This window comes from Ostrea edulis, chromosome 5, assembly GCF_947568905.1.
Source record: "Ostrea edulis chromosome 5, xbOstEdul1.1, whole genome shotgun sequence".
Taxonomy (NCBI): domain Eukaryota; kingdom Metazoa; phylum Mollusca; class Bivalvia; order Ostreida; family Ostreidae; genus Ostrea; species Ostrea edulis.
In genome coordinates, this window is record NC_079168.1 from 58290532 (window position 1) to 58362620 (window position 72089).

The window sequence follows — 72089 nt, forward strand, 5'->3', positions numbered from 1 at the left end:
GAATAATTATGACAAAAGAAAATGAAACTGAAAACCTAACATGAATAGCTTCCTGCATGGTTTTCTCGTAGACATGCACTTAAATAGTTTCATGAAATTATTATGAATACTATTATATCATTTTCACCAGTTTTTGTGAAATTTTAGTGATGCTGTTGAAGGAAAATTGCAATTTTCTTATATTGATATATGATTTTGTATATGTATGTCATCTTAAAAAGTGTGATAACCTATACATTTTATTTGATAATTTATTAGTTTTGACTCTAATAAATTGAAATAAATAAACTTTTATCAGATGATAATACGAGTATGGAGTTACCTTAAGTACGTATATTGACACTTGGTTCCAAATTCACTAATTATATAATTAATTCGTCATATGATGAAAATTGAGCTATATTTTTTTTAAAATGCACACGTTTATTTATGAATGTTTTAGTAATATCAAGCAGATCAAATATTTATGAATGTTTTAGTAATATCAAGCAGATCAAAGAGAACGATTATAACATAAAGAATTTTTTATTCATAATTCTAAGAAACATAAAGTTCACTATGTTTGATACGCAAACTGTGATCGTAAAGCGAATCATCCTTAATATTTCATCTATAAATCATCATAGTAAGAAACATTTTCAAAACAGTATTCATGTAATATATTAGAATTTGAAATTATTATTTAGTCTTTAGCGTTACAATAGAAAGGAAGAAATTAGTACAAATGACATTAATAGCTCAACCTCTTGCAGAGTAAGTTTATCAATATCGAAACAATGATAAGATAGAAAAACAGACCGGGTACATGTGATGGCTATCTGTAATGTACTATCAACAATTCTCCTAAAGAGTTAGCATTTACACTGTAAGTCTGCAAAGGTAGCCTCACACAACTTCCTTGTTCCAGTGAGATAACGGATAATTAGTCATTCATCGCTACAGCCCTTGCACAACAGTTAAGGACATTAAAGCAGGCAGACAGGTACTGTCTCCTACATGGCTTTGATCGAACTCTATAGTGCTATTCCCAACAGACTTTGAACACTGCGTGATTGATTGGTTGAATATTGTTTTACGTCCCTCTCGAGAATATTTCCCTCATATGGAGACGTCACGTGACCACTGCCCGTGAAGGGCTGCAAAATTTAGACCTATGCTCGGCGCTAATGGCCATTGAGCAGGAAGGGATCTTTATCGTGCCACACCTGTTGTGACACGGGACCTCGGTTTTTGCGGTCTCATCCGAAGGACCGCCCCATTTAGTCGCCTCTTACGACAAGCAAGGGGATACTGAGGACCTATTCTAACCCGGATCCCCACGGGGCTTGAACAAAGATCGGAATTATTGAAATATAAAACAGCTTCTGCTGCCTGGCCATCTCTCCCAGCACGACCCACCTCTTGAATGTCAACTGTACAACAACAAAAAACAAAGGTGATCATTGAAAATGACTGTTATCAGGTTATTTTATGCTTTATAAATAAATGCTCATAATTTAAGTAATGTATATATCCAGGGGTCCGTGTTTCCCCAACTCTTTTTTTCTTTTGTATTGATTATAGGAGTTCTAAGATTGATCACTGTTCGGGCCTCGCGCTCAAAATCACGTCCTCTCACCTCTGTCGGCGTGGGTTCGAATCCCGCTCTCGCCGGTACAGTGAGAAAGTTTCCCATTTTACTTTCGGAAGGTCGGTGGTCTCTTCCCAGGTACATTGTATCTGGGTTCTCTCTTCCACCAATAAAAAAAACTGGGCGCACCAGATAACTGAAAAATTGTTGAGTGTGACGGAAAACATCAATCAATCGTTATCTTCGTCTTTCATATTCAGACCGCTTATGATCATCTCTATTTTGGATCCATTTATACTATCTTTCATCATTGGACGTAACACGCTATTTCACTGATTCTTGGAAGCTAGTAGTTATGTTTAACCAATTGTTGGTAGTTTAACTGAGTGTTAGTCGTAAAAATCCGTCATGGATGCCAAAATTCTACGACCTGGGTTGGATAATAAAAGTGTTCAAGAAGTCGATAAAGGTATCAAAACCCCATGGAGGTGGGAGTGGTTGGAGAAAAGGTGAATGATGATTATCAGTACCTTCTCGCAGGAACCGAAAATCGTCTCCCTAATATTTTTAAAGTCTTATTCACAGTAGGTGTGGCACGTTAAAGTACCCTCACTGCTCAGTGGCCGTTAGCGACGAGCATAGGCCCTTCACCGGTCTTGGTGACGTCTCAATATGAGTGAAAACGTTAAGCAAGAAACAATCAATGATATTGATTATTATTGCTGTAATAATCTAAGGGTAGAGAAAACATGTAAGAACGAAGAAAGTATATGTGAAAGTGAAAAAGAAGTGACAGGAAATGCTGAGAATGCAGGCTTTTTCACCTCAAAGCTTCTGGGTGATCTTTAGATCAGCTTTTTTCATTTGCTTGCAAAATCGGGTCCGAAGTCTAGAGTAGTTTGACCTTGTGGAGAAAATTTAATAAATATTGAGACGCTACCAGCTGTACGTTAAGTACCACACATTTAGACTTACGAAAGGTGATGATAACGAATATTGATCAATCTCACAACTCCTGTAGGATCCAAGTTAGAATGGGTTCTCAGTACCCCTTGCTTGTCTTAAAAGGCGACTAAATGGGGCGGTCCTTCGGATGAGCCCACAAAAAACTGTCACAGCAGGTGTGGCACGATACAGATTCCTCCCTGCTCAAAGGTCGTAAGCGCTGAGCATAGGCCTAAATTTTGCAGCCCTTCACCGGCAGTGATGACGTCTCCATATGAGTGAAATATTCTCGACAGAGACGTTAAACAATATACAATCCATCAATCACAATTCCCACAAGCAATACAAAATGGAGCGCTGGGTAAATACGGACCCCTGAATATACCAGAGGTGAGATCAGGTTCCTAGGAGGAGTAAGCATCCCCTGTCGACCGCTCACACCCGCCGTGAACCTTTTATCTTTATCAGGTAAACGGAGTTATCCATAGTCAAAATCAGTGTGCCAAGAACGGCCTAACAATCGGAATGAAACAAGTCGGACAACATTTAACCCAATGATAGGTTGTATTGGCAAACTAGATCGTTATAACGACCATAGAATTTTGAAATGCCGTCGGATGGGACGTTAAAGGGTGCCCCGTGTCAAGGATCACAACCCCCTTGGCACGCAATATATCGTGTTCCTGATGTTCGAAAAAGAGTAGGCTCACTGGGGGTCGTCAGGGAAACTCAAACATTCACAACCAAACATAATTTAATTAGTTAACCGCCGTAAAACGGCTTAAAACCTCAATCAATAGACCCCCCTCCCCTTCGATCCAGTTCGTCTCCCAATGCCAAATAATTGCCGACGACCCTGTTGGAGACGTCATCATTGCCGGTGAAGGGCTGCAAATTTAGGACACGGGGCCTCGGGTTATTTGGTCTCGTTCGAATGACCATCCCATTTAGTAGCCTCTTATGGCAAGCGAGGGGTACTGAGGACCTATTCTAATCCGGATCTCCACGGGGTTTTTTTGGGGGGGGGATACGGTGACCGCCCAGTATTCCGACGGGTCGGTATAAAGTGAGCATTTAATCTTAACGTTTGATCGTCATAAACAGTATGAAGCACTATCATAAAACATTGCACAAGTCACAGTTTAGTCACTGTTGCTGTCAGTACGTGGTGTTGGAAAGGTCGGTGCATACAGGTTACCGACAGCTTTCAGGAAGTGAGAAGTGGTAATCTCACTGGTTTGGGACCGCTGCCATAGGGTGGTGAGACGACCGCTGGTTCTCTTGTAGGTTGTGCATTGACACTTAGAGAGGGGCCTTCTCCTGTACCAGCTGTACCTGACGTGAAACGGTCTTTTCTTCCTTGAGTATGGCGAGTACCAGCTTATTGAAGTGCAACAAGCCCCGTTGGTTTTGCTGTTAGGAGGCTGTTGGGTCTGGTGTGCCATCCTGTAAACAAAACATACAATGCATAGGTTAACAATTGGGGTTAAACAAAATGATCATATACAAATTATTTTGATACCTTCATATATGCAATTTTTTAAAAATCGTTTATATCAAATTTTACTCAGTGAACAAGTAAACTGAATAAAGATCTCTGAAATTATGTAACATTCTGTTCATGTAAGGTGTTGCTAAAACGCGGAACGGAAAATGAAATGGAAGACGGAACGGAAAATATTGTATGCAATGATATGAGGAGGCCAGCATTTTGCAAAGTAAAAGGTTTATCATGAACAAGGGAAGCAGAAATTACATAGAGAGCGGGTATCCATCCACAGAATCCACCGTTTAATATACTTCATACTAATGTATATGTATTTCAAAATCATTAACTTGCCATGAAAAATATCAATAAAGAAAAAAAATCATACTGAAAAATGAAGAAAAATACAAAGATAGGGGGTACCGTATGTTTAAGTTACAATAAAGAAAACCACTATAATTACATGTAAAACTTATACGGTATCAATAATGTCTCTTCAGTGATGCTCAACCGAAATGTTTGAAATCCGAAATAACTATGAAGTTTTAGAGCTAAATATAGCCAAAAACAGCGTGCCAAAAAAGTGGAGCCAAATTCGTCCAAGGATAAGAGCTATGCATGAGGGAGATAATCCTTAATTTTGAAATGAATTTCTAAATTTTATAACAGCAATTAAATATACATCCGTATTTTCAAGCTAGTAACGAAGTACTTAGCTACTGGGCTGTAGAGACCCTCGGAGACTAACAGTCCACCAGCAGAGGCCTCGACCCAGAGGTCATAATGTGGCCATTTTCATATACAGATATACATACATAATTACAAATTAATGAAAATAACCAATGGTACTTAGATGCCCAAATGTTTGGTGACCTCTAACCTATTTTCAACTGAATCCACAACATAACCATCTTTGCTAGTTTCGCTTTTCCATCGTCCATGCCTTTTCCAGCATCTATCACTAACACGATCTGAAGCATTGGCAACTGTCGTGGCTCCCCCCCAGCACGCATGGAATGCAAGCCTAAATTCAAGTCACCACCAACCAATTTCAACTTAGAAATTATGCTTTCTCTTGCACCAGTAAAGCTTAGCTTTTTGTTTTTGTAAATTAGTTTGCATTTGTTTTTGTCCTAAATACAGATTTGAACAAAAAATGATCGGAATCCAAACAAATGTCTGCTAAATTGATATATCTTTGAAGCATAAGAACAGGACACGCTATTGTAGAGCCTTTAGAGATGAAAATTGTATCACCATCTCTATATTGGTCTGTTTTGCTCTTGCGAATACGCAAAGCAATGTAACCATCGAAAAATATCACATCATTACAAAATAAAGAACTTAATTCATCGTAACGCAAGAAACCGGAAAAACAAATCAAAATCATACACAAATCTCTGATAACAAGTAAATCATTACAGTCTTTGAACCTCTCACACAGTTTAATCAACATTTTCGGGGATACAGGGTCCTTCCTTTTCTTCTGTGGACACGTGATACGTCTTGCGGATTCTTGTAAAAAAAAAAATTTACGAAAGCGTTCTCAGTTGAATCAACCAGCCCGTTGACATTATGTGCCCACTTAATAGAATAAACAGCTAAATTAACAGTAGAGCGAGTAGCACCAGAATCCAATAGATGAGTTAAGTACAATGCCACGTGAACCGGATGCGCTGGAATGGAATCATGACTGTCGGTGAATGAACTGTTCCCACCTTCTGAATCCGTTGAAATAAGATTTGCTGGTGCTGTCACTTTTCGAAGCTAACAAGAAATGTGCCATCCTGTCTGATAAACCATGTAAAAAATCTGTAACCCCGCTATATTTCACCATATCCTGAATATTTCGCTCAATGTTCAATCCTGTAAGAAAAATACAAATTAAAATTCTATTCTGATTGCCAAAAATCTTAGATTTCTATTTGGTCGACCAAAAATGCCATTATTTCCTCTGCCTTTGTGAGTCACATTACCTATGAAATATTTGTGAAACTTTACAAATTTTTAAAAACCAAATCTATCGCAAATAGATGGCCAGAACGGTGCAGATTTCCATTCTGGCAGCACCATTGTACCTAAAGCTTTTTCTTTCTTAGCCTTTTTACTTGTCTGAAACTATTAAAGTCGGAGGTGGTACGAACCATTTGTAGTCAAATGACCATACCTGCTTAAAAGCATCTACACCACTGCTTTCTTTGCACCAGTATTTTGAATTGAATATGTCACATTTCCTATTGTACTTACTTGCAAACCTATCGCAGGTATGCGGTCCCCACAACTTATCTAGTGATTCAAACACCCACCATTGAATCCCCCAATCATCACAATCAGGCTTTCTTCTTATCTATCAGCTACAATATTTTCTTACCTTGGTATCCACCTTGCTTCTAAGGAAATGTTATTACACTGGCATTTGTTAATAATCTCGCTATTAACGTCATTCAAAGCAATTGACACATTACCCTATTCACCGCTTCCAGTTCCCTCCATGTGGAACTACATGACGCTTCTTCTGCGTCTTAACTGTCATACATGACCGATTCAATATGCAAATGCTCATCAGAAACCAAATACCCACCAAAGCCTACATCTGAGGCATCGCAAAACATTTTAATGTCTGCAACTTTTTTCTCAGTCAACTGATTAAATCTATGACCAATCTGATTGAATTTTCCCACATTCTCTGCCCAAAAGCTAATTTCACTCTCAACTTCCTTAGTTACATACACCGGTGCCTTCCATGAGGCCCTTTCATTAATGCATTGATAAACATACCTAGTGCACAATCTAACAACATCCCCCTAAAACACCTTGCGCCAATATCAACTGACCCACTATAGCAGCAGAAAACTTTCTGCTTATAACTCTATTTTCTTCCAGCAAATGCGTCAACAGGTTTTGAAGATAAGTGCATAATTTGTCTAACCTTGCCTGGCTTAATCTCAGAACACCCTCTTTCATATCCCATACTAAACCGAGCCAAGTAATGACAAAACAAGGCTCCCACAGATATTTTTCTTCTGCTATCAAAAAGCCCAGTCTGTCCAAATCGAATCGAATTACTTCACTTAAATATTTAGCTTGTTCTTGACTTGTTGCACCTGCCAACCCATCATCAAGATACATAATAACTTTATGACCCTGTGACCTCCAAAGTTTAACCACTTCTTTGATAATCTTAGAAAAAATGTAACCTGCTGTTGCTAAGCCAAATGGCAAAACACGAAAAACGTAATACTTGCCTTCCCATTGAAAACCCCAAAAAGTAAAGAAATCAAGACAAATCATCACGTGATGATAGGCAGACTTTAAATCAAATGACAATAAATAATCTCCCACTTCGAAAATAGTCTTGGCAACTTCGCTATTTTATATTTAAACTTAAATTGAACCAATTGCTTGTTGATGTGTCTACAATCTAGGACTAGCCTTGGCTTACCTGCTTTGTTAAGAGCCACTGTCAAGGGGTTTACAACCAATGGTTTTCACTAACCATAGATATACAACCTTTGACCAATAAAGTCGAGATATCGGCAGTCACAAAAGAATGATTTTCAATTGTTGACTTATTGTTTTTCAATGAAATAGGCTTAGGATCCGTCTTGAACGGTAATTTATAACCATTTTTATGCCCCCCTTTGAAAAAGAGGGGGCATATTGTTTTGCACCTGTCGGTCGGTCTGTAGACCATGTGTTGTCCGCTCAATATCTTGAGAACCATTCACTTGATGATAATGATATTTCATATGTGGGTTAGTTACGAGTAGAAGAGGATCCTTATTGTTTTTCAGGTCAAAAGGTCAAGGGTCAATCTACTCTGGACATAGGAATATAATGTCCGCTCAATATCTTGAGAACCCTTTGCTTGAAAGACATCAAACTTGGCACACTGGTACATCCTAAGGAGTAGATGACCCCTATTGATTTTGAGGTCATATGGTCAAGGGTCAAACTGGGCATAGGAATATACTGACCATTCAATGTCTAGAGAACCCTTTGCTTGACAGACATCAAACTTGGTACGCCAGTACATCTTCAGAAGAAGATGACCCCCATTGATTTTGAGGTCAAAGGTCAAGGGTCAAACTGGACATAGGAATATACTGTCCGTCAAATATCTCGAGAACCCTTTGCGTGACAGACATCAAACTTGATACACTGGTACATCTTCAAGAGAAGATGACCCCTATTGATTTTGAGGTCACATGGTCAAAGGTCAAGGGTCAAACTTGACATGGGAATATACTGTCTGTTCAGTATCTTGAGAACCCTTTTCTTGACAGACATCAAACTTTGTACACTGATACGACTTCAGGAGAAGACGACCACTATTGATTTTGAGGTCACATGGTCAAAGGTCAAGGGTCAAACTTGACATGGGAATATACTGTCTGCTCAGTATCTTGAGAACCCTTCTTGACAGACATCAGACTTGGTACACTGATACGACTTCAGGAGAAGACGACCACTATTGATTTTGAGGTCACATGGTCAAAGGTCAAGGGTCACACTAGACAGGAATATACTGTCCGTTCAATATCTTGAGAACCCTTTGCTTGACAGACATCAAACTTGGTACACTGGTACATCTTCATGAGTTGATGACCCCTATTGATTTTTAGGTCACATGGTCAACCCACTCTTGACATAGGAAAATATTGTCTGCTCAATATTTTGAATTGATGATACTACTCTTAATTAAATGATGTGTGTGTGTATAACCCTTTTCAATTTTGCACCATGGGGGGGGGGGGGGCATATGTGTTTTACAAACATCTCTTGTTAATTACTTCTTTTATGTAATCAGTGGTACCTATATTCTCCCATGCGATCAAATGACCATTTAACCGCCATACAGGCGATTTAACTTCATTCAAAGTAGAGTGAACAAAATATTTATTATCACTATTCAGTGAATGGCTTTTCTCGCTTGAGTGATTACCACTCGAGAAATTTACCTGAACACCTGTCAATTCTACATTGCTCAAATAAACTGAGTCAGACCTAAATAAAAATTTACTCATCTTATTTTGCTTCTCGTCTGGGCACTCCTTCTTTCAGTGGCCTTTCTGCCCGCATCCGAAGCACTTCCCAGACCTGAAGCCCGACATGGATTAACATCGTCGTTGCGTCCTGATCCATAGGGCTGAAAACGATGGATCTTTTCTTTAGCTGAGTTTCCGCCAACTTTTCGTTAAAGGTGTGTAAACGACCGACTTCGCTGACAATAATGTTTCTCATTTCAGTCATCATGCAGTGTGATTAAAACCAGCCCCCCTTCTCCTATCGTCGACGATAGGAGAAGGGGGGCTGGTTTTAATCAGACTGAGTCATCATGGTACTTTGAGACGTTGTTAAAGCATTTTGAACTTCAATGTGGATGGTTCATTGAAGGTCTCTTCTGTCCACTGAAAAGTTGGAATTATCGTGCTGCAATTCTGCGCGTATTTCATGCTCGGCGTCCATAATTTGAGTTCACAGCTCGAAAGGCGGCTAGATAATGACCTCCTCATACACACAATCGAACACTATGCATCACAAGCATTTTCATTGGCTGAAAATTATAAGCCCACGAATAACATACATCACATGACTAAAAACCCGTTTATACAATATTTTTCCGCTATACTTCGAAACACGGAAAAAAATTTATTTGCATCAGTCTCTCATAAATATGCTTCATGATTAATTTTTCACAAATTTACATTCCAATGTATCTTTGAGTATTATTAATTCTAACACATATACCAGCCCCAAACAATGCTATATCAAATACAGACGAACAGTCGCTTTCATCTAATAACCCTCAGCGGGGCTCTTGCTGACCGTGTCAGTTTTCTAGTTTAGATATAAACCTGGTATAAAACATGTACAGTGTATGTATTATGTATCACATCAACTTTTAAAGCGAACGAATCCGATGTGTATAAAGGATTTGGGATGAGTTTATTTGAAAGTTCGTACATTTACTGACACCCTGCGGATTAGTGTTGAACCCGAAGTGATACAACGGGAAAGAAAGACTGAAACAGAACCAATGAAAACTGAGGTGAAGTTTACGATCCATAGTATGAGAAATTAACAGATCTATATGAAATAGGTGAAAGGCCTGTTTGGGGCTAAGGAGCAAAGACTCTGCCATGACTTTACCATTTTACCGAGTTGGCCCGAATCAACTCTTGCCCTTTGTTCGGGCTTGCTCTTCGGAGGGGGTCATCAAAGGGCCCCCGGGGGTCTGTGTTAAAAAGACGGGTCCCTAAATACTTCCGGTACCAAGATACGAGCCCTAAAAGTGATCCACTTTTGGCCCTTTTCGCCCCTTTTTATGGATGAGTTGACCCAAATTTGAGGAGGGTCTTTCCATGGGATCGCCCTGGACACCTATGGGGCCAACTTGCCCCCTTCGGATCATGGGTAATCAGGGCTGGAGCCAACCTTGAGCGCTACTTGATGGGCCAGACCGGACTCTTCCAGTATGAAAATTTTTTGCTACTCTCTTTTCCCATCGGGCCCTTTTGGGGCTAAGGCCCTACCATGGCTTTTCCATTCTTAGGAGGTGACCTCAATCAACCCTTGTCCCTTGTGGGGGCCTGCCCTTCGAGGGGTTATCGAAGGGTCCTCCGGGGGTTAGGGTTAGCACACATACATGTACCTGTATGTGGATACATGTGGTTACCTATATATAAGGTTACGGTTAGGGTTTTACCCACATACAGGTACCCATACATGTGTGCCCACGTACAGATATTTACTTACAAGTACTAACATTCAGGTGACCACATAGAAGTACCCATCTAGTGTACAGGCACCCACTAAGAGGCACCACTCTGTATATCGTTAACTAGGATAAAAAAAAATCTTAATAATCATTTACCTCTTCTCTTTTTTCTCCTTTTGGGCCTTTATAACCTGTTGGTGGAGGTCAGGCCCCCTTGCTGCCCCATGCGCATATACCATGTGCGAGTCCAACATCTTCACTACGTCTTTACAGTCTGGATGTGAACACCTTTTCAATCTGATGAAATAAATTTTAATATGTTGAAGAAGCAACTGCCTCAATCGGTTCACGCGCTCGTCTTTTTCCGTAACCGGTAAGAAGACTTGGACGTGGATCGGCGCAAGAATTACATCAAATCGATGCATTTCTTCGCCGGAAGCGCGCCTGTGGATGAGGTTAGAAGGCCAGAAGCGAATCCCTGTATAATGTGTTATTTAGATTTTCACCAAAGATTCTGTTTTGGTATCATTAACGTCTTATTCACTCTAATACATAAACATATAAGTGGAGATTGATAGTATTAGAATACCTTAAATATGTATGATATAATTAGATGTATTTGAAAGCTCGTGTTTCATATTGTAACGTACGACTGTGACGTCATAGTTGCAGTTGTGTGCACATGGCAACAGACTGATGGCGTCGAACCACATACGAGGTTCATTTGCGGTTACGGAAATAACCGGGTAGTTACAATTGCAACTGCCTATGATGTCAATATGTTTTCACATTTCGAGCACCGATCTGTGTTCACGTTTCATTTTTGTATTCTGCCTGCTTATTATCTCTGATGACTGATCTAGGCAGGATATGGGTTTGCTTTATAAAGGTTTTTCACTTTTCTATTCTACGCTTGCTAAATGGTCGACCAGCCTTCACTCAACGTTCCTCATAGTATTGTATAAAATGGCCTAGGGGTCAAAGAGATTAGAAAAACTCAAATGTAAATGTATGGGAATTGTTCATGATAATGGTAATGACTGTCACACACATGTACGATCACATTTAAACCGTTTGTTAACCTAGATATGATAGATATTTAACCAAACTTTCGCTGGACAATGCAGTCAAATAAAGTAAATTAGGACATATTTGGGTCCTCATTATGCAACTCGTGCCTTATCATGCTAGTCAATGCCGGAAAGGTGTCACAATGTGGACTGCGGCGGTCGTGTTTCTTCTTTTTGGTGTAGAAGCTGTATCAGGTAGAGTACTCTTACTACCAAATTTTGCAGATTTATTGACCTATGTTTCATTGGAAATATGGCCTGTGTTACAATTTTGGGTTTTTTCGACCACCCCAGACCCCAAATTTCTACATACACACAAATGCTCCGACTCGAACAATTTCATTCCTATTTCTCCCAAGAATTACTTTCAGTGCTCAAAGAAAAATATCAAACTCTAGGAAAAGTAAATAAATTTAATCAATGATTGTAATCATTTAATATTTTTACCCCCAGAAAATAAAAGAAGATGCCTTTCCTATTTAACAGTAGGGATAATGAAGGTTGCAGGGGGGGGGGGGGGGGGCAATCATTTCAATTTGGGCCTTAAATACAGTTATTTTACCATGTAGCAAATTGTATTTATTCCCTACATATATTTCACGTGGGTTTTGGTCTGTTAAAGGTGTTCGCCTGAGTATACAGGGAACCCATTTCACATACAGTGGACACCGGGTATTCTTGGCCGGAATTAACAAGGCGTGGGAACACTATGCCCATGATTTTGGTAACGGGCAGTATAATGGAGTTAAAGCCAGATACGAGCACGTGTTCCAGCAACTACAGAATGCCGGAGCCAATTCCATTCGTAAGATATTTAACACCCATCATATGATTTGTTTCAATGTATCTCCTCAAGTTCTGGAAATTTTTGTTTTTGAAAATGCATGAGGGTATGAACTGCAACGCTTCTCGTGAAGCGCGTTAGTGCGTACCATTTTCAAATATTCAATTATTTTTTTTTATATTTCCATTACATTCCACTTTAACTTCTGTTATAATCATTAGCCGTTAGAATTTATCAAGATTCATACGCGCATTGCTCACGGCTGCAACGCATTCGTGAGGAAGTGGCCACTATCATTGATGTTGTAAATATTTATATGTGTATTTACATGAATATCTTTGCTTTAATATAAAACTTTTAATTCTGATTTGACCTCCGCGGTGGTCTAGAGGTAGAGCGTTCGCCCCGCATGCAAAAGGTCGGGGTTCAAATGCCGGCCGCGACAGACTAAAGTCGTTAAAAGAGGTAGTGACAGTTCCATCGCCAAACGCTTGGCATTAGGTGTGAATGACGCGGGTCCCCGGAGATGACCTTATAAACGGATATCCTGCGTCACAGTAGGTGTGGCACATTAATAAAAAAAAAAAACCTCTCTGCTCAATGTCCGGAAGCGCCGAGCATAAGCCTAAATTTGAAGCCCTTCACCGTTATTGCTGACGTCTCCATGAGTTCCTGAGAGGGATGTTAAACAAGGTACAATCAATCAATGTAATTCTGATTTGGTTAGATTTGGGGTTGCTTGTTTTTTCCCACTTCAAAGAAGAGGTATATTGCTTTGCACCTATCGGTCTATATACCACATGTCCGCTCAATATCTTGAGAACCATTTACTTGATCGTAATGGTATTTCATCTGTGAGTTACATATGAGCAGAAAAGGAACCCTATTGATTTTTAGATCAAAAGGTCAAGGGTCAATTCACTCTGGACATAAGGAGATACTGTCTCCTTAATATCGTGAGAAACCTTTCTTTGACAGACATCAAACTTCGTACTCTGGTTCATCGCATAGTTGCCAACCTCCAACATGTAAAAAGGTCATGACCCTCTTTGGAAAACAAAAAATCTGGTCATAATGCATAACGGCATTTACGACATATTTAATTGTTTATATTTCAAAAATATTTACAACAGAAATGTGTGAATTGTGTATTTATTGAGGAGAAGCATTGTAACTGACAGTGGCACAGGACAGAGATCGATTAAATTTACTCCTCCAAATTAAATTTTTAAAGTATTTTTTTTGTATATGATTGTGCGTTTTGGCATGTTTTGTCAGATCATTTTAGCTCCAAACCCAATAGACTAGTGTGACTTACACAACGGACAATAAGATTCATGCTATCCTCAACAACTGTTTTTACCCATGAAAAGTCGTTGTCCCAAAGGAGAATGAATTTGGCATAGTAAAATCAAGAAAATTAAAGTAGAAGTTGACACACTTTTACCTATCGAAGTCATTTGGGGGCAACACCCTCTCTTCAAATATACAAATGGAATGGCGCCAAATCGTCACATAGTAGAATAACACGCTCCCGAATTTACATGGATCGCTATTTCTTAGCCAAAACTTCAAAATTTTACTTACATTTGTCAATATTATGATATGAGCACATTCAAGGCGATGGATGATATTTGCGTGTTATAAACGCAATACTCCGATTAATAATAAAAAGGGTCTTTCATCAATCGCCTTCCCTGTGCTCATGGTGAAATTATAAAATCTGACATTTCCGGAAAAAAATTACGCATCACACACATTTGATACTAAGATTACATATATGCGCGCGACAAATAAAAAATTAAGGCGAGTGTTACCTTTTTGTGTAGTACAGATATGATGTTATATAAATATTGCATTTAGTTGAGGGTAACATTGAAAATTTTCACCCCGAGAAAACCATTGTCAACCGAGGCGTAGCCGAGGTTGACAATGGTTTCTCGAGAGGTGAAAATTGCTAATGTTACCCTCAACTACATGCAATATTTGTTTTATTATACTGAATGTTATATAAACAACAAAGCAGAAAAACATACGTCTGTTGACATTTGATCAATCACGGTCGTGCGATATTTCGTATATCTATGCGGGTATTCGTGTTTATTACAAACGCTCAAATGACGTCGTCTAACAATCTACGGCGAACCGTACGCGCATGAATTTGACGCATGTGATAATTTTTTATAATATCACCCGTTGTCAAGTACTGTTACCCGTTGCTAGATACTATCACCCTGGAGCGCGTGCTTTCTGTTCTCAGAGGGTAACAATATGTTTTTTCAAATGCTTCTCGACCAATCAGATTCGAGTATTTTACATGAAAGTATAATAAAAAGAAATATAATATTACTATTAATTTATGTGATCATTATACATGTAATTCGGATTTTCAATTTCATTCGGTGTTTTTATCTAAAACGATAGTGATATAGTCGACTGTAATATTATCGCTTGTTACATGAACTACACTCATTTGAAATTGTTTGTAATACAAGGATAATAATTCTCGACCAACAAAATTTATATTTATATCAATAGCACATAAAAGGTCTTCTAGATAAGTAATTAAGTGTTTGAACAGTCTTAATGACATATACAGTGTGTGGAATCGCAGTTCAATCGATTACGGTCCTGGACAGGCTGGGATGAACCGGGTAAAGGTCTAAAAGGGCTGAATTGGAACCAATAGAAATCGATCATATTTCAATAGATAATCTTAAAATTAAGTTTGATAAATTAATATGAACAGCATTATTTTGGTGTATTCCCATATTAATGTTTACATGCTCCACGTGAACGTTTACATATGTGGCCTTTACGTTACGGAAGGGGATATATACTGGGAAAAGGCATACAAATATTGTACTGTAATAAAATCAAGAAAAACAATCCCTATCTTTCATACTTAAGACATCTTAAAATATTCAAAATTGTAATATAGCATACATGTACATGTATACTACTAATATTCTACATAGGCCTAATAAAAATAAGATTTGACAAATACGTATAAAATTAAAGACTGCTTTTCCATATTATTTATATTTACATGTATAAATGCAATCATTATTTTGAATTCAAATCAATTTTATCTCATTAAGTTTTACTACCAAGGGGTGTTATATTGTACCAAAACTAATAGAAACTGTTATCAACAGTCGCAAGATGATAACTAAATCGCTGTAAAATTGTAAAAATGACGTCACAAATCTGGCTCGATTGTGATTTGAATCGCTGCCAAGTTGTATTTACGTCACAATATGCACTGTGCTTTAGGCACTATTTACATTTTCGGCTGAGAGTGCTAAAAAGTCAGCTGAAATGTATTTTCCAAAACAAAAAAAAGTGTACACACTATATTCATTGCACACACTATTCATCCACATAGGTATTAATTCAGCATACATCATTAAAATAGAAACTTTCAAAACACGGACAGAAATCAATTTTGTCTTAGCTCTTGATTAATAGAAAAGTCAATTGGAAAAAAAACCCTAACCCGTAGAAAGAATAAAGGAATAAATCAATTTCAGGAAAAAACAACCATAATGATAACAACTTGGTAAAGTTTAGTCCAATTTCAAACTGATGTTATACAAGAGGATGACAGGTCCGGTTAACCCATCACATAGGAAATTAGAAATAATCATAAATGATTGAGAGAAAAAAGGGTTTTAACCAACCGAAACCTTCATCTTAAAGCTTTTAAGGTAAGGGAGAAATATTTTACATGTCATACCACTAGTGTTCGGATTTACGCGATGCTTGTCCGGAATTCCCCGACTTTAAGCCTACCTTTTATTTCGCTGAGCATGGCGAATTTCAGCGTTATCATCCATAACAAAACTATATTTTAGGCTCGAAAATCTTCTCTTTCAAAATATGTCCGTCAAAATTTTCTTATTACTTACTTTTCATTGTAGGAACAAATTATTAAAACGGAAATGAGTTTGGTCGGATTTACCAGAACGTACTCTATTGTGTTTTAGAGATGAATATCGTTTCCATTCTTTTTAAAATTTCGTATTCAAAAAGATAGATATATATATATATATATATATATATATATATATATATATATATATATATATATATACTGTAGTTAAAAAACCGTTTTAAATGTTCTAATATTTAAAATGATTTACATAAATTTATATTTTTGACTACAGAGATCATAAAAACAAATAAGCACCTTATCTATTTACACTGCATTGATGAAAATTTTAACAATGATAAAATATATTAGTAATAATAATGATAATGCTTTATGAAGAGAAGGCAGCCCTATTAATACAAGGCATTATTCTTCCTCGGGGCCTTCTGAAATACAAACAATATAGGCCTACACATAGCGATACGTACAACCAAAGATAAACATATAAAGATAGATTCCGTGACTATATGTATTACAAAATTGTATTTACGACAAGTATGGATGCCGTATTCATGGTATAGAATAGATACATGTAATACACGAGGGAATAAAAGATGGGGGGGGGGGGTGTAACGAAAATGCATCCATATATTTTCAAATACATACACATGTATACAGAACATGTAATTAAAAATAACGACAGCTAATTATGAATGTTTCCATATTTCTTCTAAAAACAGTAAGAGACAGTCTGATTAAAATCAAACCTCTCACTACGCTCGATATACAGACAGTCGCTGCGTGGGAGCGACTGTCTATATATTGAGCGAAGTGAGAGGTTTGATTTTAATCAGACTGAGTAAGAGACGATGATAATTCTATATCTAACGGTGCCTCATTAGATACATCTACGCCTGAGTATTGAAGAGCGTTTTGAAACAAAATTGTTCGATGTTTTGGTAAACAAAGATTATATTAATTTAATTCGGGACGCATGGAATAGGAATCATGAGTTTGAGGGGGAAAAATACACGTAATTACTTCACATTTAACCATCTTTAGTCTAACTTTTCAAACAAGGATTTCGATGGCTATGGTCATGGTTGATTTAAATACACGTTATTTTTAGATAGTTTTTGATTATGATATTTCTTTAATGTTATTGAAAAGAATTTTTGTATGTGTGCATCAACAAATTCTTTAAAATTATCCAAAGGATTTTAATTAACAAGGTATATTAAACTATTTTTTTTCTGTATAAGAATTGAGAAAACGCCATCAGACACGGATAGAAGACGCAACGTTAAATCTTGCACTCGCAAAACATGCCAACTTTGCTACTTCATATCACAAAAAAATATACGTAATACATGGATATAATTACTATATATAGAAAGTACACACCCTATATAGTATTAGGACATAAAATTACCAACTTCTGAAAATAGGCCACAATTGACCCTTAGTGTACCTTCTCCTTTGTTGGTAGATATATAAGTATCGTTTTCTTTTTGTTGGCGTGTCTGCTGGCCCTGATAAGGATCTCTTCTTTGCGGAAGCCATTTCACATTGTGACTTCAATCCCCGATTTGTCAAAACAACTCGCGGATAATTGTTAACACCTGCTTTGATTACTTAGATCCAAGCTAGTGTTGCAAACTGGAAATTACACGCGCTAACTAATTTACAAAACCAAATCCGGAAATCGGGTGAAAGAGGTCTTAAAAAATAATCGGGTTACAGATATAAAAAAAAAAATCGGGTGTAACCCAACAAAATCGGGTGAGTTGGCAACTATGGTCCATGTAAGGAGTACAATGCAAATGACTATTATTATACTCCCCGCAACAACGTTCTGAGGGTATACTGGAATCGGGTTGTCCATATGTAGACGCAATGGTTTCCGGGCTCTGAAGCATTATGCTTTCCACCTACAGTCACCATATCATACATATGGACTATCCATGGGACGAAGATGTTCCCTATCGATTTTGGGGTCAAAGGTCAAGTGCACTCCTAGAAAAAATACTACCCAAGGTTTTGTCATGCCCTTTCTTTTTACACTCAGGAAAGAGGTAATTTATACCTATTAACAACATCCTTTGGGAGATTGGCGTAAGCGGGGGGTATTCTTAGTGAACATTGCTCTCAGTACCTCTTGTTAATTTTGGGTTCACATGGTGAAGGGTCAAACAGAACATAGTACTTTACTGTCTCCTATATTTCTATATTTTAAGAATCATTTCCTTGATTGATACCAAACATGGTATACTGGTACAACCTAAGGAGTAGATGACTCCTATTGGTTTTTAGATCACACGGTTAAAGGCAAAGGTCCAATCCATTCTAGACATAGGAAGATATTGTCCGCTCAATGTCATGCATGTTTTGGCACTACTATCAGTTAAATGATACATGTGAATAACCTTTTTATGCCCCCCTTCAAAGAAGAGGGGTATATTGGTTTGCACCGGTCGGTCGGTAGATCACATGTTGTCCGCTCAATACATGTATCTTGAGAACCATTAACTTGATAATGAAATTTCATATGTGGGTTGGTTATGAGTAGAAGAGGACCCCTATTGTTTTTCAGATCAAACGGTGAGGGTCAATTTACTCTGGACATAGGAATATACTGTCCGCTCAATATCTTGAGCACCCTTTGCTTGACAGACGAACTTGGTTGATTGATTGTTTTGATGTTTTCCGCCACACTCAACAATTTTTCAGTTATATGGTGGCGCCCAGTTTTTATTGGTGGAAGAGAGAACCCAGATAAAATGTACCTGGGAAGAGACCACCGACCTTCCGAAAGTAAACTGGGAAACTTTCTCACTTACCGGCGCGAGCAGGATTCGAACCTGCGACGACAGAGGTGAGAGGCCGTGTGATTTTGAGCGCGATGCTCTAACCACTCGGCCACGGAGGCCCAGGGTACACTGGTACATCTTCAGGAGAAGATGACACCTTTTTTTTTTTTAGGTCACATGGTCAAGGGTCAAACTGGACATAGTAATATACTGTCCACTCAATATCTTGATAACCCTTTGCTTGACAGACATCAAACTTGGTACACTGGTACATCTTCAGGAAAAGATGATTCCTACTGATTTTGAGCTCACATGGTCAAAGGTCAATGGTTGAACTGGACATAGTAATATATTGTATCCTATATATTAAGAATTATTTGCTTGGTTGAAACCAAACTTGGTAAACTGGTACAGCATAAGGAGTAGATGACCCTTATTGATTTTTAGGTCACATGGTGAACCCACTCTTGACGTAGGAAGATATTGTCTGCTCAATATTTTGAATTGATGATACTACTATCAATTAAATGATGTGTGTGTATATCCGTTTTCAATTTTGCACCATGGGGGGCATATGTGTTTTACAAACATCTCTTGTTTGATTTTGCACCACTGTGGTGGGCATATATGTTTTACAAACATTTCTTGTTCTTGTAGCTCTGAAAATCTTGATTTGCAGGAATTTGGATTCATATAGAAGGAGAATCTTCACCCCACTTTGACAGCAGTGGCCATGTGACAGGTCTTGATACTGGTGGTACTTTCATTAACGATATGAAGGCCATGTTGACGGCTGCTCAAAATCATAACATCTTCGTGTTTCCGACATTATGGAACGGCGCTGTCAAACAACAAACTCACAACCGCTTGGACGGTTTAATTAGGGTAAGGCACGCAATATTGACCAGTAACTCCCAAATAACCACTGTTAATTAGAAATTATTGTCAAATTTCACAGAACATTTCGTCATGACGCTATAATTTGTTTTCTTTCAATCACTTTTCAAGTAGAGTAGGGACAAATTACGATAATCAATGTTATATCAATTACAAACTTTTCGTTAGGATACTGGCAAACTGAACTCGTACATAAACAACGCTCTCAAGCCCATGGTACAGGCCCTAAAGAGCATGCCCGCCCTCGGAGGTTGGGACCTCATGAACGAACCAGAGGGTGAACTAAAACCTGACCTGACTAGCAGTGAACCCTGTTTCGACACTCGCCATCTTCACAATTCCGGAGCTGGCTGGGCAGGCAAGCTTTACACACCTCAAGAACTTTTAAGGTACATCAATATCTGAATCACAAATTTTTAAAGTATTATACGCCTGTCAAAGACGTCCGGGACGTATTTTGGTATGGCGTCGTCCGTCTGTCTGTCCGGACATTGTGGGCAGGATACAGACCGAACCGTAAGCTCCAGGATTTTACAATTAGGTACATTTCATCACTATGATGAGAGGAAGATGCCTATTGTTTTTCAAGGTCAAGGTCGTAGTATCACTTGGTAGGAAAACCTAGTAGGAAACCCTTGTGGGCAGGCTACAAGCCAAACCGTAAGCTCCAGGATATTACAATTCAGTATATATGATCACCATAATAAGAGGAAGATGCCTGTTGTTTTTCAAGGTCATAGTATTACTTGGTAGGAAAACCTTGTAGGCAGGATACAAGCCGAACCGTAAGCTCCAGAATATTGCAACTTGGTGTATTTGATCACCATGATGAGAGGAAGATGCCTATTGTTTTTCTAGGTTAAAAGTCAAAGGTCAAGGTCGTAGTATTACTTAGTAGGAAACCCTTGTAGACAGGATACAAACCGAACCGTAAGCTCCATGATATTGCAACTTGGTACCTTTGATCACCATGATGAGAGGAAGATGCCTATTGTTTTTCAAGGTTTAAAGTCAAAGGTCAAAGTCGTAGTATTACTTAGTAGGAAACCCTTGTAGACAGGATACAAACCGAACCGTAAGCTCCATGATATTGCAAATTGGTACATTCGATCACCTTGATGAGAGGAAGATGCTTATAGGTCAAAGGTCAAGGTCGTATTATCATTTAGTCGGAAAACCTTGTAGGCAGGATACAAATCAAACTGTAAGCTCCAGGATATTCAAATTTGGTACATTTGATCACCATGACGAGAGGAAGATGCTTGTTACTTTTTCAAAGTCAAGGTAACAATATCACTTAGTAGGAAAACCTTGAAGGCAGTATACAAACTGAACTGTTGGGGCTAGGACCGTCAAACATTGTACTCATACACTTTATGCCAAGTGGAGGATGTCCATTGTTCCCAAAGGTCAAGGTCATAGTAGCAGGATGCAGACTGATTCGTTGGGGCAAGGACCATTAAACTTGGTACACATACATCTTATGCCAAGTGAAAATATAATATAGAGAGTACAAATGTTCGATGTTAAGAAAGTGTGTCACCCTGATGATTGCTGTCATACTACTTGATGGCAAGTTCAACAAATCATGGTATATGAAAAACATCCTATATTAGCTTTTCACGGGCGTATTATGTACCGTAGGCGGTACTCTTGTTTACATTTTTAATGTTTCTGCTTTGGATATCTACACGTTGTAATGACCGGTCGCGGTAACTCAGTGCTAGGTGGTTCGTTCCCGCTCGTGTCATATCCGCGTCAAACGTAAGACGTAAACATAGGTTGTGATTGCTCCTTCGCCAGACGCTTGGCGTTTAGAAATGAGAATCCTGGGTCTTTCGGATATGACCTTTAATATGACCTTTGAAAAGGTGGTCGCGACGGGCTTTGGCACGTAAAAGAATCCTCACGGCCCTGTGCGCTCAGCAAAGGTCTAAATTTGTGGCACATCTACTACAGCTGGGGACGTATCAATATGAATGAATAGTTATCGACGTAACGTAAAACAAACATACAAATTGTAATTATAGCCATTTCCTCGTGAACAATGCTGCATGTGAATACAGAAATGAAAGTAGAATGTAAACATAACAAATAAACTTAATTTTAGGAAGTACATGATTAATCCGCTCGTTTTATTTATATATATATATATATATATATATATATATATATATATATATATGTATATATATATATATATATATATATATATATATATATTCTTGCTACATGTGTACCTACAATGTAAAAAAAAAAAAGAGCGGATCCAGGAGCAGAGTTTAATATCAGATTGTACATGTGGGTATGATATGCAACGCTTCACACTAGTATTCGTTTCATGCAACACTAACGCGCTTCATGAACAATACTATACTGTCTGACACGTGTCCAGTATTAAAAGGTGTCATTCTGTGGAGTCTAAAAGGGGTACAGGCTTTAACAGATTGGTTGGTGTCCCTCGGATTATCCTTCGAGATATCAAAGATTTGTCATATGTACAATCGTTAGATTGTCAGCTGTGCTACAGAAACGAAAATTCTTATACCCAAATTAAAGACTGTTATGTTCCTTTAAGAGATATTTTGATGATTCCTTTTCAGATTCCATGTGCTCGATCTCAAAATGTTCTGTTAAAAATTTTAAAACTTACGATATACTGATCACTAGAAATTCATTTAGTAGTTATCTCACCGGACGTAGTTTCTGTACCAAAACTTTTGACAATTTGACTAGTAAATCTTCTAAAGTTGAGTGTAACCTATGAAAGTGAAGATACGGAACAGTGATCAATCTCATAACTCCTATAACCAATACAAAATAGAGAGTTAAGCAAACACGGACCCCTGGACACACCAAAGGTGAGATCAGGTGCCGAGGTGGAGTAAGCATCCCCTGTCGACCGGTCACACCCGCCGTGAGCCCTATACCTTGATCAGGTAAATGGAGTTATCCGTAGTCAAAATCAGTGTGCCAAGAACGGTCTAACACTCGGTATGAAACACCCCAGACAGCATTTGATCCAATGATGAGTTGTATTGGCAAACTAGATCGTTATAACGACCATATAATGTGCGAAATGCTGACTTTAAACGAGACTGTTGCTATGTGGCTTAATTTGAGAGAAAGTAAAGGTTCACTTAAGGTTACTCATTACACCAAAATTTCAACCCCATACTCGCAGTTTTATCTGATACAAGTTTAAAAATTGTAGTTATTTCCATTCACTAGAGATAAAACTAACACATTATCAAATAGAATACATAGGTCGTCACACTTTTTAAGATGCGAGATATACATAAACAGAATCATATATCACCGTCAAAAAATTGGAATTTCCCTTAAAGGCCTTTAGGTGTAAAACACTTAAATAACATCTTAAGTGTTATTGATACTAAATTGAAACTAAATAGATACTAAATTGAAACTAAATAGATATTTAGAAAGATCAGGTAGTCCTTTACCAAAAATTGTACATTTCATGATTTCCGGGGTAGAGGTTCTGACCCCAGTGTGGGGCCAAACTTACTATATAGTGCTTATGTGTATAACACTTAGATAACATCATTTTTAGTGTTATTGATACTAAATTGAAAGTAAATGGATATTTAGAAAGAGCAGGTAGTCCTTTACCAAAATTGTAAAGTTGATGATCCCAGGGGTAGGGGTTCTGACCCCAGGATTGGGCCAAACTTAGTATACAGTAGTTATCTGTAAGTTTGCTGATACTGTATAAAATCTAAATTATGCATACATAGGAATAACGGAAAAGGATGTACAAAAAATGGTAATTTTACACATCTTGTTTTATACTGTTGCTGAACATTAGAATTTAGCTTAGATACTCAGAACAGTAAAAACAAAATCTAGATTCCATAGCCCTTTGGAGTAGTGATACTTTTTCACCATTACTCAGGTGACCGATAAGGCCTGTGGGCCTCTTGTTTAATCGAGGCAGGCTACAGGCAAGCAAGTTGACGTTACAGGGGTTTCAACAATCGCGTTTTAAGTCAGCATTTCGTAAATTCTATAGTCGTTATAATGATCTAGTTTGCCAATACCACCTATCATGGGGTCGAATGCTGTTTAGCGTGTTTCTGACCGATTGTTGGGCCGTTCTTGGCACACTGATTTTGACTACGGATTACTCCGTTTACCTTATCAAGATATATTATACCCACGGCGGGTGTGACCGATCGACAGGGAATGCTTACTCCTCCAAAGCACCTGATTCGTATTTGCCAAACTCTCTATTTTGTATTGCTTACAGAAGTTATGAGATTGATCACTGTTCGCTATCATCACTTTTCCTGCCAGCGTAAACTTTGCAGTTCATACCCGTATCTAATTTCAAAAACGAAATTTATTTCTTAAGGTATTCAATGTATAATGACCATATTTCATATGTAATAAATGGATGGTGGAATATTTGTAATCATGGTATCATTTTGAAGGGTTCATCAAATAAAAATAATCCACCATAGGAATTTTCAAAATTTTGTTTACTGCTTAATTCATTTCACCTAGAATTTAACATTGAAATATATGGGAAAAGCATATTTTATTACAATATTTTAAAAACAAATTATATTTCCATAATTATCTCTTGGTAGAAAGTTACATACACTTTCTTTTTATGAAAATATGAAATAAAATTAATCATTGACCACACACATTTTTAAAAAATTAGGTTTTTTCTTATTTTTACAAAGGGCAGACAACTCTTCCAAAAAGTCTTAAGTGCAAAAAGGCCAGCTTCTAATCATTTACCAGTCATGTGAATTTCATGTGCTTCACTTTCATCATTATTTAACAATAAACTTTTATGTTAATCTAAATCCTTCAAAATTGTTCATTATCCTTTCATTATACATGGAATACCTTAAACATTTCAAAAATACATCACAGTTTTAAAATGAAATATTCTGGACCTATTTGACAAAGAGATATAAAGAGCTTGTGTAAGTCAAAGTGATCCTGTTGAAATACATCCGAATTCACTGAATACTTGGTGCGCAAGATTGGGTAAAGAATAAAGATAGAGAGTTTAAGTATTGTTTTCGATAGGATTTTTAGGTCACCTGAGTCACTCAAGTGACCTATGGGCTATTGGTCTGCGTCGTCCGTTAACAACTTCTTCCCAGAAACTATTGGACCAATCTTAACCAAATTTGGTGTCTAGCATCTGTAGGTGAAGGAGACCGGAAATTGAAAAATTCATGACCCCCCGCCCCTTGAGGGGCCTTAATTTTGGGGTAAAACTGTAAAATGTATGTATTTCTTTAAAAATCTTCTTTACTCCTGGGCATCTAACAGAGAAAGTGAGTATATAGTAATGATGAGTAAGGAAGCTTCTACTGAAATTGTAAATTTCATGATCTCTGGAGTGGGGGTTCTGGCCCTAGGGCGAGGCAAACTTAATATATAGTGTTTATGTGTAAAACACTTTAATAAAATCTTTAGTGCTATTGATACTAAATTGAAACTAAATGGATATTTAGAAAGAACAGGTAGTGCTTTACCAAAATTGTAAATTTGATGATCCCCGGGGTAGGGGTTTTGACCCCAGGGTGGGACCAAACTTAGTATATAATATTTATGTGTAAGTTTGCTGATACTTTATAAAATCTAAATGCATACTTAGGAATAGCAGATAATGATGTGCAAAAAATGGTGAATTTCACAACCCAGGGTTTTGACTTTTAGAATGTGTCCAAATTAGTCGTATCTTTTAATGTTTTTTAATTAATACATCTCTTATATTATGTAAAGCCTTTCATCAGTGTATGCATTTATGGGGGCATTGAAGTTTTAAGAATACATCTTGTTTTATACTGTTGCTGAACATTAGAATTTAGCTTAGATATTCAGAACAGTATTTTTTTCTAGATTTCATAGCCCTTGGAAGTAGTGATACTTTTTCACTAGTACTCAGGTGACCGATTAGGCCTGTGGGCCTCTTGTTATATATTTTAAAAATATTGTAACCATGCATAAGATCATGTCTCCTATTTACACTATAAGTAATTAGTAATAAACTAAACATTTTTCTTGAAGGTTTTTCAATTGGCAGGCTGCTGCAATAAAGGAGGTCGATCCTCATGCTTTGGTTACAGTCGGGGCCTGGAATGGAAAAGTGAACACTGATAACTTCGGTTTCCACAACCTGTATAAAGACAGCTGCCTTATAAAAGCAGGGGGGAAATCACAAGTACGTGAAAGGCCTTAGTCCACTTCTAATATGCATACTTTTTCTTGCTATAAACATTCTTTTGACATAATTTTCTTTTTCTGTTTTGAAGGGCACCTTATCCTTCTATCAAATTCACTCTTACGACTGGCAAGGGCATTTTGGAACAGAGTCCCCTTTTATGGTAAAGTATTCTGGTATATGAATTCAAGTTTTCTATTTCGTGGAAGGTTTAGCTAACCTAGATATGAGGTGGAGCTACAACTCACGGATGTTTGAAGGAGAATCCAATCATGAGAGATTTTCAGTCTAATGCTCTTTTATCATTACATTGGTGTAGATTAGTAATTCGTTACTTTCTTTTTCTAAAATTGAACTATCTGTATCACATCGTTTTTGCGGGAAATAGTTATTTTCACACTTTCTTGGATCGTGTAAAAAACACTCACTAAGTGAATCAAACGTCGTGAGTTCTATTTTCATGCAGATTCATGTGATTCGCAGAGGAATGTAAACCTTGTACTTGCAGCACAAGTTTGGAGCCTTTGGTCTTCACAAACCTTTGGTTATCGGGGAATTTCGCGAGAAGAATGGCGGCGGGATGACCATTAACCAGCTATATGATCATGCGTACAATGGAGGGTTTGCTGGAGGTTGGGGCTGGTCAGAAACAGACGGGAATATAAACAACATGCTAAAGGGACTGAATCACGTCAGAAACTATCACAACGGGGCCCATGGCACAATTCATGTTCAGATACATTAAGCAGATATAAATAAAGTTTGTTTCATTCATACTTAGATATTTTAGTGAAAATAGATATTAACGGCAAGCTAACAACTGAACTTTATGACAAACAAACAAAGCTTTTCCATCGTCAGCTTCCCATATTTGTGGAGCAATATTCCATCATCTCCTGCATATGAATGGTACAGGGGTTTCAACAGTCTAGTCTCGATTAAAGTAAGCATTTCGCAAATTCTAACGCTCTTGGTTTGCAAATACAGCCTATCATTGGGTCAGGTGCTGTCTGATGTGTTTTATACCGATTGTTGGACCATTCTTGGCGCACTAATTTTGACTGCGGATGGCTCCATTTGTCTGGTCGAGATGTGGAGCTCATGGCGGGTGTGGCCGGTCGGCGGGGGATGCTTGCTCCTCCTAGGCACCTGATCCCACCTCTGGTGTATCCAGGGGTCCGTGTTTGCCCTCACTCTATTTTGTATTGCTTTAGAAATTCTTTTCAAAATTAAGGATTATCTCCCTCACGCATAGCTCTTATCCTTAGACGAATTTGACTCCACCTTTTCCGAACACTGTTTTCCCCTATAATAGCTCTAAAACTCCATTGTTATTTCGGATTTCAAACATTTCGGTTGAGCATCACTGAAGAGACATTATTTGTCGAAATGCGCATCTGGTGCATCAAAATTGGTACCGTATAAGTTTTACATTATGACTCCTGGGTCGAGGCCTCTGCTGGTGGACTGTTAGTCCCCGAGGGTCTCTACAGCCCAGTAGCTAAGTACTTCGTTACTAGCTTGAAAATACGGATGTATATATAATTGCAGTTATAAAATTTAGAAATTCTTTTCAAAATTAAGGATTATCTCCCTCACGCATAGCTCTTATCCTTAGACGAATTTGACTCCCACCTTTTTGGAACACTGTTTTTCCCTATAATAGCTCTAAAACTCCATTGTTATTTCGGATTTCAAACATTTCGGTTGAGCATCACTGAAGAGACAATATTTGTCGAAATGCGCATCTGGTGCATCAAAATTGGTATCGTATAAGTTTTACATTATAGGAGTTATGAGATTGATCACTGTTCATTATCTTCACCTTTCATCCACTTATGTCCCCAATAAAAATTGGTAACTATGTTACACATTTTTAAAAAGTGGTACGAATTACTTTTCCCATCTTAGTCTGAAATCGGGAGATCCTTATCATGAAAATTATATTATTTTTATCGATTCATTGAACTTTTGACAGAATATTTTAGGCTACATATTTCCTCTTTCGACGGCGAGGTGATTTCAGTTTAGGTTTATTTCTCGCCATCAAACAAGAAATTATATTTTTGAAAATAAAAGTTGCAGAAGTATATGTGATAGTACATAGTTTCTATTTTTATCAGAGAGGCTTTCATTGCAAGTAGCAACGCCTCTAATATAGATAATTAAATGAGTTGTCTCTCTTTCGTTAGTAGAATCGGGTCCGAAGTCTATATTATAAATGTTGTCTCGCAGGTGTGGAATTTCATTTGATTGGGCGTGTCATAGACTTTCAGTATGAACACACATTTGGAAGGAATCACAGTTTAACCTAGACAAACGAAGCCACGACTCATTCACATTCTAAGTTGACATAGACGGTGAATACAATGCGCTTTAAGTGCTTGGGCGGGATGTCGTTCTTGCGGACTCTCACTAGGCTATAAAATGACTACCAATTGTTCCACAATAACATTGCACAGTCTCCTGGCCTCTGTCGTGAATTATAAGTGTATAACTTGAGGTTATTTGATGTGTTTTCATGATGAGGAGTGATCATACAAGCTGTTTTATCATATAAAAGTAAAACATCTATAGGATAAATGAAGATATACCGTGCAGTGGGTATTTCCTTTCCTGCCTGACGGAAGGTTCCGTACAGCCATCTGACAGTCAGTGGGGAGGATGCTATATATGTGACTTTGCCCTTTTTATCTCACCACAAGATCATTGTGAAGTGATAGTGACCCTTCAATGGAAGTTGTATTGCTGAAGCTCGTCAAGCATTTCAGAAATTTTCCGGAAAGCTTGTTGAAACTAGTGACCCCCGCAATAGATGTCATTTTTAACTGACAGATACTTTTCGTGTAAAGTAACATTGCTAAAGCTCAAACAGTATTTCAAATAGCATCTGAAAACCATTTTTTACCATATGTGTCCAAGTAAACTAAACCGTTGGACCTCCAAACCAATAGAGGTCATCTTTTATCATACAGACTCCTGAAGTTCCATTATCAACCAAGGTGCCATATATCGATAGACCCAAGTAATATCACACATTTTCGCTTTAGCGGGGGACATTAATTGTTTGAAATGATGCAATACCGAACTAGTGAGGTGAAATGTGGGTGAACAGGTTAAATTTCTAGTAACTTTTAGTTTACTGTGATGAAACATGCATGGAATACACGTGTATCTTTAAGGATACATTTGACTAGACTTGTTTCAGATGTTGCATTTGTTTTATTTTTTGGAGCTTGAATTAAATTTAAAATTACTGATAACGAATAGCGATCAATCTCATAACTCCTATAAGGAATACAATATTAATGTTTTGAGAAACACGGACCCCTAGATATACCAGAGGTGGGATCAGGTGCCTAGGAGGAGTAAGCATTCCCTGTCGACCGGTCACACCCGCCTTGATCCAGACCTTGATCAGGGAAAGAGTAATCCGTAGTGAAAGTCAGTAAAGAACGGCCTAAGAATTAAGAATTGAATTTCACAGGGATGAAAATGTACCCAAAAAAATAAATTCAATGATAAACGTGTATACTTTTTAAAGGAAGTAAAACAGAGAATCAGACGAAAGATCTGAGGGGGGTAGGGATAAAATGTTAGTGTTCACTGTAGATAGGTAAAATTGTGAACATACATGCCTGAAGTCTGTATACTTCACTTTTTCATGTCATTCTTGAAAAAAGAAACATATTTCCCATGACCTAGTCCATGATGTATTAAAAAGACCCTTTATGTAAACTGTACATCTCTTGTGTTTGCACTAGATGTATATACCCTTTACAATGTATTTTTAAGGAGCCTCCGGGGGGTGGGTCATTTTATAAATATACTATTATGTTTATACTATGAATTTCTTTTCATATGGAAAGTAATTATATTCTCGTCACTAATGAATGACTAATAATTTTGGAATTTTGTGACAGACGATGATAAAACAGTGTGGATCACCTCTACTCCGTCCTTGCGTTATCTCTTTACAAAGAGTGAATGTGTGTAACCGATGTCTTATCGAAAGTTACCCATTTCATTGTATGTATTCTATGGAAAACTTCTCTTTTGAAAGATTCTTGTGTTTAAAAAAGGAACTCAGGGGCATAAATCATGTAGAAATATTTTTCATATTCATTCCAAAACAGAATAAATTTTCATTGCTAACAGATAGTAATATATCCCAAAGTACGTGAAAATGCATGTTATTGGCAGTGGAGAAAGGCTTTAATCCCAATATATTATTTTAAAATCGGAAGTACAATATCAAACAAATATTCAGAAGTGCTAAGGATTTTCCCCATTAACAAGTTGTGCTATGATTTTTTTTTTCATCTAACTGTTTGTAATTTATGATAAAGTACCCTAAACCAACACGAAAGTGTAACACGCCATTAAATCCACGCAGGTCTTCACTCTGGTGTCCTCTATTTATAACATGTATTACCACAACCCTTATGTTTGCATTAAATGAATTGATAAAGAGAAGATGTTGAACATAATAAGATAAATTCTTTAAATCATATTAGAAATATGATATTCTAGAAATTGTAGATTATTTGTGTATTACTGAGAGATGGATTCACTTTTTATGCAAAAGGAAGATAAACTCGGAGAATCCAGCTTACAAACGGGTTTGGAACGGACTGTATTGTAGAGCAGGATTTTTAAATCAAGAAGCTACACAATTTTACCGTTCATACTTTCCATCTTTTATATTTTTATACATGTATTATAAGTTTGTAATATAGAAATCTGATATGATAAGATACCATTGGAACTAATTCAAATTTGAAACTGACATAAAAACTCATTTTTGGTGGATAAATGTTTTTAAACAGAACACCGATTCTTAAAAAGTCCTGGATTAATCCAAAATCTTCATAAAATGTTTGTTTCTTGACCAATTATTTAAAAAATGAACTAGAACTCCAATTTTTAAATGTTTTATCTTAATGTTCCTTCTTCAATTTTGAGGCAAGGTTCATGTATTTATTTTTAAACTTAAAATACTTTTTATGCTTTTTTAATTACTCGATTTATTGTTTGGTGATTCTTCGTCGATATAAAAATTAAGAAGAATTAATAACACAACTCATGTGCTAACATATTTCAACTGGATTAAAAGCCTATATATACATGGATAATAGACTATAGTATTTTGGAAGAAGGCAATTAGATGATAAGAAAACAAAACAGTGTGTAAAATTTATTATTTATAAGTAAACAATATACTTATTATATGATTGATTGATTGTATATTGTTTAACGTCCCTCTCGAAAAATTTTCACTCATACGGAGAAATTATAAACGAAAACGTTTCCATAATCATTTAGTTAAAATAATTGAAAATCACAGAGTTTTTAACATTTGATATGTACCAATGTTTTGTAAGCAGTAAATCTGTGTTGTTTTATGGTATTGTATTTCTCATTGACCTTGACATGAAATTTATGTATAAGGAATATCTGTCAAGGTTATGTGTGTTATAAGGGATTACAGTGAAAACATTGGGTAATTTCGCCGATTACACAAATTAACCCTGCATCCATTTGTTTTATACCCCCACATGATACAAAAAAACCTTGACATTTATTACTTAAAAGAATTATGTTCATGTATTGTATCGATCGAAGAAGTTGATTTCAATAAAGATATAAATATTCTTTGTCAGCTATATCCAATATTTATCTATCTTATCTATTCTAATATATTTCAACTTAAATGATGGCTGAAAGTTGTTTTGGATGTTTAGATTATTCGACACACCGTTAGTGCACTTAGTATATTGAACTAGGGTGAAAATTAGTGTGGTGATATTCATGATTATGTACACCTCCAGAACTAGTACATGTATATGGTTGTGTTTTCAAACTTATTACTCCAGGACCCCCCTCCCCCTCCCCCGGTCGCTGATCAGAGCTAGACATTAACATTACATCCCTAAGTCACCATCTCCGCCAAATTCTAGATACTCGATCCCTCCCCATCTAATTCTACTCAAAATAAGACAAAAGCAAAAACAGAAGACTAGCATTCAGTTTGACTGTAATGAACAGATTCAGTGTAAATGTTTGAAGCAAAATCCCTATCTGTACAACCCTTTGCGTCCCTTCTGTATTTCAATCAAGATTAGACAGCAATGATGAATTTTCTGAGTACGCTTCTTACATCTATGACATTACACTTTTTCATTGTTAAGTGGTTTGTTACTTTTTTGCATGTTTCCTATGTCAGTGAAATAGATATCTTATAATGTGTGTGCTGCACCCCTCGACTTTTCTCTGTAACCCGCCCCGTCAATAACGGTTAGTAACGGGACATCGATTGGATGTCAGAGTCCGGATCACGTGGGGTGTGCTGTATGTTTGTTCATCATGCAAGCGCTCAATCTGAGCGCAGATTGTCCTCAGCAGAAATTGAATTCATTTCTAAGATTCTATTGTCGGTCGGCTCTAGCAGGAGAGAAAGGTAAACATTGGAGTGCAAAATTTCTCTACTTGGCCGTGTATACTTTCTTAATTACACAAATATCGCACAATGAGACGATACCCACTGTACTCAATTACGTATTGAATTTCCGAAACAAAATGAAGTTTTCCTTTTATTTTCTCACACTTAATGTAGAAATCTTTTCATTCCATCCATTTAAACCGCGTTTTATCTCATTTAAGGGCTTGATTGATGATAAATGGTTTTTATTGCAAAAAGCGTGTTTTACTGATACTTTCTTATTTAAATATCCGTTTAAATTACAAAAACTACCAACAGTATATAAAGCTATAACGGAACTTTAAAAACGGAATAAAGGTTGCTTATCCACCATAATGCACTTTACAAGCATCAGTAACTACAGTAAATATGTGTGTGTCGTAACGTGTGATTTTAACATTCTTGACATTAAAACTATCTACTTGTAACAAGTGACAAATAAATAGCTATTTTCAGGGTTATTGTCTCTTGTACATTTTTGAAAATTACGGACGCAAAACATTTTCATTCATCTCTATTTACAAAAAATGTATCAAAGCGTCCAACCTAAGAAAGACAGATTTATAATTATGGACTATATCATGTAAAGGGTTTAGTCCAAATGGATTTAAACTTACTTTTAATTTTTTCAAACAATGTGTACTTTGATTAGATGATGGGTATATGTGCAAATTTCTTATATATGCTATTTTCAGAGAATTGTTGATGCTGTCTACTATCCGGATTTTAATTTTGATGAAAAGTGGTCACTTTCCACAAAGTTAGAGCGACTTCGTAAACAAGATTCATATTATTACTACACATGCATCGTAATATGTCATATCCTCAAAATATACGTCATTAGTTGAAATATTATATTAGTTGAATTTTTTTTTTTCAAATTGTATCTACAAAAGAATTGGATACAACTTCTTTCAACCCTTCTAATATATGCAATGATTACAATGATTGGGTTTTTGTATTTGTTTAGGAAACAAACGTCTTAGGTAAAAATAATTATATTGATGGAAGAAGACGATAAAACACCTTTATGACGTCATATAACAAGAAATGGTGCAAAATTGCCGGAAACATGTTCATAGTTTTGTCACAAAAAAGTAAATAGTGCATAGTTCTATCTACTTAGATAAGTAGGTATGAGTTATTGGTTCGCCTCCGTCACTCTCTACTTCAGGGAATTCAAACGCACCTTACCGGGGTTTATCATAATTTATCATTTCCAAAGTAATTGGTCATGGTGACTCAATAGTAAGAGCGTTAACTCTGTGACCAGGAGGTGGTGAGTTTGACCACCACATCATCTAACACTCGGCATTTAGAAATGAGAGTCGCGGGGTTTACGGATGAGACCTTACAAACAGAGGTACCGTGTGACGGCAGGTGTTGGTACGGTGTCGCTGATGCGGCCCTGTGCGACATGCAAAGGTCTGAAGTTTTGAGCTGCACCAACAGCGGGTGACGTTCACGTGGTTTTTCAATGGAACGTAAAACAAACACGTATTTCCATTCATGGCACCTACTACAGAGGAAATGGAACAAACATAATTTACTTGTCCTCATTTTGTTACTCGGACAATTTGACTGAATTATTTCAAATTCCGAATTAAAGACACGTTTTGAAAATTATTGCATAATACTCTTATTGACGTCATATCAATACAGAAAGGGTTGAACTGCTGCATGCACCATGTGTATGCCTACGTATTCTTTAAAACACGCGGCATCTGAAGGTCCATTATTTGGGGAGGAACAGTGACTGGTTTCTTTCTGAAGTCTCTAATTTGAATAGTTTGCCAAAGTATCAGTAATAACTTTTGACACAAAAAAATCTGTTGAGGAACTTAAACATTCCAGATAAATCTATATACATTTTGTATACTGTAATGTGTGTAGAACTTTGTTCTGCTTTAGGAGTCTTCCGAAAAGCAATAGACAACAGTTATCAGTATATCCCTCCACAGTCCATAGACTAAGTTTGCAAAACACAACAGAATAGATGAAGAATATTTTGAAAAATGTCTTTGGCTGTATTTAGTTTTGTTCAGGTCTTCCTTGGATAATGCTGTCCATAACGCACAAGAATAGAATTCCGAGGATAGCGCAATCCTTTTTCAAATTTTAGTTGAAACTACAAGATGAATCTGAAAAATATTCACTCCAATTGCAGACAATGAATGTATCCACTTGTTGACTAACAATTCATAACTACGATTAAAATATGACCACATTTCCAAATGTGGACAAAAGAGAAATATGGAATAAATTTGAATATAATACGGAAACGTAAATTGTCCATGTACTTGTTTTATTCATGGTATATATGTATATATAATATATAAGACGACTTGTTACTTTCTAAGTGAATCGTTCGACTTAAAACACATTGTCAAGTATTGTTTATTTTGGATGTCAAAATTGTGCATGTCGACTAATTTCAAACGAAAACTTGAAATGAAGGAAATCTCAATATTGATATATTGAGTAACTGGAATGAGACTTAATTTGATGGTATGATGTCAAAATGAATTGAAAAAAAAAATTGTAATGTCAAACCTGGGCTTTTTTCAATTTGAATGCATTTATGTTTTTATAAAAATAATTCACGCTTTCAACACGTTTAACGAGTTAAACTAAGTTGTTATAACGATATACATAATCGTTATAAAGAGACACTAACTCATCGTAACAAGACACTAACTCATTATAACGAGGTAACTCTCATCATAACGAGGTAACTGTCTCATCATAACGAAGTAACTGTCTCATCATAACGAAGTAACTGTCTCATCATAACGAGGTAACTGTCTCATCATAACGAGGTAACCGTCTCATCACAACGAGGTAACTGTCTCATCATAACGAGGTAACTGTCTCATTATAACGAGGTAACTGTCTCATCATAACGAGTTAACTGTCTCATCATAATGAGGTAACTGTCTCATCATAACGAGGTAACTGTCTCATCACAACGAGGTAACTGTTTCATCATAATGAGGTAACCGTCTCATCATAACGAGTTAACTGTCTCATCATAACGAGGTAACCGTCTCATCATAACGAGACACTAACTCATTATAACGAGGTAACTGTCTCATCATAACGAGTTAACTGTCTCATCATAACGAGGTAACTGTCTCATCATAACGAGGTAACTGTTTCATCATAATGAGGTAACTGTCTCATCATAACGAGTTAACTGTCTCATCATAACGAGGTAACCGTCTCATCATAACGAGACACTAACTCATTATAACGAGTTAACTGTCTCATCATAACGAGTTAACTGTCTCATCATAACGAGGTAACTGTCTCATCATAACGAGTTAACTGTCTCATCATAACGAGGTAACTGTCTCATCATAACAAGGTAACTGTCTCATCATAACGAGGTAGCTGTCTCATCATAACGAGTTAACTGTCTCATCACAACGAGAGAACTTAATCGTATTACAAGATAACTAAATCGATATAACGAAATGACGTATCGCTATAAAGATATGCTAAGTCGTTAGAACGAGATGCTAAATCGCTATACCGAGATAATTTTAAAAGTCGTAAGAATAAGACAACAGAATACCAAGTCGATATAATTAGATATACATGTATACTAAGCATCATCCAATGACGAGATCAGTTTCTCGTTATTACGAGATACTCTATTTGTTATTACGAGATGGTATACATTTTTAATTTTCTTATTTGAAACTCTTGGGCTTTCTTAGAGAACGACAATCTATATTTTATTTCTAAAAAGCCATAAAGAGTACAGTGGAAATCATATTATTCATCAACATGAATTGTCATTATGACATCGTGTTTTCCCATTTAAGTTAATGAAACTGCAGTAACAAGTTCAATCATTATAGGGGGGGGGGGGGAACGAAAGATAAATAACAAAATCATATAAAGAATGTTACTGATTAAACTGAGGCAATGCCTGGGAGAAATTCCATCATAAGTTATTCAAGCTTTGTACAATGTTGAAACGACGAGAGTCGACGAAGAAAGTATTAGAAAGAAGGGTGGTTGATTAAATGTTGTTGAAAGAGAAGACTATGTAAATCTACAGACTGATTCCTCATCATCGTGTATTTACAAGTATTAACGAAAAGAGAAAATTAACAGTAGTTTCTCTTCTATATACTTGTGTGGTTCATATAGGTGATTAAACAAACATTCATGTTTGTCTTTGATTTAAAGAAAGGGGTGTTTCTCAAAAAAAAATGTGGAATTTACATAAAATCAGAAACTTGAACTTTTGGCACTAAGGATAACAAATCATGTTGTGTTATCGTGTAATTGTAGAGTATAACTTTATTCGAAATAATATTTCATTTTGATATCGTACCATAATGAAGGTGATTTGTGTGTTGTAGGTCAAACAGTACTTTAATTTATCTAACCTACTATACTTGGAAAGAGTAAAAGAGAATGCAATACACATGGGCTGCAGGACTCCAGACACCAAACCCCCGTGTTCTTAAATACCCAGACCTGTGTCAAAGAAAAATTTATGTCTGTGGGAGATAAGAAAAAAACATTTCAAATTACAGAAAGTAATCACGCTAATGAAGGATTTCTTTTTTAATTTGGGACTGATCCCCCGTGGGTTAATTTGACCAGCATAAGTATAACTGGGAGCCCTCGGAGCCAGATTTTATACTTGACTTGCTATATCAAGTACCAGCTCAATCTTACTTTTGTAAATCTCTTTTTGTGTCTTTGTGTTTTACCTTAAAATGCATGTTTGGTTGTTCTGAATGGACAGTTTAATTAAGGCCGTCTTAACAAAACCCGTCTCGCACACGGCGACTTCTCTAAGCCCAGCTGTCTTCCGAACCCCGGATTAAGTCAAATTGCTCGCCGGATCAAATACAAACCTCTGTGTAACCTATCTATGTATGTAATACTCATATTTTGCACTTTAACTTGGGTAGTAGACGCGTCTGTTTTATTTTACTGTCTCTTGGTTTTTGACCAACTGAGTTACACCAGCAGGATTTCTCTTAGGGTAATGTGACCATAAAGTCTAAGGTATTATCATTCGGCAGCGAAAACGTGAGAAGAAATTTTTTTTAATTTGCAAATTCTAATTTATAAAAGGAAAATTCCAAAATGAAATACTACTAAATTTTGCCACTGTATTACTCTATATTGTCCATAACGCCAAAAACGATTGATTGCTGATAAGGGCATGCGCATTACAAACCTGTTGATCACTTAAAAAAACGTGAACATCTCGTGAATAAAGGAACAACACAGCTTTGAAAAAACAAATTACGTTTTGAAAAGCATGCTTCTTATTTCATTAAATGAATGACACTTTCAACATTTTAGATTATCGAAAGTTAGACGCTATTGAGTCTGTTGAAAAAGCTCCTTCACATAACAGAGTGTTTCGACTTCCTGACAGGAAAAAAAACCCTCAGACGTATTATCTGTTGTGTTGCAGAGATCAGTCATTGATGTACCTATAGAATAGTATATTTCAACACGTGCGTTGACCTGAAATTAATGGGTTAGGTGAGCATTGTTTTCTTGTATATACCCAGATGTGGGTGTGGTCGCTCAACAGCATTAAAGATGTTTTATTGAACTCGTCTAGTTTATAATTTTCCCATATGATATAGAAATTGCTAAAAGCCAGATAATCAAATCACATCTAATTGTAAAATATAAAGAAACAAGTTCATTTCTGCTTAGATATACGAGGGGTCCTTCTCATCATTATTGAACGCATTGAGATGTGATATTTTGTATGCAAAATCTGCATTATGTATACGTTCTTTTGACAAACAGAATTTAATGTAGAGGTTCTTGTTTTTGTGTCAAGATTACTTCAAGGTCTCAATATATATATATATATATATATATATATATACAGCGACTGTGTGGGATTGCATCAGTGTGTATAAGTAGCGCTTTAGGAGCATAACAAAGCTTCCTTTCTTAGGGAAGTCGTTGTGGCCGAGTGGACTTACGCACTGGTTTGACAATCTTGCTAGGCGGTAGGTGCCGTACGTCGCTGGTTCGACCCCGCGCTGGGGCGAAAATTTTCAGTACCTAGTTGTGATTATTTAGTGCTCTCTCTCTCTCTCTATATATATATATATCTGCTATTTAAACTTAATGCATCTTCGTCGTTGTTTCTGTCATACTTATAGTTCTTGGGAAACTTTCCCATAGAATTACGGCCATACTTTTAGTTCCTAGTAAACCTTTCCATAGAGTAAACCCAATGGTACCGTCACCGATTTGCCAATGGTAAAATTTTGAGTCGTTGGTACCACTGGATCCCTGTGTACTCTGAATGAGGTTGGGTTACAAATGCTGAGAAATCCAACAATGGTACCATTGATATACCACTGGCTGATCAGTTAGCACGAACTGTCAAACAAAGATATATTCACATCTATGTATATCATTTTGCAGCAAGAAGATGCGTTTATAAATTGTTTTTAATTACTGTTAATTAATTTCTCCTGTAGGTTATTTTCTGCATCTTCGCTAGCCAATAAATGGTGAACAGCGTGGACCGAGAGCCATCGGTTAGCAAAAATGTATTTTTTCTTGCAAAACTTGGACGAAATTGTTAGAGTGGCGATTACTATTCTCGATCTTTTTTTAAAACCATTTTCCGTTTGTCGAGGTACATGTTTGAAGCATCATGTCTGAAATTGTCTTCAGTTGATGTCTATGAAGATTTAAGGGGAAAAACTGTGATACAAAATCTGTTGCTTTTAGCGTGTACGCGATGTACGCCATTTTAATTACGTCCTAAATAAAATTACCAATGCTAACAGAGCTCTAGGTTGTCTGCAGAATTGTTTACCATCGGTAAATTTTATCGGCAAACATTGGTACCACTGTCGTACCAAAGGTAAGAAATTCTGCTGATGGTAACTTAGGATATATTTGGTGTGATCAGGAGAATGCAACTTCTAAACTTTTCTTTCCTATTATAAAACAGAGGTTGACTGATATGTGTGTTCAAAGTTTAGTTGAACAAATTAATTGTTCTTCAAATTGTATTATTTACAAACATGTTATTGATCACTTTTCGTTACAGTATTACCTTTGTAAACCTATACCTAATATGTATAAAAGACACATTTGTCGAATTAGACTATCCTCTCATAATAGGCCGCCATAACAATATACTTAGAGAAAATAAAGTATGTAAATCTTGTAAAAATGACACAGAGGACGAATACCACTTTATATTAATTTGTCCTCATTACGAGGAATTTCGACATAGATATATCAAAAAGTATTATTGGCAAAAACCATCTGTTTTCAAATTTGTACAATTATTAAGTGTTCATAATGTACACAAACTTTGTAATTTAGGGAAATATTTATGTCTTGCACTTAAGTTGCGAGAAAACCTTGTTTAAGTAATTCTCCGTTGCTTGCTTGAATTAGTACACTGCCATACAATGTCATTTTTATGAAATTGATGTGATAAGACAATAAAGAATATATATGTCAACCAATGGTAGTACTCTGAACGCACCCAGAAAATAAGAATGGGCAACGGATCAGTCGAAGTTTTAAGAACCTGTGCTCAATTCTTTTGTTATAACATCTAGACAATAGAATATGTTCAAATCAAATCAACGGATCATTTTAAAAAGCGAAAATAATTTTCTCATTTTTCCTTTTAAAAAGAATAGTGTGGACACATTGAGAGGGTTGGAAATTCAAAATATGCAAATTTTAGTTTGAAAATACTATTCGTTGTTATTTTTGTTCTACTGAGATTAAAAGGGATTAATTTTAGATTTTTCATTGAATAAATAAAGTGGTATTTGACTATGTCGTTGGTTCGATCCACCAAACATATAATCCCCTAAAATTCAAGTTCCCAGACCCCATTTAAGCATCACGTATATGTACAACTGTACCATGAAAGAGTAATAATAGATAATTGAAATCGAAAAAATGGCTCCATGACCCATATATTTTAGATATTAAAAAAATACATGATACGGTATATGATGCATATCTTTTAATTTCTCTGAATTTTCCATTCCGTGAGCGGTTCTTGGGATGTTTCTCTGAAAGATACGTCATTAAGGGAAATGTTAATCTTGAATTTTAGATTAAAATACGGAATGTGTTATTTGTCATATCAAATCACAAGAAATGGCGCGAAACAGGTGGTAAATAATATCATGGTTCTGATTCTTATCATGGTTTATTCTCATAAGAATTGAAATTTTAAAAATATTCATTTCAAATCTCAAATGTTTTATTGAATTTTCACGTTTTTAGGCGACCAAAATTAGGCCTTATAATATATAGTTCTTTACTGTTGAGATCGAAATTTATTTGCACATAGTATTTGCAGATTCGAAAGATGGTAATTGGTTTTTCTTTATACACTGTACACGTAGTACTGCGGGCCTGTTACTGGTAATTAACTCTGTGCTTCGAGGTAATCGACAACCAAAAATATCGATCCTTTATCATCTTTGGATAATAAGAAAGAAAGAATAAAATCATTTCTTTGAACATGCAAAAATGTTGGAACATCAGTTTATGGTTGAACTTTACTTCCCTTAGAAGACGGCTGTACTGTAACCCCCGTAAGTAACATTAATTACATGTACTATATCTAAGCAGGTGACTAACACTATTGGTATCTTTACAAATCTCGACATCGAGAGCTTGGCTGCTTTCCACTGGCCAAATTACAAACGTTATTATTTTTCTCTTTTTTGACACTTTGAATGAACTGAATAAAGTTCCCTGGACTCTAAATCTCTAAAACCTCATATGAGAGCACTTGTGACATACACTTACATAAATTCATTGACTAAACCTACAAGAGGTAAATATGTACACTTTTTTCAAAGTCCTTTCGACACTTTCCAAAAAACAATTTGGCCATTGTTCAACTTTTACCTATGACACTAATCTAGTAAACCATAGAAGCGTCTTTGTGTACATTTGACAGGTGAGGGTCTCTGTATTTTGCTGTAACCGATTAGTATGGTCACAAAAGCGCGTGACCAGGTGCGAGTGGGAATTTAATTCTTTGTTTTTCTAATTTCTTCAATCTGTAATTTTTTATAACGAGTTAAATCATTTATAGCACTATCAATGTTCACCGAACAATAGACACTTCAGTAAGAAGGATTTTTAGAAGGACTTCAAAACATTTATTGATCGAATACAGAGTTTAAGAAATGGAGAGGAAGTTCCCTCATGTTCTGGTTACGAGTTAACGTTCTCAAAGTAAACTTATCATTAACAGTTAGCTACCACTCACGACCATCCAACTGATTCAAATATCAATATTTTCTATTCAACTTATTCCTAATACAAAGTCAGGAATGTACATAGTGATTTTTATTTCAATCCTGTTGATATCAGCCCAAAAACTGTTTAAAGTTGTCATGGAATAATGCTAGGAAAGATACAGAGATAATACTGGTGGGCCTTTTTTTTTTTTTTTTTACAGAGATAGTACTGGTGGTCCTTGTTTACAGAGATAGTACTGGTGGTCCTTTTTTTACAGAGATAGTACTGGTGGTCCTTTTTTACAGAGATAGTACTGGTGGTCCTTGTTTACAGAGATAGTACTGGTGGTCCTTGTTTACAGAGATAGTACTGGTGGTCCTTTTTTACAGAGATAGTACTGGTGGTCCTTGTTTACAGAGATAGTACTGGTGGTCCTTGTTTACAGAGATAGTACTGGTGGTCCTTTTTTACAGAGATAGTACTGGTGGGCCTTTTTTACCGAGATAGTAGTGGTGGGTCTTTTTTCTGTTAGTTGTTTCTGGTGTCCTCTTCTGTCGTGTATTGTCATCACGGATACACAAACAAGGAATTATGCACTACTATCACATTAGCCTTACAATGCTTAGTCGTCTTAAGTAGGTTCTACTACTACAGTCTGGAGTGCTTTTCAAATGAAATCTCATCTAGTTAAGAGTTTGGATAAATTGCTACAAAATGTTCATTTCAAGAGCATGAAGTGTATTCTTTGATTCTACTCGGCGCCATCTCCACAGAATTCAAGTTGTCGACCAGAACTTAACATTGAAAACTTCAAGCAGCAAGTCGAGTAGACTTATTTACCTGAAATCGAAAGTATTGGCAAATGCTGTGTAAGTGTTGGATATTCCGGTACTTATCATTCTCTGTTAAACAATGCATTAGACTGTCTGGACAAGGGAACACTTTCCCCACGTGCAGAGCTAAATCTATATAATGCTCAGCAGGTGTCTAAATTACAAAAGGTAACGTTAATAAAGTGCAATATATTATTCACACGTGGGTCAATAAACGGAAAAATGAAATATTGTGTGAAATTGAACCACTGACAGCGGGTAATTGCAAAAATATATATTTCTTTTATATATATCTATGTGTAGGTGTGCTGTTGATTTTTTAATTGGCAATAAAGGTATTATTTAACTCTAATTGATTGTATAATGTATCCATGCTGTGGATGTTTTCCCACAAATTCGTTTTTATAATACAATGCTTTACCTTTCTGACCCACTACAGCTGGTGACAGAAAATTCAAACAACGCCTCCAAAACTAGATCATCAAAACCCAACACATCATGGCAGATATCTGACATTATGTCACAGTGCTTTATGGCAGATATCTGACATTATGTCACAGTGCTTAAAACGTGCAATCAAAATTTGTCAACAAAAATGTCTTAGCATTAGTACTTTTACTATCTTAGAAAGTTCTTTTGTCCTAATATTCATTTTCTAGTCGTTTTATGTTTAACACATGTCCTCATTTCTTCTGCTCGTGTTCTGACAAACTTCCTCTATCCCGACATAGACCACACTAAAACATCAGCGAAAAAATACTCAACTTAATAAATCAAATCACCTAACTGACGAGTAACTCATCTAGCGGGATAAGACGAAGGATTTCGGACGATAGACTCTCATAGATATTCCTAATACGCTGGGATTAACTTGACGGCGTTTTGGGACCCAAATAAACGATTATGGTGACAGTTTAATTTGAAGTTTTCACGATTTTATCCCACGGTGTACCTTTTGCTGCCAGTTGCGTTTACCTTCGGGATCGTCCTTCAATTCTATGAACACGTTTTGTTGTTTGCTGTGATAACCCTTGATTCCATACCATTCAGAGGAGTTTGTCTCTTGACACTTTTCCACTCGGGCTATAAACGTGGTGCTATTTTATCTCCGAGAATAAATAATATCAGAAACGGACTGAACACGTTTTCCAATCGGGTATGTGTGCTGACTGCGACCAGATCATTGAAGGCAATGGACAAGCATTTTTTTTAATGGGAAAAGCATGGGAAAGTACTTGTCTAAGAATTTCAAAATTATTTTATCTAAGATGTTTGGATTTTATCTCTGGCAAATTAATAATGTATCAAAATACCTACAAACTCCATGGTTTTAACGACGAAACACCAACCAAAGATATTCGCCGTCTCTGCAACGGACATTCAAATGAACTTTGGAAAAGCTTTACTGTGAGAAATAACCACGACGAGGATTTTGTTTTTAAAGTAGAAGAAAAACATGTCAAGGAAAATAAAAATTGATCTGGCGAAAATAATTGAAGAAAAAAATAACCTGGTAGTTTTTATATGAAAGAATTTAATCTGATGATCGAAGAATATTTTACAAAGACGCGCACTTCCGATATTCTGAATCGTTCAATAAACTTCATGACCGACCAAATATTGATAAAGATGTTCCGAAATCAATGGGGAAGGAGTTTTGTTAGAAGCTTCTCAACGTCCTGTTTAAGTTTAATTGTCCGCATATTTAGAATTGCTCAACTTGATATAGAAATGAGATATGCCAACATTGGTAGGAAACCTCTGATTTTTAGCTTCTGCAACAATAAAAATGCTTTCTATGTTGACATCACCACAGCCCATGGACGCCTTTACATTAGGGATTGTATAAGACTTTGTGCTGTTCGGAATTGCTTTATTTAAAAAGAAGATCAAAAAGCTGTTTTACAAGACTCTTGATAAATTGACAAGTATCGATGAACTATACAGATTTCAAAACTCCAGTTATTTCTAGCCTCGACATCCTAACCTCCGACACCTGAACATATTTAAACACTCCACATACAGAAACAGACCAAGCGAGGCAAGGCAGGTTTTCATGACGTACTGTGAGCAATCTTATCATCTAGATTTTTTCTGAATATACAAATGTGATGTGACTTTGGGTGTAACGTTGTTGAGTCTTGCATCTAAATCATTAGATACAAATAATACAGCACAGTATGAGATACATACGCGTTTGATATGATGTGACGTACCAAATCAATCAAGTATGAGATACATACGCGTTTGATATGATGTGACGTACCAAATCAATCAAGTATGAGATACATACGCGTTTGATATGATGTGACGTACCAAATCAATCAAGTATGAGATACATACGCCTTTGATATGATGTGACGTACCAAATCAATCGAGGAGGCGAGCGTGGGTGACTTCATTATTTGATACATCATTAATACGTCAATAATAATATGGTAGATGGTCATTATATTAATTAGTCTTACAGCATGTACATTCGTAATGATATTACAATACTGCGTGTTGTGACTAGCGATGGTTATAAACTGTATGGCATGCAGCTATAGTTTGAAGTTTTAAGCAACTGGTAGAAAGGTTACGGCCTTTGTCTATGTATATAATTTTTATATCATATTGCGACTCAAAGGATCGCTTTGGCAAAACAAAAGAGTGGCGACCTACTAGTATATATAACACAGATCTTGGTTACAAAGATACAGAAATACCTCTTATAAACTGCAGGTTAATTTATCCAATGACAACCAGTGTTTTCAAGAACTTTGAGCTCTAGTTCAGCAAAACGTACGATTATATATGCATGGCATGATTCTTTTGTGTGGTAGACGCGTCCAGAGTAACAAACAAAATATTAACTTATAGAGTATTTTCATCGTGAAAATATGTTAGCATTTACATTGAGAACTGTTGCTTATATGTTGGTAAATATCTTTATTGTTTTGTAATATTGTTCGTAACAATTGAAAAAAAGAAAAAAAAGGGATTCGAACCAAGTTATAAATACACCATTTGTTAATGGTAATACTGTGTGAGTGTATCAATGGCAAACTCAGACAACACGATCTATCGAAGCATATGACAATAAGTTTTATACTGTTTTAGAGCTGGATTTTTCTTTATTCATTTTCTTATCCTTGCCCTTGGCAGGGATATCCCTCTATCAAATACACACCCAATGGATCTTTAAGGTAAATCCTTTCTAAGCATGCCAACTTTAGAGGCATATTTACCCCGAAGGACTTTGAGACCCATGTACATTTGTGGAAAGCAGCGCAAATTGAACCGGTTAAATACTTACATATTGATCACCAACAAATTCTAAGAAAATAAATGAACTTCGAATACTGTTTATTTTTCTGAATATTTCTAAATTCCTCTATGACCCCATTCTTTCGTTAACCCAGTGATCTTTTATAGTTGTGTAACGTTCTGAAGTTTGGATTTATCGGCAGTAAATACAATGTGGATTTCCTGCCATCCGGTAAATTCAAAATTTACATTTAATGGGTGGCAGTAAATACGAAAGTTGCTTGACAACTTGTCATATATCGTAAATTTTACATTTACTTAAACTCAGTAAATTAAAACTTTACGACATGGAAAAGACAATGACACGGCGCAAGAGATTACTACACGATCTGTTATATACATGTACATGAAATGTAACAGAAATTGCATGGGACTTTAGCAGAAGGTGGGGTATAAGTGTACTGAAGATATAGCGTATTGAATTGAGGCACTATAGTACGTCGTATGTGTTTGTTGGTTGGGGGAGGGGATGTGTGTGTGTGTGCGTGCAAGAAATGAGCGAAAATTGTATTCAATGCACGTTGAAGAGTTCCAATAAAAGCACATGTAAATATAACATTGCCGGTGTGCATATTACGACAGAAGTTAAACATTTGTGGAAATTAAAATACCTAAATTGCTAGTTCATAGAGTTTTCTTGAATGACTAGTGTGTTGTTAAATAAGTAGAATAAAGTATTTGTATTAAACCCTGTAGCCCCGTGTCCTTCATGTACTCATTGGTGATTAATATTTGCAATGAAGCTCCTAATTTTTACAGATATTGCACTTTTCTCACGAACAGGGATCTTCATTCAAGCTGTAATTTAAACACTTTGATGCGATTCTACGTCAGGATGATGTTTGGTGTCCATTCTCCACCTCCGTCTGCCTGAAGATTTACAAATTGTCAATGACAGTACTATTTATGAACTCCTATACTATATGTAATTAATTGACTATATATGTGGTATGGCTCTAATTTGAATCCCTAAAACGATTTTCATTTTACTAAAAACAAGTTAATTTTGTTGAAAATGGATGCAAAGCTATTTGATATATGTTACATGGTGTCATCATAAACGTACATTTCTTTTCTGGGATTTTTAAACTTTTAAGGGAAAAGCGCATACTTGCATATCAATTTTTGTTTCTTCAAATACGGTATAGAGCGACTTCCAGAAAATGATTGATATTTACATTTTCAGATTTATTTATTTATGAAAAATTACTTGGAGAAAATTTAAACATATTCAACAATACACTCGATGCTTTTGAAATCTAAAGCAACTAATTCGAGGTCAAAACAACCTAAAATAAAGGGATAAAGCCAGGCATCAGACGACATAGTGTTTCATTCTGAGTCTCAAAAATTTCACATGAGTTTCTCACATTTTAGAGGCCAAAATAGCCCCTCGTCATGTTATATTCTATATTGTAACAATACATGGTCGTCATATAATCATTTCAACATAAACACATTGAATCTATTTTGACTGGTCATTTTATCAATTTCCGCTCTATATCGACAGTTGATAGAACTGCCACTGAATAAGTTTTATCTTGAAAACGGTTTCCTTTCATAAAGTAAACGGTCTGACATGGAATATTTTTTGGTCACAGAATCAGATTAAAAAAATATACTAAACGTTTGCATACACTATTTCATTTTAAGTAACTATTTTTTTAGATTAAGGATATGACTTTAAAGTAGAAGAATACCACACGTATGTCAATGCCAAAGCACGTGAAAAACCCTGTAACTTTACCTTCGCACATGTATTATATATACAAAATGTACCAGGTTTTAAGAGAAATGGGATGCTATTTTATTTTCGATGGAATTAAATTGCTCGGTTCATAAACATGTCAAAATCTATCATTTTATCAAGGCACATGGTACAACTTATTCCTATTGTCAGGCCATAGAAGATTAGGATGACCGTCTATCGTAAAATGAACCATAGAAAGTATATCATCTACATATTTTTTTTTCTTTTTCCTAGTAGAAATTACAACAGTTAAATATTAGAACCTGCGAATTTCTGTATATGTTCATCTGTCACTTTATGTCATACCACTTACCGTTAACCTAAAGTGAATTGGTTGTTGTTGTTTTTTTTTTTATTTCAGGTGTTGCATAAAAGGCTCACGGTAGAAACATACATATGAACATCGCCTCAATTATATAAACAAAATGAATTTGGAATTGTAGAAATTTTGTGGCACGAACATTACAGTTTTTTGTTAAGTTAGTTTTATTTTTCTAAGTTCTCTCAAAGATTGACTATTTAAAAAACTTAAGCTGGATCATTCATGACAAAAAAGAAATTTTTAATCCATCAATAATTTATTCCTAATTTGCTAAACTCAGTACACAAAACATAATTACTGAAAATGGAAAAATCATTTTCATATATGTATAAAGTTGCGTATACTTTATTGTATCTTGTTCTCAACAAAATAAGCACTATTTGATGAAGAGGAAATTACACATCAATTCCATTAATGACGCAAGTGGAGTATAATATCCATCCGCGGAATACAAACACTGTCTTCCGTCCCGACGCCCGATCCCGACATCATTGCTTTGATATCGATACGTTATTGCAGTTTTATACCAGTCTTTTATTGGGATTGTCAGCATTTTATTGTTCTGTTTAAATTTGGGGACATAAATGCTTGGCGCTTTGCAAGTCATAATTCCTACCGTAAAACGGGTCCTCGCAATGTATCGGGGAAAGTTCTTTCCTTAAATACTGAACACTTCAGCTAACCGGTGTAAAAGTCATTCCCCTCGGGTTTTATCCATGATCTACTACTGATTCCGTAAGGAGACCCCAAGCCGCCATTCATGCTTACTGAGGGATAAAGTCCCGAATGTATTCCTCCCCCGTAGGTTGAATGAGAATTAATGGAGTTGTGCGTAGAATTGTTACAGTTAGCCATGACATGAGACAAATGTTTGGGTGATTGATCATGAGAGGACATTTGAGATGATCCGTTCGTTCCCTGACGACCTACACTCAGTCTAGACTGAGAATTCGTCGTAGGTTGTGTTTGGTGAACCGGGTTTTCTATGTCTGATGTTCCGGAACCGGAACACGGTTTTCCGTCTTTTACCAGTATGGACACGGCTCCTTTTCTGGGTGACGGCTGGCGCGGTGAATCTTGCTGTGAGGACGCTGGCGATGATGGAGGAGACGAGGAATCGGTTTTCTCTTTGGCGTCCTTTAACTGTCGTTTACATTTGTATCGGTGGTTTTGAAACCATATTTTAACCTGAGTTGGTGTTAAATTGATCATGCTAGCTAAATGTTCTCTCTCGGGGGCTGATAGATATTTCTGTTGTTTAAATCGTCTTTCTAGCTCGTACACCTGAGCTTGTGAAAACAGTACTCGTCGCTTCCTTCTCTGGGTGATTGGAAACTGAATGCCTCCCGCCTTATGCTGGTCCAGTCCCCCTAATGCTGACATATTCATATTATGCATGCCAGACGACATTGAAGACATGGCACAAGAACTCGGACCACCCATCAAACGGGATACTGGAAAATAAAGACAACGAGCCCTTTGAGTATCTAATAATTAATCACAGTTTATTGAGATCGTGTTTTATAAAAAGCCGGATGTGGTTGTCAGAGTAATGATCTGAATTTTAGTTTTCAAAGATAGATTACATAACAATTGTATTCTATTTGGGTTTATAGAAGTTATTATTTATCTATCTATTTGAAGAAAAAATATTCAATTGAAATACATAAAAATGATATTGGAAATTAGGTCCACTTTCCTGCAGGTGTCCGGACAATGATAGGTATTGAGTGACCCAGCTGTAGTACTAAATATTTGGAGAAAATCCAAACATACATGAAAACGGTATTAACATGTAGATGCGACAGAATGGAACGATACATCTAAATATTGTGTATACACCTCCTTATTTATTCTAGTACTTTCACTTTACATTCATATTTACTACCACTCGACATATGCTAAATTGCGAATTAAGATTATGTTTAAATTCATCCAGTACCTTACAAACATAGATTGAAGATTTCATAGTGATTGATATGGTGGTATACATAAAAATATGAAATATTTTTATTTATTTTGGTTTTCTTTTGATATATAAAGAAAGTATTTAAAATAAAAACAAAACTTCCGTGTCTTTTTAATACACCCTACCCTCTTAGTCACTCCATTTTGTGGTGTGTGTTTTTATCGCTGCTTGAAACATAACGGAAACAAAAAATTATAATATAACATAAATTTTAACAGTTATGGCCTTGTATGATATAACATAAATTTTAACAGTTATAACCTTGTATAATATAATATAAATTTTAACAGTTATAACCTTGTATAATATAACGTAAATTTTAACAGTTACATTGTATGACATTGTATAATATAACATAAATTTTAACAGTCATGGCCTTGTATAATATAACATAAATTTTAATATTTATAGCCTTGTATAATATAACATAAATTTTAGCAGTTATGGCCTAGTATAATATAACATAAATTTTAACAGTTTTCTTTTTCTTTTTTCTTTAATGCATCCATATTCTACAAGCTTATATATGTGGTATTTTTCTTCTTCGATATTTTTTTTTATAGTAAGACATTTTTATCTCCATGAATCGGAATTGATAACATTGCTAAGTTTGTTCATGACTAAAACCTTAGAGAACTAGCGGGGACCCTGTGTCTGGTTATCAGAAAATTTGAATTCAGTTGGAATCGGACTTTTATCTGTATTTTATCTCGGGTACTTCAGAGGACTGAATTTAAACACATCCATTCGTCGAGTTGCAGCTAACCAAGGGACAAAAAACTGAAGTGGTTATATCATGAGTAAATACTAAATCCCCCGAGTAGTTCCTAAATCAGAAATATTCAGTACATTTTCAGAAGAGAATTATAAAATGAGATGTAATAACGCGGTGATCGTTCTGTCTCATAGTTATGTAAATTCTGTAGTAAATCTACGAATAGTCATCGGAAATTATTTGCATATTAGGCTTGACAACAATTTATACTTTCAGACTAAATGTTTTATGATAAAAATTTCACAAAATATCCAAAAATTGAAACTAAAAGGCACACGGAAAAATCAGTAGATAAGTACGGTGAAGTAGTAACATCTTATATGGCAAAAACCTGTGAAAAGTCAATCCGATTTTTGCGCTAAATTAAGCAAGTGCTTTTGAAGTGTTCATAAATTGTTTTTCATAATCTTCAACGAACACAACCAGAGGCTATTTTCATAGCTTAACACGGGTCCATATCTGTCAAAAGGTTTAAACCTAACATTTGAATATTCTCATTTTTAAAATTCTAGTTCTAATTTTTGGATTTTTTTTTCACAGGTGTTCAAAAGTATATACCTAAAAGTACAAGTAATAATTAATGCCGTGTAAACAAGGCAGAGATATATTCACAATAGGATTACGCCTTTACTACTGCTTAAAACACAATTCATTTTATCTTATTTAATTCAACTAATTAGGCGTGCTAGATTATATTTTTAAGATGCTAATTTCTTTTTCCTGTGGTGAAAATATAATGAAGAAATTCTAATCGCATTGGGAACTTCTAGGGTTGTCTCGACATTTTGATCACAAGTAGCGATAACCACCACGGGAATTAGACAAAAAATATCTGCAGACACTGACCCAGTTATATCATAACAAAAATCTTATGTCAATGTCGAGACGATATTCTTATACTTTACATGTCATAAATGCGCAAAATCTTCAACACTGTTTTCCGCCTTCTTGAAAGATGAAGTGAAAAATCTTACGCTGTCTTATTACCACTCGAATAGCATGGCGAATCTTTGGTAATACTCATCAAGTACCCATTACCGTGCTGAAAAGCTTGTGCGAATGACTTTTAAGGGTTAGCATAGATGACACTTACTTGCAAGTCTAGGGTCCGGATTGGTGCCATACCAGTTTGAGGACCCGTGTCTTGTAGGGTCTCCGTAATGTCCAAACTCCGTCCCGTTGCAGAACTGGGAGGTGTAGGATGGGGCGTGATGGGAAAGCTGAGGAACATATCCTGCATGGTAAGGGTTGGTGACTGGTACACTCATGCTGCCCATCTGAGGGTTGGGGTACTGCGTGTGATTCCTGTAAGGATTGAGGGGAGGGATAGTAGCTTCAATGGTGGTTCTCTTGTAAGTTTCTTCAATAGGACTAAGGATGTCAGTAACGGAAAACGGCGTAGTTTGTTTAGGACTGAGGGACATAACTTGTAAGTGTGACAAGAGGGGTCCCTCTCCCGAGTGTGCGTTTTTCAGGCTACTCCAGCGATACTTTGTTACGTTAAGAGCCAATCTTGACGGTCAAACATATTATCACAATTGTATATCTTTCATTCCTGACAAATTATGAGTTTAAGATAGAGTACGCATGCGTATAAAGTTTATCTTTGTTGACATTGCTGGGTAGCTCCACCCCTTATTGATTGGTAGGTGGCCACTAGCCGGCCTTCCCTCTGTTAAGGGAAGTGGTAATGAGAATTAAATCTGTCTTTCAGGGTTTATTAAATACAAAATCACTCATTCTGTTCTACGGAGGTGTTGCTTTGATAATTACTATTTACAGGCCATATTTAATCATTACTAATAAATCGAGCGGATTGAAAATCTTTACAATCGACAAGCTAGTTAAAACGAATTTCGAAGAGAATAAGTATTCCACTAACACTTCGTATAGTTGAAAGTAGATGAGGACTAAACATACTGATACTTTAAATTTTGTTATATGAATTGTACTTCAAAATTTCATTTAAAAGAAGTGGTACTTTTCTTTTTCAATTAAATATTTTTAAGGAAAACTGCGTCTAAATCAATTTTGAAAATATAGAGAAAATGTGAAAATTCTTGGTAAACATTCCAAGCCTAGATAGTTTAACCAAAAAATCGAGAAACATTGGTATTCCGCTGATGCAGGCAGTGTGTCGTTGCCGACATTTCCACCTGTGTTATAAGTAGCCCTTCAGTACAACTGTGTACACTGATTTCCACAATCCTGCAACAGCTTTCCAGAATTCAATACCATTTTCATGCGGCATGTATTTATTATAAAACAATCGCTACTTCAGATGACAAGTGTAAACGTACCATACATGATTTGTTTTCCCCTTCCCTGTCTCAATTCTATCGCATATAATTTTTTTTAAAATCTTTTCTTTTTTTCATTTGAATGACAAAATTGTGAAATAACATAGCCACATAGCAATGAATATTTGAATGATATTCCAAAACACTTAAAAATCTCATTTGCACTTTAAAATCCCTTACAAGTACATAAATGGATGCAATATTATTATATGTTTATTACCAAAAACCACATAGTTCATAGGTTTAACGTTTTTACATAGAATAAATAAACATAAATGTAAACAAAAGTTATACATAAAGTGAATACAATGTAGGTTAGGTAAATGGACACAATCATTCAATGTTTAGATAGTTAATGTCTATGAGAGAGTAAATATAGTATGGTAAAAAAAATAAGGATAACTTAAATTTTCATTTTCTTCCACAGCATCACAAAAACAAAATGTATTATATATATATATATATATATCACAAAGCCGACCGAGTACACTCGACCAGTTTCTTCAATTCTTAGGAGTATACTCTTTCCAGGATTATACTGATGAATTGAAGAAACTGGTCGAGTGTACTCGATCGGTTTTGTTATGATTTTATTGTACTGCTACTTGTGTAGATTTTTCTATGCTTACTTCTGGAAAAAATATATATACACTCATACCACCCCACCCACCTCACGAAATATTACTTGTGTATATGACTCTTTACTAAATCAACAAAAACCAATACATCTTAAGCAAACTAATAAGAAAAAGGTGTAGAAAGGTGAGGAAAGCTTAATTAGAAGGCTTTCAACGTGACACCATTTATATTGCGTCTTATTGTGGATTACAGTTAATCTAAAGGGGGCGAAAATTCCTAACCGTAATCCTAGGTAGGTTCTCTTTGCGTTACGTAAGTATTTAATTCCTACAAAATGCACGTGTTTGTTTGGACGGTAGTAAACCTATAGTGTGCGACAATTACTCCCCGCTGCTGAGGACTTACATATAACCATTGATCATCATACCCTCCGAAAAGAACAAATAATCTGAATTATACATTATCACTGAAAGTTGTTTTCGCTCGGACATTTTCCTTTATCTTACTTTTGTCAGAGACCGGGAAAGCGAAATTTTTTTCATAGCGAAATTTGGGATATGAAGGCTATAATTTATTTTGAGGGTTACAAGCCAACTTTTCCGTAGCCACAAGTGCTATGTAAACAAAGGAGCGAAATGTTGTAATTCATAAAGCACCAACTGCAGTGCCAGGCTACCTGCTTTTTCCAAATTCCTGCCTCAAGGTCTTCGTGTTCGGTGCTTCCAATTTATTTCATGTTACAACCATTTACCTTGGATTTCCTTAATAGTTCCCATTTGATAATTTACAAATTTTATATTTATCATAAATCTAGTTGATATATTCTTTTAAGTTTAAAGAAGTGTTGTTTTTTGCTTTGTTTTGGAAATTTGGGGTGGGGATTTACGTGATTTTGAATTTCGTATAACCTTGAAAACTGAATGATTGCAATCCCCGATATAATTATAGACCAAAAATTAGTATCTAGATATAAAAATTTTATATTTCCAGATACGTGGTCTCGGTATGATGTCACGCCCTCGGCGGGATTCCGATCCCCAGCGGTATTGTACAGTGATGTCAAAAGGTGTCGGAAACCAACGGGGTATCATTATCACCTGGTCGTTCGGCTAATTAATGTCGTCATTATGTAGATCTATCCTACACACCTGTGTACGAGCTGTCCTGTAGAAACGATGTTTGCGGGTCTAACTATCTAATGGCTATCATCCACACCCTGCTGCGTTATTTATTCCGAGGGGACTGGTCATAAAATTGTTGAGGACTCTGTCAACCATTTATGATAACTGAATTAAAAACAAGACAGAAAAAGGGAATCAAGAATATGAACCATGTCTTCTTCTCTTAACATTAGTTGGATAACCATCTCCAAAATATTTAGTATCTAAAAAATAACAATAGTTTGAAATAAAAATATTTTTTCTTCGCATTACCATTTAGTTCAATATAAATGTAATAACATTGAATCCATTGTATCATGCAGAACAATGTATGATGACTGCAAACGTCCTCCTTAAATACTTCTTTCCCTTTATCCATCACGACCGTGCAAACAAGCTTTGTGGTCTTAGCTAATTTGTGGGGAAGTACCAAATGCCTTAAGATTTAGTAAAGAAATTCGATCCTGTCATCCCAATTGAGAATCAAGGTTTACTTACAAAGACGTTTGAATGGTACGGAAACCTATACTTCTGCCGACGGTGTTTTATTGTTTAGTCACACCAAGTACCGGAGTCAAAAGCAAACGAGATTTTGTTAGCATAACGCGAATTATGGCAAATCTTGTTTAATTTTGTTATTTCCTAAATTTAGGGGAGGGATAGTGATCGGTAGACACTAAGAAAGAGGGAAAATAGTCCCAATTTTTTTTTTAATGGAGTGTCAATAATTGCCATGATTTGTTGCTTTTTCTTTGCAGATTTCACTGACCATTTATGTGCTCATCTGATTTTACCTGACCTAGATAAATATGTAAAAAATCTGGGTAAATACCGCAATACATTATTCTTTGACAGATTATAGTGGTCAGCGACATTTATATAATCTTAGCGCCCATATTAAACCTTTGGAAATAGTGAGGGGAATATTTGATATTTAAAAATGTTCAGGAGAAGATTATAAATTAAGCAAACTGCTGCATTGTTCGGTTAGGGTCTCTGAAACGTTAGTTCTCCTCCTTTATTTGCTTTTTGACTTGTTTATTAAATTGGGAGATGTTATGAACGGGTGGCACTAAGGCGATTTATGATGCTCTCTAAAACCTTTAAACTACTTCTTATTGCTTCAAACAGTCTCAATCTTTACCATTTATATTTTTATTCAATGGTTTTACAGCTATGTTCGAAAATGATCTTTGTTAATGGGCTAGTGTTAATGCTACTTTTTATGACTACGTATAAAAATTCAGAAGAGAAAAGGAATATTAAAAGTACTCCTGTTCTCAATTCAAAATTTTGAAATTCATTTACGAGGATAATTTTTCATTTTTGAAATTGGTCTTTGAAAGTCGCAGCCCGAATTAATATCAAATTACTTCTTAAAAATGTATTTTTACTATTATTAAACATTCTTAAAATTACATGTAATCAAAAGATTTTGCTATTGAAAGTTTGTTTTTTAAAAAAAAATATATGCTGTGGTTTTTTAGACAGTAATTCACAATGACATCACAATGCCATATCAAACTGTAACATTGACGTCACGATTCCATTCCGACCAATGACGTTGAAGAAATCATGACTATTTTTGGCTGTTCCAGCTTGTTGACTGACAAGCATGGATAGTTCCAAACTCCGTACAGTGTCAATTTCCCGGGACTACTTTCCCCTACAAATAATGATAGTGGAGTTGTAGTGCAACGGAATATTCTGAGCTGACCGGAGCTTGGGATAGTTCTAGATGTAATATTACAAAAACACTTTTTAAATAATAACATGTAATTTGATGTAAATATAAGCGTTAAATGTGTGAAAACAATATGTACGCTTGATGATATGCAAAGGACAAATTTCCGTATCATGCATTATCAGTTGTCTGCATACGTACAGTTATCAGCAAATTAAAAAAAAACCTCAAGTAATTAAAAATATATCTCATAGAATGTTTAAAACTCAAAGAATATAACTAATTGCATTTTAGATTCTTACATTTCACGGATACAATTTATAACGAAAAGTCTTTTTTTCGGCACTTTGATAGTTCAAGAAATTACGATGGTATATTGTTTTATTGTTTTGATATTCATGGTGAGTTCATTAATTCGTCTGTTCATATTTAGACAAGGTTAATGGACTCTGAGAAAGTGTATTGTAGTACAGTAGGTGGCGATAAGTCTATTGACAAGAAGTTGTATTGCCTCAATCAAGTCACTTTCAAGACACCAACAGCGACACCTGTCCATCCCTACAGCAATGTTATTCTAGCGAGAGTCCAATAACGGTCAGAAAGAAAAATATTTTTGAATTTGTCTAGTTTCTGAATTTGTCTGTTTTCCTACGAGTTTGTTTTCAATCGACACCTGTGTTGCGCGGCTAGCTTCAAACAAATGGTTCAATATACACTGACCGTTCACCTTAATCCCCGTAAGTTCACTGTAAAAATATAGAAAAATCACGAAAAAATAATAAATTGTAAATAATGACGCCGAAGAATTCACGACTGTGCGTACAACACACCTGATGTTGAAATGTTCAATTGCCCGAAATCGTGAAACTTTTAAGAATTATTATTCGAACATGTGCACGAATTGTACACAGAGAACAGGCCTGCTGATATTTTCATATTTATGACGGAATAACATTGAAATTTGTACGAGATAAAATCGTAAACCACGGGACCATAAATCTACTGATGATTTGTGGCTCCGTCAGTGCTGCCATTTTTATTGACTACAAATAGAAGGGACTTGGTATTGGGTCAAAGCTTTCGAAATGTAGTAAAAGTTCTTGTCTGTAAACATCGGACACGGTATAACCTGTGAGAAAGTTACCATGTATGTAGAAACTTTTCACACGTGCATTGAAATAACGGACATTTAAACTGCTAATCTAGAATGCTTGATAGTTTAAAATATTTTAGTAAATTTTATGCTGAAATCAAAAAGCTCCGATAAGATACCCCATTCATTAATGAATATTTAGATTGTTGACTTTCAAACGTTTCCTGTTTATATGTTATTCCTGTATGTGTTAAACTGGGTCATTTTGAATGCTTATTTCAATTACGAGCTTGGATTTTATATCTCAGCAGACGAGCTTCAAGCTAATTGATCAATGAATCCGTGTTTACTTTTTGGAGGACCCCCCCCCCCTCCCCCCCATCTTAAAATGACGGCTTGTTATATAGGCTTGATATCCTCCTGAATCTAAAATGACGGCTTGCTATATAGGTTGATCTAGTGTTTTTTTCTTATGTCTTCTTAGTGTGTTTACACGTGGGGAACGTTATTTGTTATCTTCATATAAAAAGTGCAGGAGTTAAAATTCAATAAGTTGAGCGAAATTGCTTGACTTTTTTCTCGAGTCGAACACTTACTTTACGCGGAGAAATACTTGACGAGACACTTCACGTCACTTCATCCGCGACGAGAGAGAAGGTAGTTCACATTGAAAGTCAATATTTGCATTATTGTTATTAAAACGAAGAATGCACTTACAAAATTAAAGAAAACTAGTCCATTTATCATATACTTACCACATTCTGTAGCAATGAAGCAATTTAATTTTTCAATATCAACACCAACGCGAAGCCAAAACAGTCAATTCGTTTAAAAACAGCACTAGTGCTAAATTCTGTACCAAATTCTCACTTTCGCAAAATTGAATGGTTCTAATTACTGCATTTAGCATTGTAGGGCCTATAAAATGAAGTGTTTTAAGTAAGTCATGCTTTAAATGATCTGATCTGTATGAAAATAAACGACACAGAGGACACAAGAATTAGGAAATTTACGGATAGGAATAATCAGTGAATTATATTTCTAAACAAAAAGTCACTAAACCCATCTTGACGAATTACAAGGCAAATTAGAATCTGGAATCACTCTAAGTTATCTGTATGTTCTCAAAAAAAGATGAATAGTACCTTTACTCAATTTTTCTGTATACACCCCGTGGCGCTTAATGATTTATTGACTAAGTCTGGTATTGACTGTGATCTTAAGGCGGTACCCATCCTTCTTGCCTTCTTTGGTGGCCGCGTCATCGGGTAGACACCCTGTCAAATTATAATCACAAATTAAATATGACAAAATCTACACATTTTTAAATCACTGCTTATCAATGCCATTATACGAGGCTCGAATCAAAGGAAAATAAGATGGTATTCATTACTCAATTTTCTTTCATCTAGGGGTAATTGTGAAGCGTTCTGGCGTACTTAGAAAAAGAAACACACTCTTGAAGGACTCTTGCAAAGTTCAACTCACGCCTTTCTGTCAATTCCCAAAATGATGAACAATTATAGCGATATATTGGGAAAGTTATAGAGGGATTAAGGTCGGCCCGAAACAAGACCCCTTTTCTTTTTCCCTTTCGGGAAAAATAGTAAATCAGCGATGACTTTTAGTTTCAGCTATATATTCTGTCGGAATGGGAGTGCACTGGAACTATATTTGCTGCCATAAAACTTTAAATTCGTGTATTATTTATACGGAACCAAATACTACAAATAAACTTAATTTTTATTTGTTGACTCTTGTGATATTTCGTTGTAGAGAAATCAAAGCTAAGCTTATCAACATCCTGTTTGTTAAGTTCTGACTTCCGGTTGTCTTCCAATGAAATTGGAAATTGGAATTCATTTTTCGTCAAATGTAAAATTGGAATTGATACGGTAAATATTCTGTACATCTTCTCCTTCATTGTACATTTGTCATTAAATCTGTGTGGTATAATAGAGAAATCACGGCCTTACGTGGAGTCCCGAGACCGATTTGAACAGAATGGCTCTGTCAGTTCGTAATTGCGTTTCTATGGGCGATTCTGAGGAATTAATTAGAGTCTGAATTGATTATTGTAATTTCTTTTATCTTCTTTGACAAGAAATTTTGACAATTATTTCTGTCTTTTTATCTGCACCGAGGGCAATTACTGTCTTTCTAGGCTGTGGTAACTCCCTTGGTATCTATTGCGATTCTTGTTCAGATATTGATAGGAATGAAAGACCAGTCATTATTCATGAGGAAAAATTATTTTATATGAAAATTTGTAAAGATTCTCAAATATCAAATACGCTGAAGTTGTTCCTTTGACTTATGAATCGGAGGTTTTTTTTCTCCTGTGATACAATTCCAATTTTATCATTTATGTTTAACGATGGTAATTCTACGCCATCCAACCCTTACCATTTACCAAACCAATTAGTAAGTGTGATAAAATTTCCTCTTTGCTTAAAAATGTGGCTTAAACTTGAAAACTGGTCATTTGTAAACATTTTAATTAAAGCGGACGGGACTTTCGACGGGATACAATATTTACAAAAATCTCCTGCATGAGCCGAAAGGTCAACATTTACTGTGTGGAAGGTGGTCAAATAAACGAGCATGAAGTGTTTGAGACATCCGTCCATCCCACCGCCCTCCATTCAAAACCTGTAAAATTATGGAAATAGGTGTTTGTTGTTCACGGTCATTGCGGTGTATCATGTCCGTTTTAGGTGTGTAAATAAATACTTACGCAGTAAATTAAAAACTCTGATAAATCACCTAAAAGAGTTCCTGTATACATTAAGTCGTGGCTTTAAAAATATATTTATAGAATTTGTGAATTTTTCTTTCATTATTATCATTATCATCATTATTTTTTATAGGATGTCAGCAGTGTTATGGTCCTAAAATCCGGCCTGATTTATGCAGGAAACTGCATTATTAAGTATCCTTATTCATTTTAAAAAAAATCATCAAAACTGATAGAATACTTTGAAAATCGTGATTTTGTAAAAGTTCATGATTGTGGATTTTATGATTTGGTGTAGGAATACACGGTGAAGTTATTATAATTATATTTGTACATATTTCATTTCTTTTGCAGATTTTATAGTTTTTAATTTCGAAATATCATTGTAAATATCCTGCACTTTTCGTCCGTAAGTTTTCTTTGGTGTGTTTAACGTTGATAACCAATGGGATGAAGTCCGCTATTCTACGTCTTGTAACAAACTAAATTTGCTGACTCCTTCCTTTCTCAAAATCAGCGTGTCGATATTTTAGATGAGTTTGATTTTTTAACTTTCAACTTCGAGGAAGAAAATTAGAAGTCTAGAACTGGCGTTCTCCAATAACGTGACATCTTAGTTGCATGATCTGCTACGCTCGAGTCGTATTCAGAAATCTTCAAAGGTACCAACTTCGGTAACTTTTACTGCCGGGATTACAGTGCCCAACATTGAGAATGGTGTCCTTTTCTTAGTTAATGCAACCCCCGTAACCCTTTTCAGACCTTCCACTGCACTGTTCTATTATTGAAGTTTTGATAATTTAAGTCCCTATTCTCATCGCAAACCAAAATACCGGTTCTTGTGAAATGAAGTCGAAAATGCATATACTGCATGGTAATGGGGTTATTTTATTTTTTTCAAGAAACGTGTATAGGTGTTTTCATAGGCTCCAAATCAGACAGCAGAGATACCTGAAAAGGTGTATTATCATCTAGTTTTCGTTAGATGGATGTTGATACAGGAATTCTAATTGGTTAATTTTTTGTTGATACCTGTATCAACAGAAACACTGTAACACTGTTTGTATTGTCGCTTTGAAATTTGTTAAAGTCACACAACAGGAATAGTTCATACAGCATTTTCATCTCAATAAGATATCATTTATGGTTTTAAAAACCAGTTATGGTAATTAGAAATGATTCTAACATGGGAATTACATGATCAGCTGAAAAAATGGATGGAAAACTTACGCTATGTTCATTCAAGCAATTTTCGACCCAATTCTTCAATTGAGACCTTGATAAACCATCATTTCTTCAGAATCTGATAATGCATAATTGTATTTTTTTTTATTCCTAGATATGCATTCATGGAATAAAATTAAATGAGAATTATGGCGAACAATAAAAAGGGGGTAATGAATATCAATGCATCGTTGTGTGAATTATTTACAAATGTTAACTCCTGAGTAAGAAAATTATAAGAAATCATTGTCATTCTGAAGAGGAAACAATAGAATATATTCTATGGGTATGATATTTTTTTTTTTTTTTTTTTTTTTTTTTTTTTTTTTTTACAATTTTCCTAGCAGAATTTGAGCATTTTCTGGAAGATAAGACTGATATACAGACAGCTATTACAAAAAAAAATCTTTCATTTTTGGTTTTACTAAAAATAATAGTATGATACAAAACACTATTGTCTTATGGCTTAAATACTATGTTTATACAGCATGCTGCACTGAGAAGTCATTGAGTGTGCCTGCTGCAATATCACAAATGAATTTTTTTTCATGAAGCACAAAAGTTTATTTCGTATAAAAATGGTGAAAAGGAAAACTTTGATGCCCAATGGAATGGATGGGACTTGCTGTTTTCTTAACTGTTTTCCTCTCTCTCTCTCTCTCTCTCTCTCTCTCTCTCTCTCTCTCAAATCCAACATACCTTCTGCTTTGTCTTTTTTTCTGTTTTGCTCTCCCCCCCCCCTGTATATAATATTAATGTATATCTGATGTACCGGTATGTGCACAAAATTATATATATATATATATATATATATATATATATATATATATATTATAAGAAATTGTTCGAAGTACATGTGTATATTTCACCGATAACATTTCTATATTACTTTGATTTGTTTTAAAGTCAAACATTTTCTTAAACTTATATAAACTTATAATTTATGAAATTAACATTGTTACATCCTGAAATTCAAAATTCAAAAAGAAATTATTGATTTTCAAAAATATTTCCTTCGACAGTATTATTAAACTCTTCTTCAAAGTACGAAAAAATATTTATTCATTAGTTGATACATAATCCTTAAATATCCTGGATTCAATCGCGAAAGTTTAGAAGAAATCGCAAGTTGGATTCGTTCCATCCTCTACTCCTAAAAATCCACCCACCGCAAAATATAGTCCCTTCCAAATATTGTATGTTATGCAATAATTTTAGAAGTTTTTGGATTTAAAATCATGCAGTAAGAAACACTAAATACAGCCTTTATTTTAAATCGAAACTCTGATCAACACAGTAACGTTTGAATAAGACCTGCGCAAGTTGTTGCGCAAACCTTAGAAACGTATATTCAGAATCCTCGATTATTTTCAAAGAGGGGGTAATTTTCATTCTTTGTGTTGTCGGTGACTTTTCATTGATTTTTTAAAATAGTATTTCTGCAATTGTACATATAAATGGGTTACTTGAAATATAAAATTGTGAATGGTTTTGTAACCCCGATAATGATTTCATATAATTCGATCATATTCAAAATCAGTATAAAAGTGACATACATACCGTTGTACATGTATAGTTATACTAAATGTGACATACATATCGTTATACGTGTATAGTTATACTAAATTTGAAATACATACCGTTATACGTGTATAGTTATACTAAATGTGAAATACATACCGTTATACGTGTATAGTTATACTAAATGTGAAATACATATCGTTATACGTGTATAGTTATACTAAATGTGACACACATACCGTTATACGTGTATAGTTATACTAAAAGTGACATACATATCGTTATACGTGTATAGTTATACTAAATGTGAAATACATACCGTTATACATGTATAGTTATACTAAACGTGACATACATACCGTTATACATGTATAGTTATACTAAATGTGAAATACATACCGTTATACGTGTATAGTTATACTAAATGTGAAATACATACCGTTGTACATGTATAGTTATACTAAATGTGACAGACATACCGTTGTACATGTATAGATATACTAAATGTGAAATACATACCGTTATACATGTATAGTTATACTAAATGTGACATACATACCGTTGTACATGTATAGTTATACTAAATGTGAAATACATACCGTTGTACATGTATAGTTATACTAAATGTGACAGACATACCGTTGTACATGTATAGATATACTAAATGTGAAATACATATCGTTATACGTGTATAGTTATACTAAATGTGACAAACATACCGTTATACATGTATAGTTATACTAAAAGTGACAGACATACCGTTATACATGTATAGTTATACTAAATGTGAAATACATATCGTTATACGTGTATAGTTATACTAAATGTGACATACATACCGTTGTACATGTATAGTTATACTAAAGGTGACAAACATACCGTTATACGTGTATAGTTATACTAAATGTGAAATACATACCGTTATACATGTATAGTTATACTAAAAGTGACATGCATACCGTTATACATGTATAGTTATACTAAAAGTGAAATACATACCGTTATACATGTATAGTTATACTAAAAGTGACAGACATACCGTTATACATGTATAGTTATACTAAAAGTGACATACATACCGTTGTACATGTATAGTTATACTAAATGTGACAAACATACCGTTATACGTGTATAGTTATACTAAATGTGAAATACATACCGTTATACATGTATAGTTATACTAAATGTGACAAACATACCGTTATACATGTATAGATATACTAAATGTGAAATACATACCGTTATACATGTATAGTTATACTAAATGTGAAATACATACCGTTATACATGTATAGTTATACTAAATGTGACAAACATACCGTTATACATGTATAGATATACTAAAAGTGACATTCATACCGTTATACATGTATAGTTATACTAAAAGTGACACACATACCGTTATACGTGTATAGTTATACTAAATGTGACATACATACCGTTGTACATGTATAGTTATACTAAATGTGACAAACATACCGTTATACATGTATAGATATACTAAATGTGAAATACATACCGTTATACATGTATAGTTATACTAAATGTGAAATACATACCGTTATACGTGTATAGTTATACTAAATGTGAAATACATACCGTTATACGTGTATAGTTATACTAAATGTGAAATACATATCGTTATACGTGTATAGTTATACTAAATGTGAAATACATACCGTTATACGTGTATAGTTATACTAAATGTGAAATACATACCGTTATACATGTATAGTTATACTAAATGTGAAATACATATCGTTATACGTGTATAGTTATACTAAATGTGAAATACATACCGTTGTACATGTATAGTTATACTAAAGGTGACATACATACCGTTGTACATGTATAGTTATACTAAATGTGAAATACATACCGTTGTACATGTATAGTTATACTAAAGGTGACATACATACCGTTATACATGTATAGTTATACTAAATGTGAAATACATACCGTTATACGTGTATAGTTATACTAAATGTGACATACATACCGTTGTACATGTATAGTTATACTAAATGTGAAATACATACCGTTATACGTGTATAGTTATACTAAAGGTGACATACATACCGTTGTGACTTGAATTCAGTACACGGTCGGTAAAACTATTCTATAATTCTTATATAAGGTTTAAGTAATTCAAACATATTCTCTGACCTGTAAAAATTGATAATTTTAAAGAACAGCACAATATAAACAATTCATATAAACATATTGTCGTTAAGCATTCCTCGTGTAAAACTCGTGTAAAGAAGGGAGGCAATATACATGTACAATATAGCGAGCACTGTGGTACAAAGATTGAGACAGCGAAAATTCGAGCTATATGTAATTTTTATGCATTTTCAGTCGTACATGTAAAATGGTAATTGTTATTCCCAAGTTTTGATTGGACCACTAAAAATCTTGCATCAAATGGAACCCACTTCCCTGGGGGGGGGGGGGGGGGGGGGGGGGGGATCTGGATAACTACAAAAAGTTTAAAGTAAACGAAAAGGGGTGTCTACAAGGTGTTTTTAAACATGTACGATGCATCCATTTTACATCGTTTCCTCTTAAGAAAAATATCGACATATACATGCACCTGGTTTCAGGGAAAATCTTAAATATAATATGTTTACTAAATACTGCAGTAGGTAAACTACAAGGGAAATGGTCTGATGATTAGATTTATCATTGTCCATAATGATATCATGTTATTTTTTTAAATGTCAAAACTAAACACATTAGGCCAGATGTATGTACAGTTGCAACTGATAAACGTAAAAGCTTTTCAATCTGTCTGTGTTTTCCAAAACGTAACTTCCATTTCGTGTACACGTGCAACAACAGTTAACAAACGTATATGTCCACGTGAAGAGGACTTGACCAAAGATACGCCGAGCGTCAGAACTAGATTCAGATTGATAAAATGGAGGGAAAAATCGTTTAACGACGACTGCATACCGAAGTGAAGAGGTTGATGAGACAGAGTGCATTAATCAGCCATCTCTTATTGACGAGTGGTTGCCATGGTGATACATCTCTACAGCTTCCGGTGATATCCACTAGGTTACTTGTCGGGATATTAAAGATTACGCCACGTGCGATCAAAAAGGAATTTCATCATTTTTCTTTTGTAAGTGTCTGGCCATCTCTCGCCATTATCTAGTTGCTCTGTCTGTACAGGGGGACGACAGTGGGTCAGTTATTTGCTCAGCTTGATCGGAATCAACAAAACAAAGTCTTCAGACTCCCGCTTTTTTTGCCAAGAAATAGTGGATGACTCTATCCTGCCATGGTTGTAACATTTTTATCAGTCTAATTAGTAAGGGGATTGCGTTGAAGAATATTGCTCATTGATATCGCATTGATTGAGCTTAGATTTAACGTAAGGGACTTGAGCGCATTCTCACTGTGCATTTTAAAAAAGCATTCCTAGTATAGAGTGTAAGCATGTCGAGTCCTTGTGATGGAAGGAATAGTTTTGTGTAAACAGTTCAAAATCTGGTTTGAAAATATTTGATATTGTTATATAAAATCATATTTTAATTGTAGCAAACATTATTCTTTGATAAGAACATTCTTATAAAAAGGATTTCAAGAATGATCAACAATCAGAGAATACGCTAGATATGTTCCAGAGAGTTCCATGAAATCAACAAAAGGGAGAATAAATAGAATCGTTTGCTAGATTTTTAAACTTTTTATTGAGACTTTTATTTTCAAGGAATAAATCTGTACAGTAGAAATTCCACCATTTGTGCAGTGAAGAACATTTTTTTATAGGCCTATAGATGAATTTGGATGTACTTGTTTTTATTATCATTGTTATTTGTTTAAGAAATCAACATTCACAATTACTCATTTGTGTATAATCTAATATTAAGGTGAATCAATTGTAAATTAAACAAAAATATTTAAATTGTAATTTACACAGTATTTGAAATTGTTGACACACAAGAGATTCTATATTTTTTCTGAACATAATTTAATTAAGAACTATGCTAAGAATGTTTACGGGGGAAAAACTCAATTTCGAATTTTCATAATTGTTACAGAAAATATTGCACAAATTTCACTAAGGAACACAAATATGATAATGAAATCCCGGGGGACTGGTAAGGACAATAGTGTCTGGCTGTCTCATTATTCCCAAATGAAGACCCGATTGGAGCGAATCTCTCCTGGCCAAGAAACTGAAACCTACAACATTTATGAGAACCACCGCCGTCACAGAGAATATCTCATCTAAATCCCTCTTGAAATCGGCTTGTGGCAGCTGGAATCTTGAAGGAGCCACTTCAGTCCGATTCAAGCATGTAGGATTCCGGACTGTCAGCCGAAATTTCATGAAACTTTTTAATTATGTGGAAACTGTCATCTCAATGTTCAGCGAGGTCTTATAGCAGGTGTCAGCTCTCGCAAACAAATATAGGACAGATATATGACTGAAATAATATAAAGGAAATATTCAGGAATAATATTAAATAATTTATTTTGAGAATATTGCTTTTCTGCGATAAGTTTTATAAATGCTAATTGTTATAGTATACTTATTGCAAAAAAAATAATGTTTTTACACGAATAAAGATTATATTCCCTCTTCATGAGCCTATAATAACTTCAAATGAGGAAAGCAGCCATGAAATCACGTGATTACTTGATAATTTATGAATTTGCTGAAGTTTATTCATTTTATAATTCTTTTCTCCAGTTTATTACACCCACATGTTCAGTGTCCATGTGTAGCCTATTTTCAACATTAATTCCTATTTTGGAATATGTTATGGACTATCATTACAAATTTTGGCCAGTAATAAACATACGTAGTTTCACTTGATTTTATTTCTTGATATTTACATTTCTAATGTCTATGCCTTTGATATCTTTACGACTTGTAATGATAGTCATTTCCCAATTAATACTTTGCAGTTGTGAACAATGCCCGTATGAATCTCGGTAAATATAGTACATCTATTTTAACGGTTGGGAAATCCGACAGAAATGAAAGAACAATGTAAATATAAGAAATGAATATACATGAGAGTATGAACTGCTACGATTAGGAAACGTCGCGCAAGTTTTTTTTTTTTTTTAAATGGAACTTATTTCTCAAATAAAAGCACTAACCTTTCAGTGTGACATAAAAATATATTTCAGTGTGACATAAAAAATATATTTTACAACATTTGTTATCATTTCCATTACATATATATGTTTATTGTAAAATGTTGATATTTACGAAATATTTGTTTGTTTTTGTTGTTGTTTGTTTTTGTCTTTGATAGCTTTGCAGATTACAATGATAGCCATTTCCTTATAATCTTGCTGCAGTTGTAAACAATGCGCGTGTGAATATTGATTAATATAGTACGTCTTAAATTAACACTGTTCGAATAACTTGATGTTACTAGTAGATTAATCAGAAATTAACCACACGCGTCCCTTGTTTTCACATAATACAAATAACCCAATTTATACAGTACGTACGAGAAAAAAGGTCAGTGAGATTTTTTCAGAAGTCTATAAGTTGGGCATATGCGACTGTATTTTATTCGTCTTTTCTAAAGTACTCGTGTGTTTTTTGTTTTTGTTTTAATTATTATTTTTTTTATTTAGAACTTATCTATATTTCTCTCTGTTATTTGCATGTTAAACATATGGAGATAGTGATTTTTTGGGGGTGGGTGGGGGGTAGTTGGTTGGTTGTTTTGTTTGTTTATTATTTGTAAGATATCAATATCTTGGGCTTATTGTCAACGTTGGGTCTAGCGACGGTGTGTTTTTGTATGTTCGACCTAACAACAATGTGTTTTCAAAATATTCGATCAAGGACAGTCTTTTTAATGCAAGATTGACCAGTATTGATTTGACAAAATTTACTCGGGAAGAATTTCTAATCAAACAAGTAATTTAGCAATTTCGATTTAATACTAAGGATCGCGATGGTGGGTTTTTTTTCTCCCTGTCTATTCTTTTTTCAACGATAATCTTCTAAGTTCTGTGGAAAACATTAGAGGACGAATTATCAATAGAAGAGCAGAGTTTGAAATCTACGGAATCGCTTGAAAACTTGACATGGGCTATATCTGTACATGCAGTACGTATAGTTCATGCTATGATGAAAATAACTACAAATAGTCAGAACAATTTAGTTTACTTATATATGTATATTTGTATTACAATGACGACAATAAAATGTCCGACGGCAACGAATCCTTCAATTTCTGAACGATTTTAGAATTGTCCGGACACGATCAACGATCTTCCAAGCAAATTGTACAGTGACAAATCACACCGTTTTATGAGGGTATTCAGGTGTCCAGGGAAAGTGCTTGAGGTAAACATCAAATAATGCTTGATAACGGGTTATTCTGTCACAAATTCTTCTAGAGTTAACACTACTTTCAAGCACTATAATTATCCATTTTACATCCTCACAAACTCGTGTTTTTCAATGTAATGTTGCACATAATTGAATGTATGTATGTCTGATTTTTTGCGAGTTCAAAGATAAAATTTTCAATGACAGATCTCTTCACAAAGATACAAGTATTAAAGACTCTGGATATGTACATACTCAAGCTCTCCTCGCTTAATTGATTGCACCATTCTATCTTTCTTCCTAAACAGGAGTCCGACGTCTTGATAAAGACGGCACGCGAAAACTATTAGAAGCAATAATATTGCTTTTATAAATCAGAGAATAGTCCAGGTGTCAGAATAAATGTGACGAGAAATGGGTGAAATTAACAAAATAAACAATCGGAGAATTGAGTATCTCCAAGATATGGAGCTTATTTGTCATTACAAAAGGATATAGAATGTGGTCAAAATATAATCATTCAGTGGTAGAATGCTGAATTCTAAATTCTATGAAGTTACCAAAAATAACAAGAAAAATTGAATAAAGAGATAGAATATTCATGGCAATAACCCTCTTCTGATATTTTTATAACGTGGGGCTCTTGTACAATATATCTAATCGTTGATATTGACCATTTTCCCAATGAGTTCAGAACTCGGTAAAGAATTCATGTAAATTATGAAATAGTGATGATATGTATGGATCTGTCAATCACCCGAGTTGATACGTTGATTGACACCAGGTCGCCACAGTTTAACATGTTGCGATTAAACCTCGTCATTAATTCTATTCCACCACAAGTCCTGTTGTTTAGACGCACCCAGAAGAAAAACTCCAAATCTTGCCCCCAACTTTCTTTACGTTTTGTATAGAGCAGTTACCTTACAATATCTGCTTACCTGGTATTAAACACAGGTGTTGAAGCTTTACAAACTCTGACACCTGCAAATATTACTGGTAAAACTTTTAGCACTACCAACAGTTTTTATATTATTTAAGTAACATTGTACACAGTAGGAACAACACCAGCAGATTACTGAGAATAATACTTCGGAATTTTCACCTTTAAGGCATCGGATTTTGAAATTGTTCGCTGTAAAAAGCATGTCATGCTTTTATTTTATGCGGTGTGAATTTTCAAATTGTGCTAATAAGGGAAAGCTTCCTACCGCAACCAAAGAACAAGATGCATATACACATCAGCTGAAGCAATTATCATATTGTCGCCTTAACAGAAAGGGGTGTTTCTAGTTTTCCACAATAGGACGAAACGGTTAGGTTGATTAAAAAAAACAACAACAAAAAACAACACACACACAAACTTCAATATTGCGAAGTATCGCTGAACTAAATAAAACAACAGACACACAAAATTCAATATTGCGAAGTATCGCTGAACTAAATAAAACAACAGACACACAAAGTTCAATATTGCGAAGTATCGCTGAACTAAATAAATCGTTTTTTTGTATCTGTTAATGTTACTAGTATTTTGATTTCTATGCCCTGCTGAATTCAAACTTTTCTTTATATATATATATATATATATATAATAAAAATCATAAAGCCGACAGAGTCACAGGCACTCGACGTTTTAAATATCTATATTATTATTATTATTTTTTTTTTTTTTTTTTAGAGATTTCCATCTAGTGGAAATGGTCACGTGTTGTTTAATGGCAAATGGTCAGTCCGTCTAGTGTCAATGACATTTTTGTAAACTACCGGTATTCAGTTAATGTAACAGACACACTGGACATTTTTACTTCATAGATCTGCCATATTTTGTGCAATTGAAGAATAATGTGAAAACTGTGAGAGGGTTTTTATTTTTATTTTTTTTAAAGAAAAAGTATATAGTATTTAGGCCCGGTCACAAAATTAGGTGCGATAATTCAGTGTTTAGGTGTTAAATTCTCTTTTCTCGTAATTTTTTTTTTTAAAGATGACATTTATTTATCTATTTTTTTTTTAAATTTAAAAATCTAAATGTTGATATTAACATCAAAATTAATTATCCAAATACCCCAGCTAAAACTGTCCATAATGGGATTTGTACAAAGTATATGTAAATTTATCAATGTTTTTATCATTAAAGAAAAAAAACTTTAATGAAAGACTGCCATACGTAAGAAATATTTCAACTTGCATGAAATTATATATATATATATATATATATATATATATATATATATATATACACACACACATGTGTGTGATAAGACACTATTTCATATACGAAATATAAAAACAAGGTATAAATATATAGTTTGTTTATATTCATTAGAACATAGAAACATTTATTCTTTAACAATTAGATCATACGACAATGTATCAATTTTTAAATTCTTTTTTTAAAGATATTATATATGGACTA

The 72089-nt window shown here is 35.1% G+C and overlaps 3 protein-coding genes across 3 annotated transcripts; 1 reads left to right on the plus strand and 2 right to left on the minus strand.

The window, feature by feature from the left end:
• Nucleotides 1-1430: 1430 nt before the first annotated feature.
• LOC125652421 (uncharacterized) lies at nt 1431-10998 on the minus strand. Its single transcript, XM_048881618.2, has 2 exons — nt 10879-10998; nt 1431-3961 (listed from the first exon to the last, which is right to left on the minus strand). The coding sequence occupies exons 1-2, from the start codon at nt 10974-10976 to the stop codon at nt 3658-3660; spliced, it is 402 nt and encodes a 133-aa protein (XP_048737575.2). The 5' UTR covers nt 10977-10998; the 3' UTR covers nt 1431-3657.
• Nucleotides 10999-11724: 726 nt separating this feature from the next.
• Nucleotides 11725-27144, plus strand: LOC125651110 (mannan endo-1,4-beta-mannosidase-like). The gene is made up of 7 exons (XM_048879701.2): nt 11725-11987; nt 12415-12597; nt 19940-20145; nt 20326-20546; nt 26215-26368; nt 26460-26531; nt 26877-27144. Exons 1-7 carry the CDS (start codon nt 11888-11890, stop codon nt 27111-27113), a joined length of 1173 nt encoding a protein of 390 aa, XP_048735658.2. The 5' UTR covers nt 11725-11887; the 3' UTR covers nt 27114-27144.
• Nucleotides 27145-48549: 21405 nt separating this feature from the next.
• LOC125652416 (homeobox protein Nkx-2.1-like) lies at nt 48550-52634 on the minus strand. The gene is made up of 2 exons (XM_048881613.2): nt 52150-52634; nt 48550-49766 (listed from the first exon to the last, which is right to left on the minus strand). The coding sequence occupies exons 1-2, from the start codon at nt 52478-52480 to the stop codon at nt 48991-48993; spliced, it is 1107 nt and encodes a 368-aa protein (XP_048737570.1). The 5' UTR covers nt 52481-52634; the 3' UTR covers nt 48550-48990.
• Nucleotides 52635-72089: the final 19455 nt, after the last annotated feature.

Bases quoted from the DNA above. Each gene is read 5' to 3' on its own strand.
- LOC125652416 (XM_048881613.2), bottom strand. From the start codon at position 52,480: ATGTCCCTCAGTCCTAAACAAACTACGCCGTTTTCCGTTACTGACATC. The intron at 49,767-52,149 runs GTAAGTGTCATC...TTTATTTTCCAG, and splicing joins TCCGGACCCTAGACTTGCAA to TATCCCGTTTGATGGGTGGT.
- LOC125652421 (XM_048881618.2), bottom strand. From the start codon at position 10,976: ATGTTGGACTCGCACATGGTATATGCGCATGGGGCAGCAAGGGGGCCT. The intron at 3,962-10,878 runs GTAAATGATTAT...TTTTGTTTACAG, and splicing joins AAGGAGAAAAAAGAGAAGAG to GATGGCACACCAGACCCAAC.
- LOC125651110 (XM_048879701.2), top strand. From the start codon at position 11,888: ATGCAACTCGTGCCTTATCATGCTAGTCAATGCCGGAAAGGTGTCACA. The intron at 20,547-26,214 runs GTACATCAATAT...TTTTTCTTGAAG, and splicing joins ACACCTCAAGAACTTTTAAG to GTTTTTCAATTGGCAGGCTG. The intron at 26,532-26,876 runs GTAAAGTATTCT...TTGTACTTGCAG, and splicing joins GAACAGAGTCCCCTTTTATG to CACAAGTTTGGAGCCTTTGG.